Genomic DNA, 72,089 nt, shown 5'->3' with positions numbered 1-72,089 from the left:
AAAGGTACCCTGGCCATCTGTGTCTCTTTTCTTAGCTCTAACACCTTGTTCAGAGCTGCTAATTCAGCTTTCTAGGCTGATATTCCTCCCATGAGTGGCTGTGTCCATATTATCTTGGTGTCTGAGACCACTGCTGCTCCAGCATACCTCTTTTCATCCTGAGTGAGACTGTTGGCATTGGTAAACCATGTTATCTCAGCATCCATATAAGCAGTTATGCAAAGGCCCATCAATTGAGGTTGGGGTCAGGCAATAGTACAGCTGAAAAGTTATCCTAGGGGCATTCAAGAAAATAGGCTGATAATGAGTCATTCTGGCATCATTTTAAACCATTGCTGAACTGACAGGGCAGGGGCCAGCTTCTGTCAATTGGTGGCACATTAGCCATTGGCTAATAGCAGGGCTCCAAATTTGAGTATCCATCCCTAGATCTAGGAAAGTCATTTGTATTTGACAGAGTAAAGCATTTTTTCTTTTTTCTTTTTGTTTCTTTCTCTTCTCTTCTCTTCTCTTCTCTTCTCTTCTCTTCTCTTCTCTTCTCTTCTCTTCTCTTCTTTCTTTCTTTCTTTCTTTCTTTCTTTCTTTCTTTCTTTCTTTCTTTCTTTCTTTCTTTCTTTCTTTCTTTCTTTCTTTCTTTCTTTTTCTTTTTCTTTTTTGTTTTTGTTTTTTTGAGACAGGATTTCTCTGTGTAGCCCTGGCTGTCCTGGAACTCACTCTATACCAGGCTGGCCTCGAACTCACAAATCAACCTGCCTCTGCTTCCCAAGTGCTGGGATTAAAGGCGTGAGCCACCACTGCCTGGCTTAAAGCATTTTTAATGGAGGCTTAGTAGCCCAAGTCTTTCAAGGCATTTAGGGGTCCTAGGTTTTCCTTTTATTTCTGTTGTCACAAGGGAGTCATTTATAAATGGATGAAGAACCTTTATCTTATCTTCAGACTTTAGTAAGACAGAATGCGGAAGCTTATTAATTATCCACAAAAATTTGGTTGCTTTTTCTTTGATTCCTATGGTTAATCTGGGCTTAGGATAGGGTGCTTTTAAACCTTATCCTCCACTTTCTTTTTCTGATGTTGTTTTAGGCATCTCTTATGGCCTTCAGGTAAAAGCTAAAGTGATGTCTATCTTTGCTTCTAATAATTTAGGGTCTATGGATGTATACTGTTGTAATGAATTCATGACCCTATCTAAATTTCTTTTATTGTCTAATATCATACATTATGGCCAAATTTGTTGGCCAACTGTGGCCGCATTGAGACCTTCCAGCAGAGCCTGATGGTAGACCAAGTGCCTCTCCCTACCTTCAATGGTGTTAAACCCTCAACCTCGGCAAAAAAGGGAAAGCAAGCACATCAGTGGAAGCCTATGGGTCCAGGAACTAGCTTCCTTGCCTCTTCTATAGTGATGTTAATCTGTACAATATGATAGAGGTTAACCTGTCACATATTAATACATCCATCAAAGTAAAATATAAAGTCACTTTGTCAAAGTCACTGGTCAAAGTCATCTCATCAATGTTACTTCATTAAGTCATCTTATAATAAAAAGCACAAATGCAACACATAAAACACAAAACCTTCCCTCTCTACAGAACAGTGACAAGAAACAACCAGAAAGTAATACTGATGAAAAAGACCTCTCTATAATACCCCAAACACAAATCCAACCTTCTCTCTTTATTAGGAAGAAAGGAACGATAACCAGAAAGTGGTGTACACGAACAATAAAAGAAGCATCTTGGTGGTCATATCTTCGTTCCCTTGAGCCCAAGCCCACCCAAACCGAAGCTCAGGCTGGCTCCTGGCTCTGCCATAGCCTTGGCTTTAAGATTGGTCTAACCTAACCATAACCAGTCACAAAAACATATTCAAGGACTTGAACGCGGAAGTAACACTAGTTAGAGTCAGTGAACAGAAAAAGGAACCAGAAACAAACATCAATCAAAACAGAAAAAAATACAGTCTGTATTGACAAGAACCGATCAGAAGGTTGCACTCATAGAAGACAGATGACAGATCACTCAATCTGTGAACAGAGACAGCAACAAAAACCAAAACCATAATAAAAATACAGCCGCCTGTAATAGCAAGAAAAAAACAGAAGGTGGCACTCACAGAAGATGAATGGAACACCACTCAGCCCTGGAAGGAAAAATATATATCCAGCAGTGAACAGGAGCCAACCAGTGGGTGGTGCTCACACAAAAATGCCAACTCTCAGTGCTGCATTAATGTTTACTCAGATCTGGAAAATTCACCATTGCAACATAATTAATGTATCTTTACACAGGTTGTCCTTACCCTCTGTAGATCTCATAGAAAGTTTCTAACATTTAGACAAATTAGCAGCCATACTAATCACAAGTTTTTGCTCCTGTGAGCAAGTACTCACCTGGCAAGAACATGTAGAAAACTGACATGCAGAGGGATTCCTCAGCATGGGTCAAACCTAGAAGAATTATCAGGACAACACCAGCCACCAGGTTCCACACAAATAAATCACCTCAGCATGGTTGGAAGCATTACCATATTTATTTCTACACAAGCTCGCTGGAGATTTGCTCAAAACAATCTCATTTTCTGCTCTTCAAAAAACAAACAAATTAATAAACCATAGCCCAGGAGCCCATAGACAAAGGGAGATATCTCATGTTTTAAGAGCACACATTGCTTTAAAAGAGGACCTAAATTTGCTTTCAGAACTAATATCAGCAGGTGGGTCTCATGTGGAACTCAGGCTTCAGGTGGTAGACCCATCTCTTCAGGCCTCTGTGGATCCCATCTTATACATGCACAATACATGTGCTTATACGCAATGTTGAGGAAGTCTTGGGAAGAAGAACTCTATTTCACAAAGACTTCAAAAATTAACTAATTAATGAAAATGGAGATGTTCAGTAGCAGTGTGCTTTTCTGATATTTGTGTAACACAAATATTACCTCCCTATAGCACACAATGAAGAGAGTATCATCATTCACAGTGAAGAGAGTTTCAGGTGTGTCCCTTGAGCTCAGTTGTGAGTATAGTATAGTTTGCTCTGGGCTCCAGTTTGAGGCCTTCACCATGGAAGTATGAAAGTATACTAGGGCATTGTCTTATGACACTGTCTGTCTGTCTACCTGTCTGTCCTTCATTCTGTCTATCCATCTTTGTATATACTCATCCATCTCTCTTACACTATCTATCTATCTATCTATCTATCTATCTATCTATCTATCTATCTATCTATCATCTATCTATCAACTCTCTTTCTATGTATCTTATGAGGCCACAGTAATCCTGATATCCAGACCACACAAGAATCTCTCAACATATACAAGAGAGAGAAAATCAGACCAGTTTTCTATATGTGTATTTATACAAATACTAAAATAAAATACTGGGAATCAAAATCCAAGAAGACATCAAAAACATCATTGGTCATGATCTAGTAGGTTTGACACAAAGGATGCATGGATAATACAACATAGGAAAATACAGTAGTATTATTCTCCATATAAACAAACTGAAAGAAAAAGGACACATGGTCATGCCAGCAGATGCTAAAAAAAGCCATTGAAACAATCTAGCACCTATTTATAAAGATAGTGCTGTAGATACCAAGAAAAAAATGGATATACTTAAACACAATAAAAGCAATACACCGCAAGCTGATTACCAGCATCAAATTAAATGGAGAGAAATGTAAAGCAATCCCACTAAAATCAGGGACAAGACAAGGCAGTCTACAGGGTCTGGAGAGATGTCTCAGTTGTTAAGAGCACTGACTGTTCTTCCAGAGGTCCTGAGTTCAAATCCCAGCAACCACATGGTGGATGACAACTATCTGTAATAAGATCTGATGCCCTCTTCTGATATGTCTGAAGACAGCTACAGTGTACATACATATAATAAATAAATAAATTTCTTAAAAACCTCAAAAATATAAAAAGCCTGGCAGTAATGGGGCACACCTTTAATCACAGAACATGGGAGGCAGAGGCAGGTGGATTTCTGAGTTCAAGGCCAGCCTGGTCTGTACAGTGAGTTCCAGGACAGCCAGGGCTAAATGAGAAACCCTGTCTTCAAAAAACAAAAAAAAAAATCAAGGCACTCCACCTTGTATTAAATATAGAATTTGATGGTCTAGCTAGAGCTCTAAGACAACTAATACAAATTGAGGGAAAACAACTTGGAAAGGAAGAAGTCACAGTATCTCTATTCACAGATGAACTGATAGTATAAATAAAAGACCCTCCAAATTCTATCAGAGAACTGCAACAGCTTGTAAACAACTTCAGCCACATGGCTATAATGTTAACTGAAATAATTCTGAAGCCCTCCTTAACACAAATGGTAAATGCTCCAAGAAAGAAATTAGGGACACACAAAACAAAATAGCTAAAATAATATGAAATGTATTGATGTGCCTCTATGTGAGCAAGCAAAAGTACATCTATGAAAAGAACTTTGGAGCTGGACAGTTGGCTCTGTGGTTAAGAGCACTGACTGCTCTTCTAGAGGTCCTGAGTTCAATTCCCAGCCACCATATGGGGACTCATTACCATTTGTAATGAGATCTGCTGCCCTCTTCTGGTCTGTCTGAAGACAACTACAGTGTACTCATACATAAAATAATTAAACCTTAAAAGAAAATAGCTTCAAATTTCTGAAGAAATAAATTGCAAAAATCATTAGAAGATGCAAAGGTCTCTCAATCTCCTGCATCCAGAGGACTACTGTAGTACAAAATGCCATCTTACCAGCATCAACCTACTGATTCAAAGCAGTTTCCAGGTTAGATATCTTCATCAATGTCCCCACAGGGTGATAGGGGAAAGGCCAGTCTGCCACCATTGCCTTAATGAGCTTGTTGAGTCTGCCAAAAAAGTCTCCATGAACATTTCAGGGAAGAACTCGGGGGAGGGGGGCAGCACTTCCAGAGAGGACATGGCCAAAGTCTCATTTCTCACCAGAGTCTGACTTGCCAGCTTCTGGAGTATAGGTGGGGTCTGAATACAAATAAATAGAAGTAGTACATTTGTGGTAGAGCAGTGGTACATACATGGAAAGTGTTGATGTGAGATAAAGGAAGTAATATAAATATATTTTAATTTAAACATGTTAAAAAATTACAAAACATGTTAAAAATGACAAAAAAAGCCATAAGTCTTTGATTCTACAATAAAGAGCACTGTCTGCTCATTCAGAACACCATACTTGGGTTCACAGGATCCCCTTCTGCTACCTCACAACCCCTCTAACTCTAGATGCAGGGAGATCCTAACTGATAGGCCTTCTTCTTGCCTCCCTTGCGACTCCCACTCATAGAGAGATACACATGTTTAATTAAGCACTTAAAAAATTAGTAACAGAAAATTAAAAGCCAACTTTCAAACTATTATGTGGCTTTTCTCCACAATGGATTGTCTTCTTCTACATAACCAAAGTCTTTATTTTGATTATCTTGAGTTTTCTGTTTCATGAGCCTGATCCCCAGAGATGGTCTGTTTGCAAGCAAGATGTAGTTTCCTTATGGCTCAAGGATAATTAGTGGAAGTGATCCTATGATGTCCCACAATGCAATGCTCAGATTCTTTGCGTCATGATCAAAGAGTTAAGATTGACACATATTAGTAGAGACATGGAGTTCCTTGGGTTTATACACAAACACAGCTCTGATCTCAAAGGGAAGAAAACATAGTTTGTTCTGAGGACAATTATGAGCAGTCATGTTCTGAAAACAGATTTCAGTTACTCCAAATATCATATTTTTACATGGAAGCAGTTTCAAGAAATTCTTCTGGTAACAACTCAAAAAAGTCTTAAATTAAAGCAGTTTTTAGGTATATCAGTAAAAAAAACACATAGAAATCTTTACAATGCTGAAAAGAGTACACAGATTTAAGAAAGTTGAGATATCTCTCATGTCCATCTCAGATGGCATCTGAGAATATTCTAAAGCCCTTTGATTGGTGAGACTTGGCATCTATAACTTAATACATTATAAGATTTTATAAAATCTTTTAGGGTATTAGGTTCTGTTTTACTTGTTAGTGACAGGATATTCAGAGGGAGCTGTGGGAAGAAACAAGGCATGGCTATTCAATACACTAAAGCTAGCTCCACAACTCTATTTTCTTCAGTCTCCTGCCTGAGGCATTCCATCCTGTCCATATCACTGCATGACAGTCTGCCAGTCAGCCTCTGCAGACACAGCATCTTCCCATGAATTTCTTCATAACCCTTCTCACTGAGATGAAGAAACTCAGAAGGAAGAATCTGTATCATCTTATTAGAGTCTAAGAGGAAGACAAGCCAAGTGTAAATCCCAGAAGGTACCAGATGAAGAAGGAAACAATGAGAGAGAGTCATATTTTTAGAATAAGAGGTTACAATGAGCTGGGTGGTGGTGGTAGCGCACGCCTATAATCCCAGTAGTCTGGGAGGCAGAAGCAGGCAGATTTCTGAGTTTGAGTCCAGCCTGGTCTACAGAGTGAGTTTCAGGAGAGCCAGGGCTACACAGAGAAACTCTGTCTCTTAAAACCAAAACCAAAACAAAAACCAAACCCAAACCAACCAATCAACCAACCAACCAACCAAACAAACAAACAAAAAAACAAACACATGTGGGGTGTACAGAAGAGAAGCACAAAATCCCAGAGTATCTCAACATGCACATTTTGAATTTATAGAGGTATTGGAGGGAGAAAGTTTAAAGACTGCATTTATATCTTTGAGTTAGAACCCAGGCAACAAGCCTGGCGGTGGTGGCACATGCCTTTAATCCCAGCACTGGGGAGGCAGAGGCATGCGGATTTCTGAGTTCGAGGCCAGCCTGGTCTACAGAGTGAGTTCCAGGACAGTCAGGGTTACACAGAGAAACCCCGTCTCAAAAAAAAAAAAAAAAAAAAAAAAAAAAAAAGAAAAGAAAAAAGATAGAACCCAGGCAACAGACTGGTTTGGCAGTGAAGATAACTGAGCAAGTGGTAGAAGAAAGGGGTAAGAACAGCAGCTCGTTAAGGGATTGGTCACTCCTCCCATCTCCTTGGAATATCCTCAGGTGAACCAGTTTTCCTTCATGATGGTCTCCTTGACAAACTGTTTTATAGGCCCAGATGGATTAACTCATAAATTAAGGGTCATTTTGCATGTTTGACAGTGGCCATGTGGGTAATGTCACATTGCCAGTCAGTTCCATGAAGGGAACCTCTGGCCTGATAGGTAGGAAGAGGGGTGCTAGGATACCTTGAGTTAATCTGACATTTGACTGATTTTACAAAAATCAATGATAGATTTTATGAAACTTAAATCCTCAGGAGTAGGCTCTAGGTGGTTCTTAACAAAATAACACAATGCTTGGCTGTTAGGATGAATGAGTTGTTGAAAATAGGGCAAAGTTTAACGAGTGAAAGGGATGAAGGTGGGAAAGTGGTTTGCAGGGTAAGGATGTCCTGAGAATGGTGAGATGAGTCTAGACCCCTAAGGGCTGCAACTCTAGCTGCCTCATCAGCTTGTTTGTTTACCTTGGAGACAATTGAGTCATCCTTCTGGTAGGATCTGCAGTGGACAATCTCAATAGCTGTGAGGAGATGGAAGGCCTTTAGCATGGCCATAATTTGGTTTGCATTAGTTACTACTCCTCGTTTTGTGGTATGGAACCCTAGCTCCTTTCAGATAGTAGTATGGGACAAGAGGATATGGAACACTTATTTGGAATCTGTATATATGTTGAGGGATTGTCCCTGAGCCAGTTGAAAGGCACAGGTAAGTGCTATTAGTTCAGCATGTTGATTAGTGGTGTGATCAGGAAGAGCCTGTGCCTCCAACACGTTGGTGTCTGACACTATGTCATAGCCAGATTTTTCTGGCCCTTTCATACAGAAAGGAGCTTCCATCTGTTTTCCAGGTATACATGGCTTGAGGCAATTTGCCCTCCTGAATATGGGTGAAGGAAGAGGTTATAGTTCCTCTAAAATTTCAGTGCAGGAGTGAGATAGGGAGTCCTAAATATTTGGTAAAGGAAGAAATTTGGAAATGTTAAAAGGCAGACATGTTGGAAAGGTGAATGTAGAGTCTTTTATTAGTGCTATAAGAAAATAATGGCACTTGGAGGGAGCTAGAGTCTATAATCTTTGTAAGTTCAAAGCTGTGACAGGCTATGAGAAGATAATTATAAGCGACACGAAGTTGAGGGTTTTTTTTTTTTTTTGACTCTCAAATAAGGAGTTCACTGGCTGCTAATGTATGTATACAAGGTACCCATCCCTGGATGGTTAGATCTATTTTTTTGGCAAGTATGCTACCTGCACAAAAGAGGGTTCCAGTTGGTGACCTCAGACTCCAGGGGAAAAATCCATTTTTTTCAGTTATATAGAGGGGGAAAAGGAGGAGTTGGGTCCTTTTTCTCGGAGATGTAAAGCTGGGGCCTTAAGCAGAGCCTGCTGGAGCCTTTGAAAGGGCTGGGCAACAGGTTTGAGAAGAGGTTCTTGGATGGGGCCTAAAGCTGCCCCATATAAGGGGTGAGAAAGGAGAGTAAAGGAAGGAACCCAGGAATATAGAAAGCTAGCCATTCCTAGGAAAGATAATATCTCTTCCTTTGTAAAAGTAAAAATTAGAGACTGACTCAAATTCTTTCTATCTAATAATGGCCTTGTGGGTTAAGGTAATTGTTAGTCCCAAATAGATGACCTGAGGAGTGGACAGTTGGACTTTAGAAGGTGAGACATTGTAGCCTCTACTGGAAAGGAAATTTAGAAGAGCAGAGGTGTTAGCTTGGCTAATATCTATCGATGTGCTACAGAAAAGGACATCATCTATATAATGCAAAAATCCTAGATTTAGGGAGAGATAAAAGAGAATAATTCAGAAGCCAGGGCCTGGCCAAATAGGTGTGGGCTATCCCAGAGTCCCTGAGGTAAGTTGGGTAGAAAAGTGGGTGTCAGGATCTGTCCAGGGAATGGCAAATATGTTCTATGACTAAGCATCTAAAAGGATAAAAAAAATGCATCCTTGATATCTAGGACTGAGAAATGGGAAGTTCCTGAGGGGATAGTGGAGAGAAGCATATAAGGGTTTGCCACAAAAAGATGGAGAGGAACCACTGTAGAATTAATTCACCTGAGGAACTGAACCAGGCAATAGGTGCCATTAGGTTTCTAAACTGCTAGTATAGGGGTGTTAAAGGGAGAAGAGGTAGGACAAAGAAGTTTTTTCCTTAAGAGGTCAGAAATGATAGGCTTAAGTCTGAGGCTCCTGAGAGAGAGAGAGAGAGAGAGAGAGAGAGAGAGAGAGAGAGAGAGAGAGAGAGAGAGAGAGAGAGAGTGTACTGGGCTTGGGTGATGTGCATGTTAGAATACAGTAACTGGATGACAACAGGAAACTGATGTTTAGCAACAGCATGGTTCTGGGCATCCCAAACTCAGAGGTATACCTGAAAAGCTGGTAAAGGAAACAACATGTTAATGTTAGTAGGTTTACTGGCTAGAAGGAGCAGGAGGACTGCTGGTGAGCTTGGGTTTAGGGGGATGGGGAAGGAAAGGAAACAGAGGCCCCCAACTTAGCTAAAAGATCCCTTCCCAAAAGGGGACAGGGCATGTGAGTATTACCAAAAAGTAAAGGGTGCGAGGTACACCCCTAAAAATGCAACTAAGTTGTGTGATCTGGTGAGGAAGGTGAGGTTTTTCCTCCTACCCTGATGATAGGAAAAAAACAACATGAAGAGGAAGTGGGTCCTCAAAACCCCATCAGTACCAAGTAAGTGGTCCCAGTGTCCAAGAGGAAAGAGATGGGCCACCCACATATCATAATGACTACCTGAGGCTCACTGCTAATGATGGCCATGGTTGGGTTGAGGGAGCTTGGTCCTCTTCAGTCATCTATAGCCAAGCCTAATAGATCAGCTGGAGGGTTACTTAGGAGTAATGTCCCTCAGTCCCGTGTGACATGAGGGCAATTGACAGTCCAATGACCCTCCTGATGTCAACTAGGACATGGCCCTCTTGGCTTGCAGGGGGTAGGGCAAATTCTTGCCCAGTCATCTTGTTGACCGTATCTATGGCATGAGCCTGGTGGTCTCTGAGCTTAGAAGACCAGGAGTCTGGGACATTAGCTGGGGCTGGTCAGACAGCCTTTGCCAGCATGTGGTATTTTTGTTTGCAGGCTTTCTCATTTCTCATGGTATACATTAAAGGCCAGAAACAAGGCAAGAGATAAGCCTGTGGAGTCAGGGAGCCCTTCTCCAACCACCCAGGTTGAGCTTTATGTCGGGTCAGTTCTGCTGAAAAAAGTAGGTCATCACAAGTTGTTTACCTTCTGTGTTTCAGTGTCCAGATTAGTGTATTGCAATAAAGCCTTTGTGGGGCATTCTAAAAAGTGAGATGGCTTTTCCTGTTTGTCCTGGGCAACCTGTTGGAGTTTTTCTGAATTTACTGACTTTAAGGGTGCCTTTCTTAGACCGCCCAGAAGGCAAATTATAAATCTACCTCTGGCTAAAATACTACCTGCAGAATTATAATTCCATTGAGTATCGTGGTTGGGTACTGCCTCAGATCTGATTGAATATGTTACATCTGTTTTGTGAACTTTGTCTGCATACATTTTTGCCACTTCCCAAACTCACCTGCATTCATCAAGAAGTAAATTCTTAGTAAGCAACATATGTACATCATGGAAAGTTATGCGATAAGATTGAGTAATGTTCTGGAAATCTTTAATAAAAGTGGTGGAGTTAGAGATACAGGAACCCAGTCTGCTTTCTATTTGAGAACGTTAACTCAGCAAACAAGGAACATGTACTCTGACAAGGCTCTCCACCTCAGCAACTTCACTTAGAGGAAGGACTGATGCTGCCTCTCATGTCCCTGGATGATGACTTGGGGATTTGGCTGTGGCCTTAGAGCATGTTATAGTAAAGGTAAATGTCAGTGCTAATGCAGGGCAATTGGAGTGACCTGCAGCTGGCACAGGATGAGGGGAGGTGTCTGGAGAGGTTGAGCTAGTAGTCTCTAGAGTATCTTGGTGAGGAGAAACTGAGGCAGCAGTTTGGTTCTCAGTGGCTGCCTAAAGTCGGCAGCTCTCCTGGGTAGTAATTCCCAGAGTTTTTGGCACCAATGCTGTATTAGTAGCACAGCTCCCATACAGACCACACCAGGCAAAAGCAGTTCCATCTGGTCAGAGGATTATTGCAGTAAAAGAGCAAAGGTGGCATCAAAGAAGGTTGGGAAGAGAGAGAAAGGTCAGAGGGTCGGCCTTTCATTTGGAGGGCTGACCCAGGCAAGGGTGGGTGAGCCAAATGGATTCTGGGAATGCATGATAATTGCCATGGCTACACATATGCAGGTCTCTTTCACTAAAGTGTGATATCACTGGGTTCAGAGCCAATTCTGATACCAACTATACTAATCATCTATTAAAAGTAAGGAATATTACCTAATTTTCAGGACAATGGATAGGACTTGAAAGCCTCATTCTGAGTGAAGTAACCCAGACCCAGAAGAACTTGCATGATACCTACTCACTGAAGTAAAGTACATCTAGACCTTTCTTGGACTGACCCTGGACATTGCAATTCCTTTGGCATGTCTACATAATGAGTATAAAAATAAAAAAAAAAAACCCAAAACCACTCCTATAGAAAATGTTTGAAATATAATGAATTAAAGATAATGCCAACCTGGTAAACATTCATGCAAACAGAACACGAATAGCCAGGTGGTGGTGGCACACGCCTTTAATTCCAGCAATTGGGAGACAGAGGCTGGTGGATTTCTAAGTTAGAGGCTAGCCTGGTCTACAGAGTGTGTTCCAGGACAGACACAGAAGTCCTGTCTCAAACAAACAAACAAACAAAAAAACCCCGCAAAAACAAAGAAAAAACATAAATAAAATACAGAAATAAATGCTGTACATTGACAAACTATTAATTTCCTCAAACTCAGCCATGGTGCCTTATCAGCTCAAACTCTGCGGCCTAGAGCACCCTACACTATTTATCACCATCTGAGCTCAATGGACACACCTGAAACTCCACATGCTCTTTTCAAAGAACCACACAATCAACATCCTCCTTTTGGTTTACTCGGCCTTTCTTTCTAAGACAGAGTCCCTTTTTATTTAAAGACATGTTCAGCTACGTGTATAGGTACATGTGTATAACACGGATTCATGCTTGCTAGCAAGGATCCACACAGTGCATAAAAGAGGGTCCTATCACCTGAAGACTGAGTCCCTTTTGAGAGTGATCTGTTTAAGTAGAACTGAAATCAAACGTTGGTACGCTGCAAAAGCAGCATGTGCTCTTAACCTGTGAGGAACTTCTCTCAATCTATGGGTTGTTTGTTTAATGAATGTGTTATCATGTTTATTGTGAGCAAATCTTAGGAGAGTTCACTGGTCCTAAGGAACAAGACCAGAGAACAAACATGCAGATAGGATGGAGCTAGGTTCTTGGGGATGGCATAAAGAAGCAGCCTTCCTCTGTACCTTAGGTAAGGCTAGATGTCCCTGTGTCCCAGTTATGGCAAATAACTTTACCCACACTCCCAAGATTGTGAATTGTGACATGCTTGGCATCAAATGTGTTCACTTTGATTTCTCTCCAGAGGGCATTTGTTGTAGAGTTCTTAAATTTAGATACATTATTCAATTCAGACAACAATTGATATTTTAACAAAGAGAACACTCGTGGTCTAAGTGTTCAATAAATATTGAGTAACAATAAATTGTTTTATTGAGAGTTAACTATACTGAAAGGGGGTATAATGACAAGGGTAAAAAAAGATTTTTGAGATTTGGTTTTTTTTTTTTTTTTACAACTGAAAAAATGGTTCTTTTGTAAATACTTGCAAAATACTTACAATGTAGCAAAGGGATCTGCATAATACTGTACACCTTTATGTACAGTATGGATACTTCACAGAGTTTGGGACTCCACAGGAATAAGGTTCTCTAGACATGTGACATAAAGTCTGCATATAGAGGTTCCTGGTAGTAATCTCATTAAAGCATGACAAAGGGATCAAGACTTCACATCCAGACTATAATGCCTGTTTACTTTTGTTTTGTGCATGTAACTACTTGGCTAGAGTGTTGTACATGTAGCCCAGGCAAGGGACAAGGAAAAGATATGTCATGAAAACTTTCATATTATACAAGTCAATTTCACCTGGAACTTTGGTTCACTCATGAAATACCAGTGTCTTTCCATTCCTACACCCATTGAACCTTCCAGATCCTTTATCTGGTAGGATGACTCCACAAGGCCCCTGTTCCCACAGACCATTTGACTGTTACCCATGCCAAGCTCAGCCTCCAGAGTCCCAGGCACTATACATCTCTTTATTTTCAACCATGATCAATGTCTGAAGTCATACTCTGAGCACCCCAGGTGAGAGAGATGTGTCCCAAAGCTGTCATTTATTCACATCCAGAAGGCCTGTATCCATGTTTATTGTCAGCAAGAACAAAGTTTGGCCCCATGGCCATAAACAAAGCTTCCATGACATTTATGGCAGGTATTTGTAGCAAAGGATGTGTTCTTGGGCTGCCTTACTTCCCTGCGTGCATCCATGAGCTCCTCACAAAGTTGGGCACATCTTTCTCTGGAGACATGATTCAACTCATCATAGCACTCCAGAGGGGCAGGGTATTGTTCCAAATTTATCTTTCTCCAGTCAACTGTGTTCTCCAAAATGTCATTCAGCATGGACATGGAGATGTCATTGTAGTAGAAGTTAACATCGGTGAGCTGAGACCATTGTGTGAGGGCAGGTAGGAGGACATTGACATGGGAGTCCTTCATCTTACACCATGACATATCCAGAGTCCCAAGACTGTCTACCACTCTTTCTAGGAGACCTCTCAAATGTGTAAGATCAAAACCATATAAGATCACTCCTATTATTTCCAGATGTTTTAACTGAAAGAGGCTCCGACTGCAGGAAAAGGAATCCATGAATGACTGTGAAATTTGGCAGTGAATGATGGAGAGGGTCTCCAAGGGTGTCCTCAGGCACCTAGGGAGAGACCATGGAGTTAGTTCTGGCAAATGGTGTTGTATAGGGTTGGCTGGTATGCACAGAGTAATATAAGGAACCATGTACCCTATGGTCAGTTTGACTAAATTATCAAGTTCATCATTTATGATGCTTACTGTTTGAAACTTCTCAGTCATGACAACTCAGCAGTTCATCCTCTGGCCTCACCCTCAAGCTGAAAACGGTTTCAACCCCTAAGCCTAAAAAGTACACAGAAGAACTTCCATCACAAAGAAGTCATTACAGGATCTCAATATTTGCTGTGGGCTCACTGAATCTGCATCCTATCTTTACCTCTGCAGTCATGTTTGCCCTCATTTACAGATATAAATGTAAGCTGTAGAACTGTCTTAAGCACTCTGTGATACTTGGGCTGAAAACATATCGCCCATTGGAACTAGGGGAAGATAATAGACTGTTCTCATAGATCTGAGCAATTAGCTCATTTTGACCTGTGCTAATGAGTACCCACTACATACTCACCTTTCTGTTCCCTTCCTGTTTGACTGTGGGGGGGCGCGGAGGTGATTTTCGGAAGAATTACAACATCCTTAGGAGATCTGACCTGCTCTTTACCCCAAATCACATCTATACTGCAGGAGTGTTCAAATGAAACTGGTGGTGTAAAGATAGTCTCCAACACTGACATCATGGAAGCCTCCCTATTACTCAATGGACACATAATTTTTGAGTCAAAATAACTTTATGTGTTAACCTTTCTACAAGAAAGAAAGAAAGAAAGAAAGAAAGAAAGAAAGAAAGAAAGAAAGAAAGAAAGAAAGGAAGGAAGGAAGACAGACAGACAGACAGAAAGAAAGAAAGAAAGAAAGAAAGAAAGAAAGAAAGAAAGAAAGAAAAATGTGGGGGACTCACTCCCATGACCCAGTACAGATGACGGACCCCTCAGATTTCTCAGGGACTAAGTCAACAACCAAGGTGTATCCATCAGTGGGTCCAGGGCTCCTAATGCATATGTAGCATAGATTGCCTTATATTGCTTCACAGTTAGAGGAGGCCCTTTGTCCTTTGGAGGCTTGTTGTCCTAGTGAAGGGGGCATGCTAGAAGGCTGAGGCAGGAGTTGCTCAGTGGGTGTGGGAGTACCTTCTTGGAGGTAAAGGGGAGGGATCATGGGAGGGAGCCTTGTAGAGGTGATACATGGAAGGGAGACAACATTTGAACTGTAAATAAATGATCACTTAAAAAGCAAAACATAGGGATGAGGAATGGGAAGAGGAACAATTAGAGGGCATAACAGGAGAGGGATAATGATTGGACTGTAAAAAATTGAAGAGAAATTAAATTTAGTAAGTAAAAAAAAAAGAAAACTGACCATCAAACATAAAAACAAAAAACAAACAAGCAAACAAATAGTAAAACCACAAAGCTTTTATTGCAGATCAATATTGAGTTTCCACTAAGGAAGATGAAGAGTGTGGTTCTTATAAGGTTCTTTTAACCTTACAGAATTCCTGGGTCCCAAAAGCAGGATATATGCACAAAATCCAGCTATGTGATAAACATACAAAGCAAAACCTAAGGTAAGATATTTGAGTAACTCACAAGTGTCATTCCAGCTACTGGGAATTAAAGATGATCAAAGATGATTGCTCTACAGGTTAACAGTGTTAGCCAGGGTCTTACAAAAAAAAAAAGACCATACCAGCACCCATACAGTTCCCTCTGATCAACTACTAGTAATATAGATTCTATTTACCTTACCTAGTGAGATTCAATCATCTTACCTAGAGCTCTATTCTTAATTAGTTTCTTTGAGTGTTTGGATTGTAGCATGCTTTTGCTGTAGTCTATGGGTAATATCCATGTACTAGTGAGTACATAGCATGCACATTATTCTGGGTCACAAGGACCTCACTAAGAAGGGATATTTTAGAGTTCTATCTATTTGCCTGAAAATTGCATTATAATCCTTATTTTTAATATATGATTAGTATTCCATGGCATAAATGTACATGATTTTCCTTATCCACTCTTCAGTGAGAGACAGGTGGTGTGCTAAGAGTTTCTGGTTATTATGAATAAAGGTGCTATGAATATAGTTGAGCAAATGTCCTTGTGCTATGGCAGAACAAATTTTGAGTTTATGGTCAGGGATTGTATAACTGGGCCTTGAAGTAGAATTATTTGTGATAATCACCCAGCTTGATTTCCAAATTTGGTATGCAAGTTTACACACTCACCAGAAATGCAAGATTGTCTCCCTTGCTCCAAATCCTCACCAGCATGTGCTTTCATTTCAGTTTTTATCTTATCCATACTCATGTGTATAGGAAGGAATCTCAGACTCCTTACAATTTGCATTTTCCTAGGAATGTTGGATATTTCCTTAAGTACTTTCTGACAATTAGAGCTCTACTGTTGAAAATTCTTTGTTGAACTCTGTACTCCATTTTTATTTTCAACAGTGTATGGGGTTTTTGATGTCTAATTTCTTGAGGTTTTACATTGTTTTGATATCAACCCTGTGTCAAATGTACAGTTGGTGAAGATATTTTTGCCATTATTTAGGCTACTGTTTTGACCTACTGATGCTGTATTTGCCTTACTGAGGATTTCTACTTTCTTGAGGTCACACTTGAAAAGTGTTGGTCTTAGTGCCTGATCTATGGGTGTTCTGTTCAGGAAGTGTAACCTTTTACAATGAGTTCAAGAGCCCTGACATTATTAATGATATTCTCTAAATAGAATCCTAGAATAACTATCCTTTGAGAGGTTTCATCCAGCCACTGACAAAAACAGATGCAGAGACCCACAGACAAATATTAGACAAAGTTCAGGGAATCTTGTGGAAGAATAGAGGGAATATTGAAGGAATCAGAGAGTTCAAGGACACCAGAAGAAAACCTACAGAATCAACCAACCTAGTCTCATAAGGGCTCAAGGAGATTGAACCACTGGAGCCCAACAAACTAGGCTGCTGCTCAACAACTAAGCTAAATTAATACACCTGAAACTTCACATATTCTCTTCACAGTGTGCTGTAGGGAAAATCATTGGAGCCACACAAAACTCAAGCAACTTCAGTTTAATAAATTAGTTCATTTTGTGAAGTCTTTGTGAAATGGAGGGTTTTTTTTAAGACTTTTTCAATTTGGTATATATGCATATGTATTGTGTAAAAGCCAGGATCCACAGATGTCTGAAGAGATGAGCCTAACATCTGAAGCTTGAGTTCTAGCTGGAGGCATCTGATGATAAAAGTGCTGAAACCAAACTTTGGCCCTCTTTTCTAGCAAAATGTACTATTAAAACAGGAGTCACCTCCTTTAATACGTGGTGTTTGGCTTCTTTGATTGTCTGGCTGTAGAGCATGAAATGAGTTTGAGGTGTGCAAACATGGAGCAAGTTCACATGTTCAAAGCAACAAGGCCTGTGAAGTTGAATAGCAGGCAGGGAGAGGAGATGGGGAGGAATAAAAAAGAAGTGTGAGAGACAATAAGGTTGTTCTTATGAATTCTTCTTTAGCACAGGCTATCCTAAGATCCCTATGTCAATCACCATAGCTTATAACATTTTCCATGTACCCAAGATTTTGAATAATTACATGTCTGGCATTAATGTGTTCATTTTGACTCTCTCCAGAGAGTATTTGTTGCAGAATAATTAAAGGTAGATACTTTATGCTAGTTAGACACCAGGAATGACATCTGGAGCTACCCAGCATACAGGAATTCTCCCTACAACTCTCTTTGCAGCAGACAAGATGGGGCATGCAGCAATGATGCTGGGGCATCCCTGAGATAGGATCCTCAGTTCAAGGTCATGTTTATCTGAATTGTAAGCTGAAGTATAGTGTGATCTCTACAAGGCCTGCTTCGTAAATGGACCAAAGCAAACAGAAATAGGAGGGTGTGAGGTAGATGGTGCCCTTGGCCCCTGAGGAAGCAGAGAGTAAGTCAACTAGGATCAGCCAAAAAGCCTTCCTCAAGGAGATGTAATCTAGAGTGGGACGTGGGCTGAAGGGTTGCTTTAGAAAGTGTGAGCACCTGTCAATCTTCTATTCCTATCATCTATGTGGTGGCTTGAAATGATCTGTGATTTCAGTTCCAGTCAATCTGAAACCCCCTTCTGACATGCTAGCACAGCAGGCCTATGGGGGATATCCATTCCTATTTGTACACAAGCACCACTACCCATAAAATGAATCATCTTGAAAGAGTATGCTCTACCTTGGGTTTTGTGGCACACATCTTTAATCCATTCCCTCAGTAGTCCAAGGTTGACTGGGTCAGTGAGTTCAAGCCACCCTTATCAAAATAAATAATTCAAAAATCAGTGAAGCCTATGGAGTGAGGATCTGTCTTAAAATTAACACAGAGATGAGCAGGGTAGCACAGACCAAAATCTCAGCACTGAGTCATGAGAGGCAGGGGCACCTTTGATGTTGAGGCCAAACTGGTCCACACAATGGCTTATGGGATATCTAGGGTTCTTAAACAGTGAAACTGTCCCAAAACAACAAAACAAAACAAAAAAAAACCCCACATAAACAAAGTGTAGTTTACTCGATGATGCAGGTACAATCCTTAAACCTAGCATTAGGGAGGTAATACACAAATGAAACAAGACCGTCATCATGTACAGAGCAGCATGAGAGCTGATCCAGGAAGGTGGTGAAAGCTTCAGGAGACTGAAGAAGGATGGCTCCAAACTGACTCTAACCTAGACTACATAATGTGATTCTTTCTCACCCAACCAAATCCCAATTATTGTAGCTAGGTGGTAAATAGTCAGCTCAGTCTCTTGTTCTGGGTTTCATGAATGAAAATGGCTGCATTTGTAGGACCACCTTTTGGGGAGACCCCCACTCCATTCTCGGGATAGCATATACCAAAGGAAACAAGAGAGACCAATTTGGAGAGCGAACAGAGTTTAAAATGGTTAAAATAGGGCAGCGGCGGTGGCGGCAGTGCAGCAGTGGCTGGTCCAGCTGAAGGGCCATCAGCAGTGGAACCAAGGCGACACAGGGTCCAGTTAGGCCCTGTGCCCACGACCACTGACCTTCTCTGGCCAGCCGGGCTGCAAGCAGCTGCGGATTTGAGGTGCCTTTTGCAGCATGGAAGCCACTTCAGAACCCGGCCTCCCGCTAGTCAGGAGAGGCTCACCTCCATCTTGGTTTTGGACTCCAGAGAGATCGGACAGACTGAGGTACACAAACATAACCCAAGGCCAACACCGTGGGGGTCTGAGCCCGACGAGCATTGGCCTGCACCCAGGCCCTGGGCTGTTCGGGGGGCCATCGGGGTGCGAACCCAGCCAGGAGTTTTTTTTTGCCCTGGCTGGCGCACGTGCCGCCATTTTGCCTACAGGACCCAGAGAGCTCTGGAGGGCAGAGCTGGCTAACAAGCATAGGCTGAGGCTAACAAAACGGGGGTCTAGGCCCCAACAGGCCCTGGACTGAACCCAAGACCTGGGCGGCTTGGTGGGCCATCTGTGTGTCAACCCGCCCAGGAGGTTGTTAGCCCAGCAGACTCTCCCGGCGCTTTCGGGGAGCGCGAGCATGCACGCCCGCCATCCTGGTCACCTGGTGGACCCCGTTGACAGTCATAGCCTGAGGGGAACTTTGCTCGGACCTTGGCCTCCCAGGCTTTTGCATGGACCCAGGGCCTGGGCAGCCAGGCTAACCTTGTGTTCGCCAGCACGGTTGGGGGATCAGCTGCCGAGCGGAGTGATCAGCACGCGGGTGAGGTCCCTGCAGCTTACACCGTCTGCTCCCTGGGGGTGCACACGTGCTCCATCTGGTTCACAGACACAATCTGGGGCAAAGCACACTAGAGCTGCAAGGGCACCCAAGAACACATCAGCAGGCCAGCGGGGAGAAGTCAGTGTGCTCCGGTGAATCCAGCGGGCCCCAGCGGGAGCCTTCAGGTGCCTGCTTTAGGATCTGGATGGCCAGGGCTACAGTGCTAGGTCTCCAGGAAGTGCGGGAGACACGGTGTGCACCCAGAGGCAGTCCGGGAGCTCGCAGCGCGGCTTGCTCAAGCGGCCCAGAGCTTGGGTCCCAGTCCTGAGGCTTCTGGCTGGAGCCCTCAGCTCAACTCTCTCCACTTCCGGATCTAGATCAGCCTAGGCGGCAACACCCAGGTCCTCTCCGGGTCCTGCAAGAAGCAGGAGGGGCTTCTGGGCGGCCAGCTGGGAGAAGTCGGTGTGCTCTGATGAATCCAGCGGGCACCAGCAGGAGCCTTCGGGTGTCTGCTTTGGGATCTAAACAGCCTGGGCAACAGCACCCTGTCTCCAGGCAGAGCAGGAGGTAAGCTGTGCACCAGAGGCCACCTGGGAAGGGGCAGCTTGCACTGGTGAGTCCAGCACTGACAAGACCAACAAACACCAGTGAGAACTAGATGGCAAAAGGCAAATGCAGGAACGTCACTAACAGAAATCAAGGCAATATGGCAACATCTGAACCCAATTCTCCTCTACCAGCATGTCCTGGATACCCCATCACACCAGTAAAACAAGATTTGGATTTAAAATCACTGGTCATGATGCTGGTACAGGAACACATGAAGGACACAAAGAAATTCAGGAGAAAATGGATCAAAAGTTAGAAGCCCTTGCAAGGGAAACACAAAAATCATTGAAAGAAATCCAGGAGAATACAAAAGCCAAAAGGAGGAAACAAAAAAAACACTTAAAGAAATACAGGAGAACTTTGGTCAACAGGCTGAGGTCATGAAAGAGGAAACGCAAAAATCTCTTAAATAATTACAGGAAAGCACAAACAAGCAAGTGAAGGAGCTAAGCAAAACCATCCAGGATCTAAAATCAGAAGTAGAAACAACTAAGAAAACTCAAAGGGAGACAACTTTGGAGATAGAAAGCTTTGGGAAGAAATCAGGGGACAGAGATGCAAATATCAACAACAGAATACAAGAGATAGAAGAAAGAATCTCAGATGCTGAAGATACCATAGAAACCATGGACTCAACAGTTAAAGAAAATGCAAAATGCAAAAAGCTTGTAACCCAAAATATCCAGGAAACCCAGGACACAATGAGAAGACCAAACCTAAGGATTATAGGCATAGATGAGAGTGAAGATTTACAACTAAAAGGGCCAGCAAATATCTTCAATAAAATTATGGAGGAAAAATTCCCTAACCTAAAGAGAGAGATGCCCATGAATATACAAGAAGCCTACAGAACTCCAAACAGACTGGACCAGAACAGAAATACTTCCCATCAAATAATAATCAAAACCCCAAATGTACTAAACAAAGAAAGAATGTTAAAGGCAGTAAGAGAAAAAGGCCAAGTAACATATAAAGGAAGACCTATCAGAATCACAGCAGACTTTTCACCTGAGACTATGAAGGCTAGAAGATCCTGGGCAGATCTCATGTAGACTCCAAGAGAACACAAATGCCAGCCAAAACTACTATATCCAGCAAAACTCTCAATCACCGTAGATGGAGAAACTAAGATATTCCACGACAAAACCAAGTTTACCCAATATCTATCCACAAACCCAGCCCTACAAAGGATAATAGGAGGGAAACACCAATACAAGGAGGGAAACTTCACCCTGGAAAAAGCAAGATAGTAACCCTCTCTCATCAAACCCAAAAGAAGTTAACCAATCAAATTTAAAAAATAACATCAAAAATGATAGGTAGTAACAATCACTATTCCTTAATATCTCTTAACATCAATGGACTTAACGCCCCCCAAAAAAGACACAGACTAACTGACTGGATACGTGAACAGGACCCTACATTTTGCTACTTACAGGAAACACACCTCAGGGTCAAAGACAAACACTACCTTAGAGTAAAAGGCTGGAAGACAATTTTACAAGCAAATGGTCTCAGGAAACAAGATGGAGTAGCCATTTTAATATCAGATAAAATTGACTTTCAACCCCAAGTCATCAAAAGAGACTCTGAGGGACACTTCTTGCTGGTCAAAGGAAAAATACAACAAGAAGAACTCTCAATCCTGAACATCTATGCTCCAAATGCAAGGGCACCCTCTTTTGTAAAAGAAACTTTATTGAAACTCAAAGCACACATTGCACCTAACACAATAATTGTGGGTGACTTCAACACTGCACTTTCCTCAATGGACCGATCAGGAAAACAGAAACTAAACAGGGATACAATGAAACTAATTGAAGCTTTGGACCAATTAGATTTAACATATATATATATATATATATATATATATATATATATATATATATATATATATATATATATATATATATAACATTCTATCCAAAAGCAAAAGAATATACCTTTTTCTCAGCACCTCATTTTACCTTCTCCAAAATCGACCATATAATTGGTCATAAGACAGACCTCAACAAATAGAAGAAGATCGAACTAATCCCATGCCTCCTATCAGATCACTATGGAGTAAAAGTGGTCTTCAATAGCAACAAAGACAACAGAAAACCCACATACACGTGGAAACTGAACAATATTCTACTCAATGATACCTTGGTCAAGGAAGAAATAAGGAAAGAAAGTAAAGACTTTTTAGAACACAATGAAAATGAAGACACAACATACCCAAATCTATGGGACACAATGAAAGCAGTGCTAAGAGGAAAACGCATAGGCCTGAGTGCATCCAAAAAGAAAATGGAGAGAGCATACATTACCACCTTAATGACACACCTGAAAGCCCTGGAACAAAAAGAGCTATTTCACCCAGGAGGAGTAGAAGTCAGGAAATCATCAAACTCAGAGCCGAAATCAATCAAGTAGAAACAAAGAGAACCATACAAAGAATCAACAAAACCAGGAGCTGGTTCTTTGAGAAAATCAACAAGATAGATAAACCCTTAGCCAGACTGACCAAAGGGCACAGAGAAAGTATCCAAATTAACAAACTTAGAAATGAAAAGGAAGATATAACAACGGAAACTGAGGAAATCCAAAAAATCATCAGATCCTACTACAAGAGCCTGTACTCAACACAACTGGAGAATCTGGAGGAAATGGACAATTTCCTTGACAGATACCAAATACCAAAATTAAACCAGGACCAACTAGAACATCTAAACAGTCCCATAATACCTAAAGAAATAGAAGGAGTCATAGAAAGTCTTCCAACCAAAAAAAGCACAGGACCAGATGATTTCAGTGCAGAATTCTATCAGACCTTCAAAAAAGAGTTAACACCAATACTCTTCAAACTATTCCACAAAATAGAAACAGAAGGAACACTACCCAATTCCTTCTACGAAGCCACAATTACACTGATACCAAAACCACACAAAGATCCAACAAAGAAAGAGAACTTCAGACCAATTTCCCTTATGAACATCGATGCAAAAATACTCAATAAAATTCTTGCCAACTGAATCCAAGAACACATCAAAATGATCATCCACCATGATCAAGTAGGCTTTATCCCAGGAATGCAGGGTTGGTTCAATATACGGAAATCCATTAATGCAATCCACTACATAAACAAACTCAAAGAAAAAAACCACATGGTCATTTCATTGGATGCTGAAAAAGCATTTGACAAAATTCAGCATCCTTTCATGCTTAAAGTCTTGGAGAGAACAGGAATTCAAGGCCCATACCTAAACATAGTAAAAGCAATATACAGCAAACCGGTAGCCAGCATCAAACTAAATGGAGAGAAACTTGAGGCAATCCCACTGAAATCAGGGACCAGACAAGGCTGCCCCCTTTCTCCTTACCTTTTCAATATTGTACTTGAGGTACTAGCTCAGGCAATTCGACAACATAAGGAGGTCAAAGGGATACAAATAGGAAAGCAAGAAGTCAAACTATCATTATTTGCAGACGACATGATAGTCTACCTAAGTGACCCAAAAAACTCCACTAGAGAGCTCCTACAGCTGATAAACAACTTCAGCAAAGTGGCAGGTTATAAAATCAACTCAAGCAAATCAGTGGCCTTCCTATACTCCAAGGATAAGCAGGCTGAGAAAGAAATTAGGGAAATGACCCCCTTCACAATAGCCACAAATAGTATAAAGTATCTTGGGGTGACTCTTACCAAACATGTGAAAGATCTGTATGACAAGAACTTCAAGACTCTGAAGAAGGAAATGGAAGAAGACCTCAAAAAATGGGAAAACCTCCCATGCTCATGGATTGGTAGAATCAATATAGTTAAAATGGCCATTTTGCCAAAAGCAATATACAGATTCAATGCAATACCCATCAAAATCCCAACTCAATTCTTCACAGAGTTAGAAAGAGCAATTATTAAATTCATCTGGAACAACAAAAAACCCAGGATAGCTAAAACTATTCTCAGCAACAAAAGAAAGTCTGGGGGAATCAGTATCCCTGACCTCAAGCAATACTACAGAGCAATAGTGTTAAAAACTGCATGGTATTGGTACAGTGACAGGCAGGAGGATCAATGGAACAGGATTGAAGATCCAGAAATGAACCAACACACCTATGGCCACTTGATCCTCGACAAAGAACCTGAAAACATACAATGGAAAAAAGATAGCCTTTTCAACAAATGGTGCTGGTTCAAGTGGAGGCCAGCATGCAGAAGAATGCGAATTGATCCATCCTTGTCTCCTTGTACTAAGCTCAAATCCAAGTGGATCAAGGACCTTCACATAAAGCCAGACACTCTGAAGCTAATAGAAAAGAAACTGGGGAAGACCCTTGAGGACATCGGTACAGGGAGAAAGTTTATGAACAGAACACCAATAGCATATGCTCTAAGATCAAGAATTGACAAATGGGACCTCATAAAATTACAAAGTTTCTGTAAGGCAAAGAACACCATCAAGAAGACAAATCGGCAACCAACAAATTGGGAAAAGATCTTCACCAATCCTACATCAGATAGAGGGCTAATATCCAATATATATAAAGAACTCAAGAAGTTAGACTCCAGAAAACCAAACAACCCTATTAAAAAATGGGGTACAGAGTTAAACAAAGAATTCTCACCTGAAGAACTTCGGGCGGAGAAGCATCTTAAAAAATGCTCAACTTCATTAGTCATTAGGGAAATGCAAATCAAAACAACCCTGAGATTTCACCTTACACCAGTCAGAATGGCTAAGATTAAAAATTCAGGAGACAGCAGGTGTTGGAGAGGGTGTGGAGAAAAGGAACACTCCTCCACTGCTGGTGGGGTTGCAAATTGGTACAACCACTCTGGAAATCAGTCTGGCGGTTCCTCTGAAAACTGGGCACCTCACTTCCAGAAGATTCTGCTATACCACTCCTGGGCATATACCCAGAGGATTCCCCACCATGTAATAAGGGTACATGCTCTACTATGTTCATAGCAGCCCTATTTATAATTGCCAGATGCTGGAAAGAACCCAGGTATCCCTCAACAGAAGAGTGGATGCAAAAAATGTGGTATATCTACACAATGGAGTGCTATTCAGCCATTAGAAACAATGAATTCATGAAATTCTTAGGCAAATGGATGGAGCTAGAGAACATCATACTAAGTGAGGTAACCCAGACTCAAAAGGTGACTCATGGTATGCACTCACTAATAAGTGGATATTAACCTAGAAAACTGGAATACCCAAAACATAACCCACACATCAAATGAGGTACAAGAAGAAAGGAGGAGTGGCCCCTTGTTTTGGAAAGACTCAGTGAAGCAGTATTCGGCAAAACCAGAACGGGGAAGTGGGATGGGGTGGGTGGGAGGACAGGGGAAGAGAAAGGGGCTTATGGGACTTTCGGGGAGTGGGGGGCTAGAAAAGGGGAAATCATTTAAAATGTAAATAAAAAATTATATCGAAAAAAAAGAGAGACCGATTTGATGCAAATGCATGAGGTAGCTTATTATCAGAGCTCTGGATCAACACGTATCTCACACAGGAGAGAGAGGAGTTGACCCTGAGGCTCAAAAGTTAGGGGTTTATATATGAAAAGTCAGGGGGTAGTTTCAGGGGTGTTTGGCGCAGTTACACATGATTTGCTGATTCAAACATTGGCGGGGGTGGGGGGATTGGCGTGCAGGGTGGGTTTTTTGGCATACTTGCAGATCGGGCCATCAGCAATGTAGGAGCGCAGTTTACTTTTCTCAGCAGGAAGGTCATTTCGACATTAGTAAACTGCATCCAAGGGACAGGAGACAGGAGACTCCAGTCCAGATAGTGTATGACCCATAGGAGTTTTCCCAGGCATTCCCCTTATCTTTTATGACAGGTCTGTTTGTGGAATGGCTCAACCACAACCTTGCTACAAGCTTGTCCATCATGCCATGGCTCTAGTCTGCTTGCTGCCTCAACTATGGATTCTGAAAAGTCCAAACTCCCTTCATTTCCCCTCTTCTTTTTTTGTTAGGACTTCTAATCTTAGAACTATAGAATTAAATCCCTGACTCTGACAGGATTAAATCCCTGACTCTTCTGGATTGTCCTGTCCTAATCTCTGCTCTTGATGGCATAGCATAAGAATCTGCACAGCACTTATACATTCTCTAATAAAAAAATATTAACTGGTTAACTACAAAGGTTCCAATTGTAAGCAAAGCGAGTAAAATTACAAAGGGTCTTATCAAAGCGGAAAGCAGAGTGGTCAAGAGTACAAGATAAGGGCTTTTTCACCAAGTCTCAAGGTATTCTTCGCAGTGGCATCTAACATAGACTGATCTTCAACTTAGAAATGGTGTGGGACTTCTAAGTCTCCTCCTGAGTAGGCTTCTGGGAGCTGCTTCTATGCTCATTGCCTCATCCACTCGAGCTCCTTGAGCCTAGAGAACAAAAGCCTGAAGAGCACAAAGGGTAGGAGAGCTATCTAATCATTAACACCAGTCTCTATGGTCAATTTCGTGAGGGTTTTATCATCAGGGTTTCAGCAACTGTTCCTGAAGCCTTCTTATACAGATCCAGTCACCTATTTGGAAGCAGTGAAGAGTCTCTGGCATGTCTGGAGCATTTAAGGCACATTACAGAGTGTGGGACACCTCCTGGGAGGGCTCAGTGGACACCAAAGGAGTTGGGGTATCAAAGAGGATCTCCAGGGGAGTCAGGTTAAAATGGTAGGGGCTGTTAAGAAACAAGGGGAGAGGCACCACCCAGCCTGATCCAGTCTCCAAGGTCAATTTAGTTAAGTCTCAAATAGGATTTTGTTTACTTTTTCAACCTGTCTTGAGCCCTGGGGACAGTATGTCCAATAATGTTTCCAATTAGTATCCAATATCTCTGTCAATGTCTGACTTAATTTAGAAACAAAAGCAGAACCATTATCTGTCCCGACCCGCAGGACAGTCAACCGGGTTCCTTTAAGCCACCTAGAGGAAAGGCAATGGGGCGACAAGACACAAGAGAGAGAGGCCAGACAGCCTGTCTAGTTCTGATCAAGCTGTCAAACTTTAATTTTCAGACAAGTCTATATAAAGGGAAGCATACAAGGTTTGGGAGGGGTAAAAGGAGGGAACAATCTCAGGGGGTTGGCATCATTTCTAAGAAACAGTTTCTCATAATTTCTGGTAAAGCTAGTTATTTCTGTTGGAATGTTGGCATGATAAAAGGGTCATGAGGCGGTGAAGTGGAAAGGGGTTGCTACAGTAACCTATCTACAGATGAACTTCAAAAGGAGGGGGTTTTGAGATTTACGTAGGAATAGTTCCTGACATGGAGATCTAAGTGAGAATGACTCCTGGTATCGAGGTCTCCTGGCATTGAGAGCCAGGTGGGGATGGCTCCTGGTATGGAGAGTTCTTGGCATTGAGTTCTGAGGATGGCTCCCGGCAATTATCTGATCTAATTACCTTGGGCACTCTGAAACTCGGGAAAATTTCTTCTAACCTTGGCAGCTGTTTTCTTCTAGGTCTTTTGCCCTGTTTACTCTTTACTGCATAAGTATTTACTTGCTGTCATATCTTACATTGTTCTATTATCTCTCTAACCTAAACCCTGAGTCATAAATATATACATTTTGGTCCCTTAACTGCCAGGACAAGGTTTTTAATCTCCTAAATGAGTCTATCTGTGCATTTGGCCTAGTGAGTTTTTGGCTTACTTTCTGGGGTGTATAGTTCTCCCTTCCTGTGTGCACCTTCTCTTGGCAATAGTTGGTAGGGTAATTAGTAATCTCAGTCTTTTTAAGTGAGGATCTTTCTTAATTTTGTTCCATTTGCCAGTGACTGTCTCTTATAGAGCCATAACCAGTATAGGCTCCTGCATATCCATTCCTGGAGCCATTTGCTCTGCCTGGTTATTGCCCATTTAGTCTTTTCCCTTTGAACATCCTTGGCAGTGAATACTCACGATGGCTGATTTCATTAGGACATCTAAGAAGTCCAAGACTTCCTGTTGGTTTCCTCTGATGTGAGCAGTCCTCTTGGCATATATCCCTGTGAATGTGGGCTGTGGCAAAGGCATACCTGTTATCCGTGTGGATGTTGATTTTCTTGCTGGTTCCAAGTTCCAAGGTCTTGGTGAGGGCAACGAACTCCACTTTTTGCGTTGACATGTCAGGAGGTAAAGATTCTTCTACCCAGATGACATTTGTGTCATCCACCATAGCAGCACCTGCTTATCTCTGTCCATCATGGAGAAAACTGCTCCTGTCTGTAGTGACTTTCAGCAGGGGTCAGTCTCTCTTTTTGGGCCAGTTAGTTGCAGCCCATTGGGAATTTTCGAGAGTATGTCTTACTCCAACAGAGAGTAGGAACAGTCTGGGGTAACCCTAAATGAATGGACTACCCATCCCATCCCTAGGTCCACTGTTCTTCAGGTAGTCCATGAATACATTTTGGTGCCAGTGGCTTCTTGGACCCAAGATCTTTTCTTGAAAACAGCACCATTGGCTTGAAAGATCTAGTTGTCGGGAGCCGCCCGAACACTCCTATGACCTCCATTACAAGATGGCGCCTACATCCTGTTCTTGCTGAGCTGTAAACAGGCTGAGTGCGCATGCCCGAGCAGAATTTCCCGCCACTGAGTCTCTGCCTACCTCGTGGCGTCATATGGGGTGATGAGCCGCAGCCAACCAGGGTATGCCACGTCCAAGGCGAGAGGACCTGCCTATATAAGACTTGGGTCCCCGCTCCCTCAGGGTCTCCGCCCTGTAAGCTTATGCTCTCCCTCTCAAGATGCATTAAAGCTTTCTGCAGAAGGATCCTAAGTGTGCCACGTCGTTCTTGCTGGCAAGACGGAAGCGCGGGACATCTGGTGCCGAAACCCAGGAAACATGACCAGACCATCGTCAGCACCATTGGAGACCCCTTGAATTCAAGGTGGATCCAGAACTGCAGGTGAAGTCGCCTAGAGAGGTATGTCTTTTTTGGACTTTGGGTTGAATCTCTCTCCACCTTGGGAAGGCAGTCTTGAGGCCTTGGTCATTGTCCGGGGAGCGCTCCTACTTTTTCTGATAGTTTCCTTTTGCATTCATAAAGGTTGGTGTTAGGTGTGGTAAGGCCGACGTAGATAAGCGGCAGCACCTGAGCCCGTGCCTCAGTCTCTCGTAGATAAGGGAGCAGCACGCGGTCCTTTTACCTTCGGTTTCTCGCACCGGTAAGACGGACGACTTAGAGGCTGTGCTGAAACAATGAGTTATCAAGGTTGCCAACCGAACGCTTAGGAACTTTGTACGAGAGGTAGATTGAGTGGCTCCCTGGTATGTCTGCTCCGGGTCGCTGACCTTGGTCTCATGGAACAAGTTAGGTAACACGACAGCAATATGGAAACTCATTAAAAACTGCTTGAAGGATAGGGACTGCCAGACTGCCGTTGCCGAGGGCCGAAGTGTTCTCGAAGAAGTCCAGGACAGCATATCAGAAACTGAGCGCAGTGAGAGGTTAGGTGCACGTAAGAAGAAACGGGCCCAGAATAAGGAAAATGGCCCTCCCGGGAAGTCCACGGACAAGGGAGCGTATAAAAGAGAAGTTAAAAACTCCTCCAACCTTGGAAAGATGGAGGGAGTAATCTATACCCCGTCCGTCCGTGAGCTGCAAGCTCTGCAGATAAGCATATGTCCACAGCCTCTAAGAGCTGTTTAAAGAGGAAAATGGGTGCAATTGCTTAACAAGTGCGCTTATCTTTCTGTGTATCTTTCTGTGTTTGTCCCGGTGCACCAACTGTTTGTCTATGTGTACGTTTATGTCCTCTCTGTGTTTTTGTTTGAATGACTGTTTCATGTTAAAAAGAAAAAAATGGTAAGGATTTCATCTGCTGGCAACCTCTTGAGCCAGCCGCAGTTTGTGTGAGGACTGATTTAAAGCTGCGCCACAGCAGCGTAGCTCACTCACCCAAGAGGCAAGCATGGCTGGGGGAAAAGCCACTTTTAAAAGCCCAGAAGCCTCGATTTTTGGGAAAACTTTGGTTTGGCTTGTGAAATTTGTGTGGTCACTTTATACTTGTTTCTAATTGGGCTTAACGGTATAAGGTGTTACATGTCTTGACTAAAGTGTTATAAATTAATTGGTTATTATTTAAAAGGTATAGTGTTATTAAAAAAAAAAGGTTAATTTAAAACTGGTGGTTCAGTGTTGGAGCCATCTTAACTAGCTACACGTGGCCTAACGCAACTCATGGTTTGTTCTTGTTTATAATTGGTATTAAAGGTATATTTTGCATGTCTTGACGATAGAGTATTGGCTTATAAGTCATTGGACATGATTTAAAAGGTTTATGTTATTAACAAAAAGTTAGGTTAAAGCTGGTAGTTTAGGGTAGACGCCATTTTTAAACAACACGTGGCATGATGCAATCCAGGAAATACAGGTCTTTAAGACGCTCCTAAATTGGCATGGTGTTTTGTGTGAATCTTGGCCTGGAGATTGGACTTATAAAAATTAAGATTTAAAACAATGTCTCTTTAATAAGTTACACTGGCAGACAAACCTTGTGCTGTAAAAATGTGTTTGTCATTGATTTTAAAGAAAATAGATTGTCTTAAACTTGGGATTTACTTCCAAAGTTGTAGCTGTGTTCTAATATTGCAAGGAAAAATTGAGTTACAATAAAAATTGCCAGTGTGTCATTGGCTGCAGTTTTCAGTTTGCACGATTCTTAAAATGTCTTGTAATTAAGATAATTTTAAGAGTGATACAGCTGTCTCCAAGATTAAAAAGGAGATCTCAGTGGAAATGTATTTGATATCAAGCAGGTTCCTTTGACCATGGAATTACTGGTTTCTTTTGTTTAATACTCAAAACGTCCTTGCAGGAAGGTAGTTTTGGGTCTGGTCTTAGATAAAAGGCTCAGATTAGAAGATATTTACATTCTAGGAATCTCATACAATGTCCTTGCCAAGGACTAAGGTGGATCCTAGGGCAGATAAAAAAATTTACATTTGAGTTAATGCAAAGCTTAGAGCTGCCTCAGGGGAAGCTAGTGAGAAAGCTTTGAGAAGTTGTGTCTGCCTTACAGGCCCCACCTAGGGAGTGTTTGGCTTAAAAAAATTTTTTTTTTATCCAGGTGTGGGTTAAAATGCAGTTCAAATCTATGAAAGGTCAAGGAGGCTATAAAGGCATTAACATTTGGCCTGTCTACTCCCTACAAAATTATTGTGGATTTAAAGGGTTGGTTTTTTACTTTACATTCTAATAATTATAAAAGCATTTGCTTCTAACTTTAAAGAAACAATTAAAGCAAAACAATTTCATTAGAAAGTTTTTGCCTCAAGGAATGGCTAACAGCCTTAAGTCTTGTGAGAAAAAATGTTTGACTCTGTTTCAATATAGGAGTTAGGATCTTACATTTTTCAGTGTATAATGTTCATAGAATGTTTGTTACAGGCCTTTACTCTAACTATGGTCTTTTAAAATTTTTAGGTAAATGGTCTTCAAAAGTTGTTAGGATATATTAATTGGCTTTATCTTATATTTACCTTATTTTAAGCTTGCCACAGGAAGTCTTAAACCCCTGTTTTCAAGAAAACGTTTGTTCCTTGCTTCAAGCAGCAATCAAATTAATTATTATTAATGGTTGATCTATTACATGGCAAGCCTTTTTAGGCAAAATTAATAATTGTTATCCAAAAGAATTTGTACTCTCAGATCACATGTTTATTCCTTTAAGTTTCTCCCTGCTTCAGCACAAATACTATAGCAGCTATTTTTGAGATGTTAATAATCAAGCTTTTAATAATAGTAAATATATATATATAGCTCATGGTTTGGGCGGAGTCGTAACCCTCACTTTGCCATGACCATTGCTAAGGCACCCTCGGTGTCCCCTCCTTATGAGGCATGCCGTGGAACCTTCTCTTTCCTACCAGAGAGGGTGAGGAGAAAGCTCCGGATGTCGTTTCCCGTCTTTGAAAGCCTGGAGAACACTGATCGGGCGTATGCCCCAGTGGAATATGGTAAGATTAAAGAACTTGCTGAGGCCGTTAGAAAATATGGGGTCTCGGCCAATTTCACATTGGCCCAGTTAGACCAACTGGCAGGGGACGCCATGACACACACCGATTGTCAGATGGTGGCCAAGGCCACGCATCTCAGCATGGGGCAGTACAGGATTCCGGTCCTCTCCACGTGCGGCCCCCATACGGGCGTGAATCCTAGGGGGATTTCCCCACTACAGGTCTGGCAGATGGATGTCACCCACCTGCCCTCATTTGGGAGACTCCAATATGTTCATGTGTCCACAGACACATGTTCTGGCATTCTCCATGCCACACTTCTGACAGGAGAAAAAAACCTCCCAAGTCATTCAACATTGCCTCGAGGCATGGAGCGCCTGGGGGAAACCTAAATGTTTGAAAACTGATAATGGACCGGCTTACACCTCTCAAATTTAAACAATTCTGCTTACAAATGCAGGTTATCCATATCACAGGTCTGCCTTATAACCCTCAGGGACAAGGCATTATCGAGCAAGCCCACCGTACGCTCAAATCCTATTTAATAAAACAAAAAGGGGGAATAGCGGAGGACTTACCCCCTATACCAAGGGTTGCTATAGCGGTAGCACTCTTTACTATGAATTTTTTGAATTTGGACGAGCATGACCAGACTGCAGCAGATCGACATTGCTCGGAACCACAACGGCCTAAGGAGCTTGTAAAGTGGAAGAATGTGCTAACTAATGAATGGAAAGGCCCGGAACCTATTCTAATAAGATCCAGGGGAGCTGTTTGTGTTTTTCCACAGAATGAAGAGAATCCTTTTGGGTCCCCGAAAGGCTTACTCGAATCATATTGGACCAAGGAAAAAATACAACCTGGCCAGTCGATAAAGATGAACAAGCCCCTTCTGCTGATGATCCTGACGATCGGAGTCGGGTTTGCTCAAGGAGAACCATGCTGGGGGATCATGTCAACCTTTCCCCTACCTATGCCGAATTGGACCTCCGAGTTCGAGCAGACGCTTCGCGAGCTTCGAACCGCAGTGCTCCAGATTAACTCCACAGGACTTGATCTATCCTTCACCAGAGGATTGTCCTCCTGGGTCTCATCAGCTGTTTCTTACTTCAAGGAATGGGTGGGGGTGGGAATGTTTTTCATGGCTGTCTGCTGCGGGCTGGTGTTACTGTTATGGTTGGTCTGTAGGCTCAGAACCCAAAGTAAACGAGACAAAGTGATCATTGCGCAGGCACTCGTGGCTCTGGAGAATAGAACCTCCACGGAAGTATGGCTGTCAGTCCTGAGGCAATAGAAGGCCGGCCCAAACAGCTCTTGCACGCCTGGAGTTAAGCTCATTGCACATGGCAGAGTGTTGGACTGGCGCCTGGGGAAGGTTGTTGAACGAGGTATCGCATGGAGGCTAAATCACCTCCAGGAGGCATATCGCCCAGCATGGGGGTTACCTGCCCAAGTCTCCCCTCTCCCAAAAACCGGCAGAGGACAGGTCGAGGATACCCCCGGACGTAGCAAGGAGTCTAGGGGATATCCCCGTACATGGTCTGATTTCCCACAGGGAGGGACAATCTCTGTCTCCACCTTCTAACCAGGTTATCTGTTGGCCCTCATAGTAAATCAAAAAGGGTGAGATGTCGGGAGCCGCCCGAACGCTCCTATGACCTCCATTACAAGATGGCGCCTACATCCTGTTCTTGCTGAGCCGTAAACAGGCCGAGTGCGCATGCCCGAGCAGAATTTCCCGCCACTGAGTCTCTGCCTACCTCGTGGCGTCATATAGGGTGATGAGCCGCAGCCAACCAGGGTACGCCACGTCCAAGGCGAGAGGACCTGCCTATATAAGACTTGGGTCCCCGCTCACTCGGGGTTTCCGCCCTGTAAGCTTATGCTCTCCCTCTCAAGATGCATTAAAGCTTTCTGCAGAAGGATCCTAAGTGTGCCGCGTCGTTCTTGCTGGTGAGACGGAAGCGCGGGACATCTAGTGTTGACCCTGTGTGTCCACCAAGAACTGAGTGGGCTTCTCTTTTATTCCCACAGTTTTCCTGGGTTGGGGAAGGTGGTAGAAAACCCCATCTCCCCTAGTCATTGTCTCCACCCAGGGCTAACACCTGGGTTTACCATTTGGGTGCACTTTTCTCAAGACCTGGGAATTCCTGCTCCCGGCTTCTATCTCTTAGGGCACACTCTGGCTCAGTGGCCTCTCTCCTTATAGTATGCACACTGGTCCTTTTCTCTCTCCCTTTTCTGCTTTTTCTAACTATTATAGCCAGGATCCTCTGTAGCTTTATTCTTGTCATTTTCTTTCTTTCTTTCTTTTTTTCCTCTGTTCCTTCTGTTTCTCTGTCTCTCTGTCTCAGCAAACTGTACTAAATCTTTCTATAGACTTTTTATTTTTAAGGCAAGGAAACGTAGCTGAAGGAGCAAACTAGCTCTTCTATTTGCCTCCAAACTGCTCGCCACTTGTCCCCACTTTTACTAGACTCCATCTTTAAAGACCATCTTTTAAAGGTTCTATTCCTTCAATAAACCCTCTCCAAATTCAGAGTCCTTCTCAGAAACCTGCACCAAATCCCTCTCACTTCTGAAGCTTTTTTCTGATATCTCTATTAGCCCTGTCTATAAAAGCCATTGTCATAATATAATAGCTTTATATTCCTTGCCCCTGGATTCATAGCATGTATATTAGCAGAATGCCTCTATGAACTGCTCTAGAAAAGCTGCAGGTGACTCATCTGGTCCCTGCTTAACCTTATATACCTTGGTCAAATTTGTGAGCTGCCATGCCCTTGAGACCTGCCAATGGAGTCTGGTGTTGTTCTTTCAGGTGCCTCTTACCTTTTGTCTGAGGAGGTAATCTTCTTGGCTTCCTGTATTACAAATAAAACAGTCTCAAAGAGATTAATTAGTCTCTTGGGAAATATTCTCTTAGTAAGAGAGCTACCATGGTATCAGGATAGGTGGTCTCAGGTCCTCTCCTGCTCCACTCTGTGGTCCTCTCTAAATATCAATTGAGCATAATGATTACCATTTTGTAAATTATAAACTATGAGATAGACATAACACTTAGTTTATTATCCCTGTCAATTAAACTGAACCTTTTTATCTGTATTATCTTAAAAGATTGTCAGAATTAACACTTAAAAATTAACATTGTAAGAATTGACCCATGTCCTGGATTTAAATTTTATGTTACGTGAAAATCATTTATTTAAATCTATATCAGCTTTCTCAGGATTAAACAGCTTGGGCTGTCTGTGAGACTAACAGTCTTCAATGCCTTCAGAAATCTTAGAGTGACCAATATTAACTAAAAATATATAGAAAGCTTAACATAGCTTTTAAGACTTGAACATTATATTCCATGGATTTTTGACATTTTTGAAAACCAAACATCTATGTAAAGTAATATGGACTGTTGTCTGTTAAACTATCTTCCGCTATTTCTGATTAAAACCTAGAAAACACCCTAACAATAAACTCAGAGCCTTAAACCTCTATTTGGCCCTAAACTCACAGGCTTAAAAATCTCAGGTCAGTAATAATAACAAAGAACTGGGTGTAAATCCTGTACTTTCAAATTTAGTATTTATACCAATGAAAACCTTGATTTTGTATCAAAATAAAACCTGTATCAAATAGAAACTTATGCTTTAAACTTAATAACAATTATAAAGATTTTTATCAAATGAAATTAATTTTATTTTCTCCCCGTTTTAAATCTGACCATTTTTATATTCTCTAGAAAGACCGTTTCTTCAATCTGAACATGGATGTTGATATGAAGAGGAGTGAGTGCTATTTTCTGTAATGTAAATCTCAAAACAAGATTTTACTATCACAAAGACAGTTTTTTCATTTAATATTTTAGAATCTAGTCTTTTGGGGGTCTCCCTTATTTTGACCTCTCTTCCAGAGGAACATTATAACCACAAAGTTTAACATCATATTGATCATAATAATTTAAACAAGATAAAATAAAAGAAATAAACCATCTGTACCAACTTAATGTACATAATACTCACACCTGCCACATTGAGCTTCTTGTTAAGGCTGATTTTCCCCACCAGGGAGTGTCAGAGTCCAAATATTTTGTCTGTCCTTTTGTTCTGAGTTGTTCTGAGTCACATGACCTGATTTTGGCGGGCTTGAAAAAGTTGTTTTTCAGTCAAAGTCAAAATATTATTGTCTGTCTAAGTTCAAGAACACAAAACATAATACAAAACAACACCAACTAGACAGCCAGCCTGACCTTGCCACCGTCAGGCCTCTAGATTCAAGAACACAGAGCAAGGAAAATCACATACTTTGCCCCAAAAGGGCCCAGTTTCAGACACCAGGTGCTCCTGCACAAACTGCAGGGAGGAAAGCCTTATTTAGCTCTCTCCAAAGTCTAACTTCTTCCAGACATACTCAGTCTCAACTCTAGCAGCCGAACACATGGCACCAGACAGGCTCTCTGAGCCTGAGAAGCTTGCAAGCAAAACCAAAAGCTTTACTCAGACTTTGACAATGGTGAGACAGACAAAAAACAAACCATGGCACCATCTAGTAGTCAAACTGTAGACAAAGACACACAAAACTGACAAGTAACCAGACCAGTTGAAGGGTGGGATTCCTACTTCATCCCCTTCTCAGTAGAAGGAGCACTCCATCCCCTTAATTCCAGAAAACCACAGTCAGGCCCTCCTGACTGTCTCTCATCCTTGGAGCGTCCTCCAGGGTTGCAACCTGCGGGACTCTAGGACATCTCCCTCCACAGCCACTGGGTCCTCATGGCCCACAGCAGCAGCTGCAAACAAACCATGGAGTAGGATTCCACATCTACTCCTGTTAACAAACAGAAACCAAGACACATACACAGCTGCACCGCACTCAAACATTCAGGACATTTAAAACAAAAACATCGCAGGTATTCACACACACAGACCTAGCTCCAAGGGGTCTTCGAGGTTCCTGGGTGCCACCAATTTCCCGGCCAACGTACCAACTGTAGGACCTCCTATTGGTGAGACCCCACTTCATTCTCTGGATAGCATACACCCAAGGAAACACAAGAGACCGTCTTGATGCAAATGCATGAGGTATTTTATTATCAGAGCTCTAGATCGACACGTATCTCACACAAGAGACAGAGGAATCGACCCTGAGGCTCAAAAGTTAGGGGTTTATATAGGAAAAGCCAGGGGTGTTGTCAGGGGGGTTTGGCACAGTTACTCATGATTTCCTGATTCAAACATTGGCAGGGGATTCTGGCGTGCAGGGTGGGGTTTTTTGGCATACGTGCAGATCGGGCCATCAGCAATGTAGGAGGGCAGTTTACTTTTGTTAGCAGGAAGGTCATTTTGACATTAGTAAACTGCATCCAAGGGACAGGAGACAGGAAACTCCAGTCCAGATAGTGTATGACCCATAGGAGTTTTCCCAGGCATGCCCCTTATCTTTTATGGCCAGTCTGTTTGTGGAAGGGCTCAACCACAACCTTGCTACAAGCTTGTCCAGCATGCCCTGGCTCTAGTCTGCTTGCTGCCTCAACTATGGATTCTGAAATGTCCCAACTCTCATGACAGTCAAGACTCCAATCCATGTGATCAAGAGAAAACATGTTTCTCCAAAGTACTAAGGATATATCCTGGGAAGGAGAAATCCATACTGGAAAGAAAGAATTTCAGTGTAAATTCGGACCAAGGTAAAAGAGACTATTAGTTGGATGGGGATGATGACAAGGGAACTATGGAGCCTAGAGGCTAGCACTGACCTTGACAAGTTAATCAGCACTATAGTTATTAATGGAAGAGTTAAAAGTACCTCTGGGCAGAGATAAAGACAATGACTCCCTTTTTAGTGTACATGAAAAATTTCCAGCCTCAGACACAATGCAGGTCTTTGTCAAAATACCCAAGGGTGGGAAAGGGACTTTCTTCAGTTCCAGGCTATATACTCAATGGGAGGGGATATATTCCAGATCCTATTATATTCCTGCAAGTTTATTTCAAGATATTTTCTGTGATTGACCTGTGTCCCTCTGAGAAGCATTTCCAAGGTGTCCTAGGGGAATTTTATGCAAAGGGTGTAGCACAGTAGATTCTTATGTTTGGGCAGCATGATTTCACCAAGGCGCTAGGAGCCCTGTCCTGGTGACTTTGGCCTTCTGTTGCATGCTCTTCAGAGTAGGAGGATGGAGAGCCTGGCAGGTTTTCTTGTTTTGGTTTGTTTCTTGTTTGTTTATGTGACTTCTGCCCTTGAGGGTTTCCTCTGGACTTGACTGAGGATGAGATCCTGCTGCTAAGCTCTGTTCTTTCTCTGGCCAAGATACTCCAGCCCCTTTGCTGATCTGGTGCTCAGAGACATTATTCAGGTAGGTTGCTGCCCTCTACCACCTATGCATGGGTAGCAGCTGCTTCACAATTGTGACCTTAGTATTTAGACATTCACACCTTCCTAGCACACACAATTCCTTTCTATTGTCACCCCTGAGCCACACCTATAGGAACTGGGAAGGAACATTGTGTGACTCAGAACACCTGTTTGCTTCCCAAAGCTGTGAGCTACCATTCTCTTCCTTGATTGGTAATTGGATTTAACAGGCAGAAGCCACAGACTACAGGCTTGGAATCCAATGGAACTTCTCCTGTTATTTTCTCCAGAAGTTTGGCTGTCACAGGACACTGGCAACAATTAGGCTTAATGCTCAACCTATGACTATATGGAAACTTTCTTCCAGATGTGCCTAGAGAGTAATCTCAGGGGTCACTTCAGTATCACATCTTCCTGGAGGACAGCAACATCAGCACTGGTTCCCCAGGAAAAGTACAAAACATAGATCAGTTCCCTTCCAGTCCAAAGTACATATTGGAAAGGGTTGCCAGTTACAAGTTTGGGAAGAAACTGTCCTCAAGACTGCAGCTCACCTTAAGGAGCTACTGTCCTTCTCCATGTTGCAGGCTCTCTCAAAATCAAGAGTGATACAGCTCACAACTGTCAAGATTCTAGGACGGCACTATATTACTTCTCACATTTGCATACTGAGATCCTTTCCTGTATTGAACCCCAGCACTATTTTTAAGGCTGCCTAGATGAAAGAGTTTCCATCTATAACCTAGGCTACAATCAAAGTAAAGGAATCCATACCTCTGCATCCTTGTGTGGTAAGAGACTTCTACCTGTCTAGCTCCTGTCTTGGTGGATTATCTGTAGACTATGTTCCAAGCTGATCCTTGTTCATGTTTACCTCATATGTACTGAATGTATGGTTCAGTAGTTAAGAGCACTGGGGATACAGGACATAGAAGCTGACACATATAAGCAGGGAAATGAACTTGATGTGTCTGTTAGAGAAGCCAGTACACTAAAATGCTCGGTTATATCTCCATCCCCTTCACTTTGCTTTTCTGTTACTGAAAATAATTATTTCATACAATGTGTTGTATCCCAAGAAGAATGAGGAGAAGCCCTTGGTCCTTGAAAGGCTCAATATAGCAGTGTAGGGGAATATCAGGACAGGGAAGACTGAAGGGGTTTGTTGGGGAGCAGGGGTAGAGAAGAGGTATTTTGGGACTTTTGGGAAGAGGGAACCAGGCAAGGGGAAATCATTTGAATTGTAAATAAAGGCCAGGCAATTGTGGAGCATACCTTTAATCCCAGGACTTGGGAGGCAGAGGCAGGCAGATTTCTGAGTTCTTGGCCAGCCTGGTCTTCAGAGTAAGTTCCAGGACAGCCATGACTATACAGAGAAAAAACAAATCTAAATATACAAAAAAATGTAAATAAAGAATACAACTATTTGAAAAAAAAAGAAAAGAGAGGAAAAAGAAAAATGTGCAGAGTGGGGAGATAGTAAAATAAAATAAATATACCCTTAGCTATTTGTATCTGTTCTATGATGTCTAACTGAATCAACATTGTTTATATAATTTACATATGCTAATTATCAGTTATAAGTATATAGTAACAGTAGCCACAAAGCTTCACAACAATCCTCATAACTTTAGTGTATATCAAATATTTGCAAATTTAATGATTGGTTAGTGTAAATATAAGAGGCTTAACAAAACATTTTGTAACATATTTCAGATAGAATGTGTTTCTATTTAGTCTGCAGTGGGCAACATTTAAATGTTAACATATCTACCTCCCTATCTATCATTCCTTTTTCATTAATTCATTATGTATTCCCTTTACCACCTGATCACATCCTGAATTTCCTTTCATCCCAGGCCTACCCTCTGACCTTTCCCCTTCATTTCCTGCTCCCATTCTCCCCAGAGAAGAAGAGGCACACATACCCTACCCCCAGCAGTTTCCACAATGCCCTGGAGCATCAAGTTGGTTCAGGACTAAATACATCCTCACTCACTGAGGCCAGACAAGGAAGCCCATCTGGAAGAAAAGTTTCCCATGGAAGGCCATGAAGTTGAATAGGAGAAACCCTGATGTCTGGTTTTTATGAGACATACAATAAGCCCAAGATTTACATCTGCTCCATATGTCCAGGGAGCCTAGGTCTAGACCATTCTTGCTTTTTGATGGTGGGTGGTTCAGTCTCTGATAAACCTCAATGAGTCCAGGAAACTTGGTTCTCTTGATCTCCTTGTGGTAAATTGACAGCACTTGACTCCTTCAATCCTTCTTCTGACATTTCTCCAACTCTCTCTGAATTCTGCCTAATGTTTGGCTGTGCATATCCATCTGGTGCCACCATATGCTAGATGAAGATTCTCACATGACACTTATGCTAGGCTTCTGTTCTTTAGCACAACCAAGTATCATCAAGAGTGGCAGAGTTTGGCTTTCTTCCCTGAGTTATCCTCAGGTTTGTCCAGTCTATACTTGGCTATTCTTTCAGACTTGGTTCGAGATTTAAACCTGTACATATTGTAGGCAGGGAAAATTTTAGATGCAAGGTTTTGTTGGTGGGATGGTTTTACCTTCCCTCCACTGGAAATCCTGCCTGACTACAGGAAGTGACCACTTTCAGTCTCCTTATCCCCAAGTCCTGAGATCCCAGCCACAGTCACTCCCATATACTCCTAGGAGCCTGCACCACTCTGTGTGTTTGGCATGTACCTGAGATGTTCCCAAATGGATTGTATTTCTCTCTCCCAGCCCTGTGGAAACAGCACCCATCACACCTGATTTCCATAACTGTTCCTGTGCCCCATACCTGCCCCCATACAGTTCCCTATGATCAACCACTAGTAATATAGGTTCTATTTACTTTTCTTAGTGAGATTCAATCATCTTACCTAGGGCCCTATTGTTACTTAGCTTCTTTAGGTGTTTGAATAGTAGCATGCTTTTCCTGTAGTCTTTGGGTGATATCCATGTATTAGAGAGTACATAGCATACACAATCTTCTGGGTCACAATTACCTCGCTAAGAATGGATATTTTGGAGTTCTTTCTATTTGCCTGAAAATTGCATTATAATCCTTATTTTTAATATATGATTAGTATTCCATGGCATAAATGTACATGATTTTCTTATCCATTCTTTAGTGAGAGACAGGTGGCATGCTTCCCGTATCTGGTTATTATGAATAAAGGTGCTATGAATGAAGTTGAGCAAGTGTCCTTGTGCTATGGCAGAACAAGTTTTGAGTTTATGGTAAGGAGTTGTATAACTGGTCCTTGAAGTAGAATTATTTGTGATAATCACCCAGCTTGATTTCCAAATTTGGTGTGCAAGTTTACACACTCACCAGAAATACAAGATTGTCTCCCTTGCTCAAAATCCTCACCAGCATGTGCTTTCATTTCAGTTTTTATCATAGCCATGCTCATGTGTATAGGAAGGGATCTCAGACTCCTTACAATTTGCACTTTCCTAGGAATGTTTAATATTTCCTTAATTACTTCCAGGCTATTAGAGCTTTCCTGTTTATAATTCTTTTTTGAACTCGATACTACATTTTTATTTTAAATGGAGTATTTGGTATCTTGATGTTTAATTTCTTGAAGTATTTACATTGTTTTGATATCAGCCCTCTGTCAAATGTACAGTTGGAGTAGATATTTTTGCCATTATTTAGGCTAATGTTTTGAACTACTGATGCTGTCTATTGCCTTTCTTGAGGTCCCATTTAAAAAATGTTGTCCTTAATGCATGATCTATGGGTGTTCAGTTCACAAAGTGTCACTTCTTACAATGTGTTTAAGAGTCCTGATATTATTAATAATATTCCTTAAATTGAATCCTAGAATAACTATTGTTTGAGAGGTTTCACCCAGGCACTGACAAAAATAGATGCAGAGACCCACAGACAAATATTAGACAAAGTTCAGAGAATCTTGTGGAAGAGTAGAGGGAATATTGAAGGAGTCAGAGAGGTCAAGGACACCAGAAGAAAACCTATAGAGTCAACCAACATACTCTCAAAAGGGCTCAAGGAAATTGAACCACCAACCAGAGAACATGCATCAGACAACCTAGGTCACCTATATTTATGGAACAGATGTGCAGCTTGGCCTCCATGTGGGACCTCCAACAAAAGCAGCTGTTCTGAAGCAGACTCCAGAAAACAGGAGTAGTTACACTGGAAATATGTTGAACGCTACCACATTCTTATTTTTGTTGTTGTTGCTGCTGCTGTTGTTGTTGCTACTGCTGCTGCATCTGCTGCTGGTGCTGCTGTTGTTGTTGTTTAATCAATTTGACACAGATGTGGCTAAAGTTATCTGGGAATCAGAGACTCTATTGATAAAAGGTCAACTTCAGATTACATGCAGCCAAGTTTGTGGAGAGCATTTTCTTGATTAATCACTGTTGTGGGTGGTGCAAGATTCCTGTCCACGGGGACGTCCATATGCAAAGCCCTGGGTTGTATGAGAACATAGTCATAGCAAGCTCTGTGGAACATCCACCATATCCTTCCTCCCTGGTACTTTCTACAGTGCATGCCAACAGGATCCTGCTTGAGTTCCTTCACTGATGTCCCCCAGTGAAGGACTGGGACCTGAGATCTGTAAGAGGAAAGAATCCTTTCTCCTCAAGGTGATTGGATCATAATGTATTGTCCCAGAGCAGGAACCTGCCTAAGACAGGATGCTCCAAATCCAGGATGCCACGCCTATATTGACAGGATACCTCTAAGATACTACATTCATTAAAGAGAGGACACATGTTGCAGGGACTATATATTAAGGACAGAAGCCCTATGCTCTCCCATTTTATGCATTGAGATTCTGCCTCACTTTGAGTCTTGTTTCAAGAAATGTTCACTTATTTAAAGGAGTCAGCGCTGATTTTACCCAACAGGCTCTTTAAGCCTAGTCACACAATAGCTGAGAGTCTTGTGGGAATTCCTTCCTCAAGCTTTCTCTGGAAATTCCTTCTCTTTTTGTATCTCATCTTGTATCTGGCATACTTCAAGATAATATTGGGGTGATGACTAACATGAGCACATGAAACCTGAACTGGAGTGATAGCTTCAAGAGAAACATTGATTGTGGAGGTGTGGATGGGTGATAAGAGAAGTGAAGGACCACCCTGATGACATTACTTTACATGAATATCCCTCATGGAAGTTATTTGCACAGCACTCCTTGATGATCTCAATCCCTGATGACAGTACTGTTCACATTCCTCTTTGTCAGTCTCTGCTTTGGTCCAGACAAGGAGGCACTTCTTTGAACCTGTGTGAAGAGGCAGATCTATGCATCACTGTAAAAAGCAAATGGTGTGCCTTCAGACTGGAAGTCTACATCTATGACCTGGGAGGTCTAAATGTACAGTTGGATCCTAGTGATGCTGGACAAGAGGCCATTATTGTAAGACTGAGATTTCTATTCTGATTCTTTTATTGCTCTACAGCAACAAATTCATGCTCACCATCAGGGTTATATTTGGGTCAACAATTTAAAATTACCAACTCATGTGCATGATTCACTATGTATCTTGGCTTCATCGTGGTCCAGAGACTGGTGATTAGTATTTGTGGAACCTGAAAACTTCCTGAATCTGCAGTTGTTATGCTGGCCTCCTACGATGTTCAGCAGCTAGTCCTCTTCCATAGCAGGTCTCTATATGTTCAGCCAAATCTGAATAACTCTAAATTAAAACTAATAGTCCTGGATGGCAAAGGCCAATGAGACTCTAACTAAGGACCCAGAAGAGTTCCAATATTTGAAACTGGGAGAAAAACAACAAAGAGAATGAGTTCCTCTATGATAATCACTCCAAATGGTCCTTTAGCCTTCAAGGACAAGGCCCTGGACTTCTCACTAGAGGAATGAGAATGTCTCAGTTTTGCTCAGCGGTCATTGTACATGGATATTATTTTAGAAAATTACAAAAATCTATTGTTTGTGTAAAAACATCTCATATGTGGAAAACATGGGAAGGTCTTAGGTCAAGACAAAGAGTACACAGTCCATGAGCATGTGAATATACAAAAGACATCTTATAAACATAATGAGCTTAGCAAAATGATTAATGAATCGACCCAAAGTACACCTTATAAAACTAACAATAGAGATGCCTCACTTCAATCTTCAAACCTTAAAAGACTTAAAATGAAGAAAACTGGAGAAGTTTCCATATATAAAGACTGAGTTAATTGCATAAATGTGTGCACTAACCTAAATCAAGAAATAAACATAGGAAATAAAGAATGCAACAATACAGAACTGGATAAGGGATTTGTCTGTAAATATAAACTATTGCTGAAACAAAACAATAATGGTAAGAAGCCTTACAAATGCAGTGAATGTGGCAAATGTATTATCCATGTAAAAAGTCTGACATATCATCAGAAAACTCAGAAAGGAGAGAACCGTGTATTAAAATAATGAATCTGACAAATACTTTACTCAAAAAGGCTATTTTAACATTCATCAGAGAATTCATACAGGAGAGAGATCATACAAATGAAGTGAATGTGACAAATGCTTTACCCAAAAATGCAGACTTCAGTTACAACAGAGAATTCAAACAGACAAGAAACCTTACAAATTTAGGGAATGTGACAAAAGCTTTAAGTACAAATTTAGTCTGCAACATCATCAGTGAATTCATACAGGAGAGAGAAAACTTACAAATGTGGTGAATGTGTCAAGTGATTTACCCAAAAATGCAATCTTAGAATTCATCCGAGAAGTCATACAGGAGAGATATCTTACAAATTCAGTGAAAGTGACAATGCTTTACCAAAAAAGTCATCTTCATAGCCATCAGAGAATTCATACAGGAGAAAAACCTCTGTAAAGCAGTGAAAGTGACAAAAGCTTTACCGATAATAGCTGTCTTAGAAAATATCTTTAGAACTCACATACTAGTGAAAACTTAGAAATTGCAGTGAATAAGAAAATCCTTTACAAAGAATGGTCATTTTAGCATTCTACAGAAGATAGATAGATAGATAGATAGATAGATAGATAGATAGATAGAAATGATAGAAATTATTCAAATGCAGTGATAATATAAACCATTTACTTTTGACCTCTCTCTTATGCCACAGGCTACATATAGAAGAGAAACCACACAAATTCAATGTCTATGGAAATAACTTTGATTTCATTTCAGTTCCAAAAAAAAAAAAAAACACACATGAGAATATTTATAGTGAGGAAAATAGTTCCACTAGAAAAAATGTGGCTTATGTTTTATGTAGGCTGTATTTACCTCATGTGGTTTACATGAAAGGATTACTATAAGTATGCAAAACTTGTGATAGCCTTCATGTCATATTCAAATCCTAGCTAATGTCAAATATTTCTTTGGGTAAATAGTCCGAAATTGACACTATAGGAAAGTTTTACTTGTTCACCCTCAAATAATATAAGAAAAAGCCAAAGTGGGTAAGCCAGAAGAATGTATTATTTTTGCACACTTTACTTGAAACAGAAATAAACCATTCAAAAGGAAAACTAACTTATGTATGTAATACACCTTTCAAACTATATAATACTGACAACATTCTGTATATTTAATTCACATGAAAAATTCAGACAAATTATACTTAAAAGAGGATTTGATACTATGACTATTGAAGCAGAGGCACAAGCAATACCAATGAAGGTCTTCATCACAACTGTGCACATCTCCATGCTGACTCCTAAGATCCCTGCAAGGTTTTTCAGATTGTCCCCAAGAGTCCAATCACCACAGTGATTCTTTTTTCAGAGCCTGTGCTAATGGAAATAATTATTTAACAATGTGTCATATATGCTAGGCAACCAGGGAAATCCACATAACATGACTGAGAAAGTACCACACCCAAATAGAATGGCTATAATCGAAAGCAATGACAAGAAATGTTGGTAAGGTATAGAGAGAATGGAGCTCTAGGCACTGTTGGCTGCACTGCAAACTAAACAATGATTATGGAAGAGCATCTAGAGGTGCCGCAGAAAGAACTAAAACTAGCAAGAGTACATGACCCTGCAATTTTACTTCTGGGGATGTGCACAGAGGATTCCACATTCTACTACAAAGGTACTGCACATCCCAATGTTTAATGCTATTCTGTTCACTATAGCACTGAATTTCATTCCAACTCCTTGTTCATCAACAGATGCAAAAATAATGAAAGGGTGATAAATACATAAAATGTAATACTATTTGGCTGTAAAGAAGAACAAAGTTATAAAATTTGAAGAAAATGAAGAGACATAGGATGACTAACACTAAGAAAGTCACCCAGTATCAGAAAGAAAGAAAATCATATATTCTCTCTCATATGTGTGATCTGTCCAAATATGTACATGAGTATTCAAGTAGTTGCAGTATAATCAGTAGAAAAGAGGACAAAAGGACTAAATACTTGGGAAGGAAGAAGAACTGAATGGAGAAAATTGGCATGAATAATAAAGAATGTATACAACTGATAGTTATTCTCATTCTCATTCAGTTTTGAGATTTTCAGTTGTGGTGGTGGATAATTGCACTGGAATAAATTCCATAATGAAAGATCAGAATCGATTGTGAAGTTCCACAGCTCCAGAATGCCTGTTCATAATGTGTCAAAGATTATGAAGAGGGACAGATTTTGAGTATAGTTGATTTTGGTATGTTATATCATTGGCATGATATATATATATAGCTCATGGTTTAATTGCTTAAAATTGTTTCCTTATTAATACAGCTAATTTTTAATTTTTATGATTGTTTATGCAAATGTAATTCAAATTTCAAAGGATATGTTGTCTAAATGACTGTACTTTAGGTATTTGAAAGCTAACCCAAAGGCTAGAGAGACAGCTACAATATACTTATATACTTAATCTTTAAAAATGTGCCTGAACAAGACCCCTTAAGGCAAGGCACATAAAATTTCTATCCCAGACATGCTGTATAGAAACAATCAGATGTACAAGCATATTATTCATATCATCAAAAGGGTAATGGCTTAAAAATAATTTTGTATTTTGTGCACATCAAATTATAAAGATTTGTTCTTGATGTCCTCAATTTCTACCTTTACCACATAATGGTGTTAATCCTAGAGGACTTACTTAATTATTATAGATGAATGATACTCATATTTCTGATATAAAAGATTAAAATATGTGCATGTGACTAATGATTCATTTTTGGGCTTTCTATTTGCAACTGCTCTAAAAGAAAAAGCAACTAAAATGCTACATTTATTTTCTATAATTTCATAGTTATTGCCCATGTTATGGTATATACATTGTGTTCCAATTTAAATTAATAAAACAATATCTTCTTGGAAGAGAGAAGAGAAGGGAAATTGTGTCCCCGTGCATATCAGCCAAATTATGCTTGCATATTTTTAAGAAAAATTTTAAAATTTGAATGCCAAGGAACTCCTTGCTGAGTGTATATGACATCCTGTAATTAGGCATACTGATGTCTAGGTGAAATGAAGGAATTCACTTATTGACATATGCCATGATCTGGATTTAATATTGGGGAAGAAGGCATGTTCCCCTATGTTTTTTTCCACAGAATGCTGCAGAAGCATTCTAGCTGCCAGAGTGATTGGTGTGGCATGCTGAAGATATGCTGACTGTGTGCTTGCTGAATGCCCAGACAATGGTAACATAATATCTATATTGGGTATATGTTCTTGACTTACTTTAATTTTCAAATGTCCCAGGTTAGATAAATTGCCTTGCTTTAAGCTTTTAGACATTGTGGGACAGAATATAGAGACTGCTAAGCTAGCTTAGAATAAAATAATCTAAAGAGAAGTTATGACTCCTTTCTTTCCTTTAATATGATCATCTGACTCAACCATATACTGGTCTAGAAATAAATCCAATATTGGAGATTCCAATTTTGAAGAGAGCTAACAATGTTCAGCCAGCTGTGTTAATTTAAAATATAGTCTCCACTTTTCCTGAGAAATAACAGTTTATCTCTTGTTACACACAGGCTATCTCTTCCACCCCAGAGGCCAGGTTTTGTGTCCTTTAAATTGCTAATTTGCAACTGAATTGGATACTTCTGGGACAAGTTAATCCTGTCCCACCTTTAACTCTTGACCTTGTTTGTTAAGCAGACTGGGTGTCTCCACCCAGGCTCACCTGGATGGAAGGATTGCAAGTCTGTTGAAGACACTTGCAGACCCCCTGGCTTCAAAACTTACACAAGTTGATCTCCAAAAAGGGAGCCACATAGAACTCAGATCTATGTGTGTTTGTTTATGAACAAACATAGGTACCAGTGAGAGGTGCAAGGCAAGGCACTGCATGGGGATGTGAATTTCTGCTTTTGAGTCCCCAGGAAGTACACCTAATTGCATAGGGGTTAACATCGAGAGGCTGCCCTTAAAATAATAAGGACTCCCTATTACCTCTCCTTTACAAAAGACATTATACAATATTTAAGAGGAATTGAGTTCAATGCTTCCCCTCCTGCTTAAGGCCCGCCTTCTTCTTTTTTTTTTATTCAATATAATTTATTTACATTTCAAATGATTTCCCCTTTTCTAGCCCCCCCCACTCCCCGAAAGTCTCGTAAGCCCCCTTCTCTTCCCCTGTCCTCCCTCCCACCCCTTTCCGTTTATCCACTTGTTTTCTACCTCCTCATTTTTAACTAATCAAAAAGGGAAGGGATGTAGTGAGCCATATTGGGGACTCATACCACATGGTAGGAACTTGACATTGGCCAAGGACAATCACTGGCTTCAGGCAGGAATCTGACTTTAGGGCAAAATAGGGAAGTAGGTTACAGCAGGAATTTTTATCCTAGGGTGGAGAAGCTCAGAGTGAAGGTTAAGCTCATGTTTCCTCCAGGTCTACGAATTCCTGAATTAAGCAGGTGACCCACCCAGCTGCAACCATGATATTTCACCTCACACCAGTCAGAATGGCTAAGGTTAAAATTTCAGGAGGCTGCAGGTATTGGCAATGATGCAGAGAAAGAGGAACACTACTTCACAGCTAGTAGGATTGTAAGATGGTACAATAATGCTGGAAATCACTGTGATGTCTCCTCTGACAACTGGGAATGGCACTTCCTGAGGACCCAGCTATACCACAGCTGGGCATATAAATAGTGGATTCCCTAGCATGCACTAAGGACACATGCTCCACCATGTTCATTGCAGCCTTATTTATAATAGCCAGAAGCTGGAAAGAACCCAGATGCTCCTCAATGGAGTACTGGATACAGATATTGTGGTATATTTACACAATGGAATATTACACAGCAATTAAAAACAATGAATTCATGAAATTTTTAGGCAAATGTTTGGAACTGGAAAATATCATCCTAAGTGAGGTAACCCAATCACAAAAGAACGCACATGGAATACAATCACTGAGAAGTGGATATTAATTAGCCCAGAAGCTCTGAATACTGAAGACACAGTTAGCATAACAAATGATTCCCATGAAGAAGGAAGGAGAGTGTTGTATTCCATAGCTGCCTGCAGATATTAAGAACTGGGTTGCTGGAACAGAAGCTGAGGGATAGATGGGGAAGGGGTGAAAAGAAAGAAGGCCAGGACAATATTTTACTGATTGAGGCCCCAACATTAATGGGGGTCAGATCTTTTAACAGTTTCAGCAAGCCCCCGCCTGCCCCCGCCCCCACTCTAGGCTGACTTCCTGTGGAAGTTGTCTAGCTTCTCCTGGTTGTCCTTGTCTCGACTGCTCTGGAGCTGGGTGGGTCACCTGCTTGATTTAGGAATTTATTACCCTGGAGGAACAATGAGCTTAACCTTCACTCTAAGCTTCTCCACCCTAGGATAAAATTTCCTGCTGTAATCTAATTCCCTATTGTCCTAACATAAGATTCCTGCCAGAAGCCAGGGATTGTCCTTGCCTAATGTCAAGTTCCTACCAAATGGTATGACTCCCCTATATGGCTCTGTACAGGAGAGGACACTGATCCTGGAAAGGCTTGATCCTTGGTTGGATAGAATAGGACTAATGGGACATATATGAGAGGGAAACTGGGAAAGGAGAAAGCATTTGGAATGTAAACAATGAATATAGAAAAACAAAAAAGGGAAGCAAATTGGGAGCACACAGCTTGCTCCAGCATGGAGCTTTGGTTCCAGTCCTGAGGCCTCAGGCAGGAGCCCTCAGATCTCAGCTTCCAGATCCAGAACAGCCTGGGTTGCAACTCCACGTCTCTAGGTCCTGCAAGAGGTCAGAGGGGCACCTGGGAGGCCAGCTTGGAGGAGTCAGTGTGCTCTGGTGAGTCCAGCAGGCCCCTGCAGGAGCCTTCAGATGTTTACTTCAGGATCTGAACAGTCTGGGCCACAGCACTCAGTCTCCAGGAATTTCAAGAGACCTGGTTTGCACCCGGAAGCAGACTGGGAGCACACAGCTTGCTCAAGCACGGAGCTTAGGTTCCAGTCCTGAGGCCTCTGGTGGGAGCCTTCAGATTTCTGCTTCGGGATCCAGAACAGCCTGGGCTGCAATGCCACATCTCCAGGTCCTGCAAGAGGCAAGAGGAGCATCCTGGAGGCTGGCTGGGAGGAGTCAATGTGCTCTGGTGAGTCCAGCAGGCCCCTGCGGGAGCCTTCAGGTGTCTCCTTCCGAATCTGAACAGCCTGGGCCACAGCACCCTGTCCTCAGGAAGTGCAGGAGGTCAGGTGTGCACCAGAGGCCACCTGGGAAGAAGCAGCTTGCACTGGTGAGTCCAGCATTGACAAGACCAACTAGCACCAGTGAGAAATAGATGGCAAAAGGCAAACGCAGGAACGTCACTAACAGAAATCAAGGCAATATGGCAGCATCTGAACCCAATTCTCCTTTAACAGCATGTCCTGGATACCCCATCACACCAGTAAAAGAAGATTTGGATTTAAAATCACTGGTCATGATGCTGGTACAGGAACACATGAAGGACATATTTAAAGAAATTCAGGAGAAAATGGATCAAAAGTTAGAAGCCCTTACAAGGGAAACACAAAAATCATTGAAAGAAATTCAGGAGAATATAAAAGCCAATAAGAAGAAAACACAAAAATCACTTAAAGAAATATAGGAGAACTTGGTCAACAGGCTGAGGTCATGAAAGAGGAAACACAAAAATCTTTTAAAGAATTACAGGAAAACACAAGCAAGCAAGTGAAGGAGCTAAGCAAAACCATTCAGGATCTAGAATCAGAAGTAGAAACAACTAAGAAAACTCAAAGGGAGACGACTTTGGAGATAAAAAACCTTGGGAAGAAATCAGGGGACATAGATGCAAATATCAACAACAGAACACAAGAGAAAGAAGAAAGAATCTCAGATGCTGAAGATACCATAGAAAACATGGACTCAACAGTTAAAGAAAATGCAAAATGCAAAAAGCTTGTAACCCAAAATATCCAGGAAATCCAGGACATAATGAGAAGACCAAACCTAAGGATTATAGGCATAGATGAGAGTGAATATTTACAACTTAAAGGGCCAGCAAATATCTTCAATAAAATTATGGAAGAAAACTTCCCTAACCTAAAGAGAGAGATGCCCATGAATATACAAGAAGCCTACAGAACTCCAAACAGACTGGACCAGAGCAGAAATACCTCCCATCACATAATAATCAAAACACCAAATGTACTATACAAAGAAAGAATATTAAAGGCAGTAAGAGAAAAAGGCCAAGTAATATATAAAGGAAGACCTATCAGAATCACAGCAGACTTTCCATCTGAGACTATGAAAGCTAGAAGATCTTGGTCAGATCTCATGCAGACTCTAAGAGAACACAAATGCCAGCCAAAACTACTATACCCAGCAAACCTCTCAATCACCATAGATGGAGAAACTAAGATATTCCATGACAAAACCAAGTTTACCCAATATCTATCCACAAACCCAGCCCTACAAAGGATAATAGGAGGGAAACATCAATACAAGGAGGGAAACTTCACCCTGGAAAAAGCAAGATAGTAACCCTCTCTCATCAAACCCAAAAGAAGTTAACCAATCAAATTTAAAAAATAACATCAAAATGACAGGAAGTAATCATCACTATTCCTTAATATCTCTTAACATCAATGGACTCAATGCCCCAATAAAAAACATAGACTAACTGACTGGATACGTAAACAGAAATATTTTGCTGCATACAGGAAACACACCTCAGGGTCAAAGACAAACACTACCTTAGAGTAAAAGTGTGGAAGACAATTTTACAAGCAAATGGCCCCAGGAAACAAGCTGGACTAGCCATTCTAATATCAGACAAAATTGACTTTCAACCCAAAGTCATCAAAAGAGACTCTAAGGGACATTTCTTGCTGGTCAAAGGAAAAATACAACAAGAAGAACTCTCAAACCTGAACATCTATGCTCCAAATGCAAGAGCACCCTCATTAATAAAAGAAACTTTATTAAAGCTCAAAGCATACATTACACCTAACACAGTAATTGTGGGTGACTTCAACACTGCACTTTCCTCAATGGACTTATCAGGAAAACAGAACTGAACAGGGACACAATGAAACTAATTGAAGCTTTGGACGAATTAGATTTAACAGATATATATATATATATATATATATATATATATATATATATATATATATATATATCTGTTTAGAATAGAATAAAACATTCTATTCTAAAGCAAAAGAATACACCTTTTTCTCAGCACCTCCTGGTACCTACTCCAAAAATCGACCATATAATTGGTCACAAGACAGACCTCAACAAATATAAGAAGATCAACGTAATACCATGCCTCCTATCACATCACTATGGAGTAAAAGTGGCCTTCAATAGCAACAAAAACAACAGAAAACCCACATACACGTGGAAACTGAACAATATTCTACTCAATGATACCTTGGTCAAGGAAGAAATAAAGAAAGAAATTAAAGACTTTTTAGAACTTAATTCAAATGAAGATACAACATACCCAAATCTATGGGACACAATGAAAGCAGTGCTAAGAGGAAAACTCATAGCCCCGAGTGCCTCCAAAAAGAAAATGGAGAGAGCATACCCTAACAGCTTAATGACACACCTGAAAACCCCGGAATAAAAAGAAGCTATTTCATCCAGGAGTAGTAGAAGGCAGGAAATCATCAAACTCAGGGCCGAAATCAATCAAGTAGAAACAAAGAGAACCATACAAAGAATCAACAAAACCAGGAGCTGGTTCTTTGAGAAAATCAACAAGATAGATAAACCCTTAGCCAGACTAACCAAAGGGCACAGAGACAGTATCCAGATTAACAAACTTAGAAATGAAAAGGGAGATATAAAAACAGAAACTGAGGAAATTCAAACAATCATTAGATCCTACTACAAAAGCCTATACTCAACACAACTGGAGAATCTGGAGAAAATGGATAGTTTCGTAGACAGATATCCGACACCAAAACTCAATCAGGATCAAATAGATCAACTAAACAGTCCCATAACACCAGAAGAAATAAAAAATGTCACAGAAAGTCTCCCAACCAAAAAAAGCACGGGACCAGATGACTTCAGGGCAGAATTCTATCAGACCTTCATTGAAGACCTAACACCAATACTATACAAACTATTCCACAAAATAGAAACAGAAGGAACTCTACCCAACTAGTTCTATGAAGCCTCAATTACGCTGATACCAAAACCACCCAAAGATCCAACAAAGAAAGAGAACTTCAGGCCAATTTCTCTTATGAATATTGACGCAAAAATACTTAATAAAATTCTTGGCAACCGAATCCAAGAACACATCAAAACGATTATCCACCATGATCAAGTAGGCTTCATCCCAGGGATGCAGGGATGGTTCAATATAAGGAAATCCATCAATGCTATCCACTACATAAATAAACTCAAAAAAAACCCCATATGATAATCTCATTAGATGCAGAAAAATCATTTGACAAAATTCAGCATCCTTTCATGCTAAAAGTCTTGGAAAGAACAGGAATTCAAGGCCCATACCTAAACATTGTTAAAGCAATATACAGCAAACCAGTAGCCAACATCAAACTAAACAGAGAGAAACTTGAAGCAATCCCACTAAAATCAGGGACTAGACAAGGCTGTCCTCTCTCTCCATATCTTTTCAATATAGTACTTGAAGTTCTAGCTAGAGCAATTAGACAACATAAGGAGATCAAGGGGATACAAATTGGAAAGGAAGAAGTCAAATTATCTCTATTTGCAGATGACATGATAGTCTACTTAAGTGGCCCGAAAACCTATACCAGAGAACTGCTACAGCTGATAAACAACTTCAGCAAACTGGCTGGTTATAAAATCAACTCAAGCAAATAAGTTGCCTTCCTATACTCAAATGATAAGCAGGCTGAGAAAGAAGTTAGGGAAATGACACCCTTCACAATAGCCACAAACAATATAAAGTATCTTGTTGTGACTCTAACCAATCAAGTGAAAGATCTATATGACAAGAACTTCAGGTCTCTGAAGAAGGAAATCGAAGTAGACCTCAGAAAATGGAAAGGTCTGCCATGCTCATGGATTGGCAGGATTAATATAGTTAAAATGGCCATCTTGCCAAAAGCAATCTACAGATTCAATGCAATCCCCATCAAAATCCCAACTCAGTTCTTCACAGAGTTAGAAAAAGCAATTCTCAAATTCATCTGGAATAATAAAAAACCCAGGATAGCTAAAACTATTCTCAACAACAAAAGAAATTCTGGGGGAATCAGTATCTCTGACTTCAAGCAATACTGCAGAGCAACAGTGTTAAAAACTGCATGGTATTGGCACAGTGACAGACAAGTGGAACAATGGAATAGAATTGAAGATCTAGAAATGAACCCACACACCTATTGTCACTTGATCTTCGAAAAGGAGCCAAAAACATTCGGTGCAAAAAAGATAGCCTTTTCAACAAATGGTGCTGGTTCAATTGGAGGTCAACATGCGGAAGAATGCAAATTGATCCATTCTTATCTCCATGTACTAAACTTTACTCCAGGTAAATTAAGGACCTCCATGTAAAACCAGACACACTGAAGGTAATAGAAAAGAAAATGGGGAAGACCCTAGAGGACATGGGCAAGGGTGAAAAGTTCCTGAACAGATCACTAATAGCTTATGCTCTAAGATCAAAAATTGACAAATGGGACCTCATAAAATTACAAAGTTTCTGTAAGGAAAAGGACACTGTTAAAAGGACAAAACCGCAACCATCAAATCTGGAAAGGATATTCACCAACCTTACATCTGATAGAGGGCTAAAATCCAATATATACAAAGAACTCAAAAAGTTAGACCCCAGGGAACCAAATAAACCTATTAAAAATGGGGTACAGATCTAAACAAAGAATTTTCACCTGAAGAAATACGGATGGCCGAGAGGCACCTTAAGAAGTGCTCAACATCATTAGTCATTAGGGAAATGCAGATCAAAACAACCCTGAGATTTCACCTTACACCAGTCAGAATGGCTAAGGTCAAAAACTCAGGAGACAGCATGTGTTGGCGAGGATGTGGAGAAAGAGGATCACTCCTCCACAGCTGTTGGGGTTGTAAGATGGTACAACCACTTTGGAAATCAGTCTGGTGGATCCTCAGAAAACTGGACATGACACTTCCGGAGGAAGTGCTATACCCCTCCTGGGCATATACCCAGAGGATTCCGCATCATGCAATAAAGACACATGCTCCATTATGTTCATAGTAGCCTTATTTATAATAGCCAGAAGCTGGAAAGAACCCAGATGCCCCTCAAAGGAGGAATGGATACAGAAATTGTGGTATATTTACACAATGGAATACTACTCAGCAATTAGAAACAATGAATTCACAAAATTTTTAGGCAAATGGTTTGATCTGGTAAATATCATCCTAAGTGAGGTAACCCAGTCACAAAAGAATACACAGGAAAGCAATCTCTGATAAGTGGATATTAATTTGCCCATAAGCCCTCAATAACCAAGGCACAAATCACATAACAAATGACTCCCATGAAGAAGTATGGAAAAGGTCCTGATCCTGGAAACGATTGGTCTAGCATTGGAGGGGAATCTAAGGACAGAGAAAAAAAGGAGGGAGGTGATTGGAGAATGGATGCAGAGAAGAAGGTTTATGGGACATATGAGGAGTGGGGATCCGGGAAAGGGGAAATCACTTGGAATGTAAACAAAGAATACAGAAAAAATATTAAAAAAAACAAAAAAGAGAAGAAGAAAATGTACAATAGATGAAATTCATTTTAAACACACTAAAATTTCACTATCTAAAATCTCTTCACCGGATGAGATTTGTGTCTGCTCTGAAGTTTTGATCACACTTTCTCATAAGGCTCTAAGGCAAGATTTTTCTCCCAGGAGATTAGGAGTCAGTGCTCCCTTTTGGCATTTCTACCTAGATAATCATGGATATTACTAGAACGTTCTGGGTACCTGCCCACCAAATCCTAAGTCAACTCATGTTTCCTAATCTTATGGATAACTTGTTTGATTGGCCTATTGGGAAAGAAGGACCCCATCTAGTTATTATGTCTATCAAACTTCAGGCTCTGATCCTTAACAACTGCTATCATCAGAGCATTAACATGACAAAAATTAAGAGAGAAAGGGGTTTCTTTAGCTAACGGTTCTTGCAATGCTCTCCAGCACAGTATTGTAGGAAAGGAATGAAATAAGGGGAGAGGTCTGGCCACAGTGCATCAAAACAGGAAGCAGAGAAAATGAATGTGCAACTCAGCTTGATTTCTCTTTTTTCTTCAGTCCTGGAGTCCATTCCATTAGATTGTGTGACTCTCATTCAAGTGAGTTAAATTTAAAGTTCAGAAACAGGTTTCTGGAAACAGTGTCGGGTGAGTTCCACAGAGATTATAAATCCCATCAACACTTTTAACCATCACACCAAACAAACACCAGAAGTAGACCAGTAGATGTTTTGATTGACATTGGGAATTGGATTTCCTGGTTTAATATCCACCCTTTAAATTCTAGATCAAAGTTGTAATCATTTCATTCATTGATTCAGAAGGACTTGTGATAACAAATTTCACACTCATCATCATCCACACATGCAAACACACCCAAAAGTTTCTTGGATAAATAAAAACATTCCATTGGTTAATTAACCATACAACACCATGTGGGTACATTTATTCCTTCATTTGCATAAGATCTATTCAGTTTTCAAGTTGTTACAGTGACAATGTCATGCTCTGAATCCAAGGTAGTTTTAGAAGTCCAATTCTAGGAATCATTCCGCCTCATGAAACGTTCTTATGGCTAGGATTATCATCATGAATAACTATTTCTTTTCTTTTTTTTATTATTCGATATAATTTATTTACATTTCAAATGATTTCCCCCTTTCTAGCCCCCCACTCCCCGAAAGTCCCGCAAGCCCCCTTCTCTTCCCCTGTCCTCCCACCCACCCCTTCCCACTTCCCCGTTCTGGTTTTGCTGAATACTGTTTCACTGAGTCTTTCCAGAACTAGGGGCCACTCCTCCTTTCTTCTTGTACCTCATTTGATGTGTGGATTATGTTTTGGGTATTCCAGTTTTCTAGGTTAATATCCACTTATTAGTGAGTGCATACCATGATTCACCTTTTGAGTCTGGGTTACCTCACTTAGTATGATATTCTCTAGCTCCATCCATTTGCCTAAGAATTTCATGAATTCATTGTTTCTAATGGCTGAATAGTACTCCATTGTGTAGATATACCACATTTTTTGCATCCACTCTTCTGTTGAGGGATACCTGGGTTCTTTCCAGCATCTGGCAATTACAAATAGGGCTGCTATGAACATAGTAGAACATGTATCCTTATTACATGGTGGGGAGTCTTCTGGGTATATGCTCAGGAGTGGTATAGCAGAATAAATGTGGGTACATTTATTCCTTCATTTGCATAAGATCTATTCAGTTTTCAAGTTGTACCAGTGACAATGTCATGCTCTGAATCCAAGGTAGTTTTAGAAGTCCAATTCTAGGAATCATTCTGCCTCAGAAACCTTCTTATGGCTAGGATTATCATCATGAATAACTATTTCTTGTGGGATTTGATTCCTGTGACCAGAGTCATTCCCAGTTTGCATCAGGTAAGGGTTTAACCGGTTTTTGATGAGAGACACGACATAATTGGAAGATATGCTTTTTCACTGGATTTGGAACAGATTGCTATGTCAGAGACAGCAATATACATTGAAACTCAAGAAATGAAGTGGATTCTCTGTCAATGAAGTTCAGCATCAACCACTCTAGAGGTGGTGCCAGAGCATGGCTTGATCCCATTACTATAGTAGTCAGGGTTCTGCATGTACTCAGATGGTCGGGAGCTACCCAGCATACAGGAATTCTCCCTACAACTCTCTTTGCAGCAGACAAGATGGAGCATGCAGCAAGTATGCTGGGGCATCCCTAATATAGGGTGCTCAGTTCAAGGTCATGTTCTTCTAAATTGTAAGCGGTAGTATAGTGTGATCTCTACAAGGCCTGCTTCCTAAATGGACAAAAGCAAACAGAAAAAGGAGGATGTGAGGGAGATGGTGCCCTTGGCTCCCGAGGAAGCAGAGAGTAAGTCAACTAGGATCATCCAAAAAGCCTTCCTTAAGGAGATGTAATCTAGAGTGGAAAGTGGGCTGATGGGTTGCTTTGGGAAGTGTGAGCACCTGTCAATCTTCTATTCCTATCATCTATGTGGTGGCTTGAAATGATCTGTGATTTCAGTTCCAGCCAATCTGAAACCCCATTCTGACCTGCTAGGGCAGCAGGCCTGTAAGGGCTATCCATTCCTATTTGTACACAAGCACCACTACCCATAAAATCAATCATCTTAAAACAGCAGCTCTATCTTGGGTTTTGTGGCACACACCTTTAATCCATCCCCTCAGGAGTCCAAGGTTGACTGGATCAGTGAGTTCAAGGCTACCCTCATCTAAATAAATAATTCAAAAACCACTGAAGCCTATGGAGTGAGGATCTGTCTTATAATTAAACCAGAGCTGAGCAGGGTAGCACAGACCTAAATCTGAGCACTGAGTCATGACAGGCAGGGGCATCTTTGATGTTGAGGCCACAGAGTGGCTTATGGGACATCTAGGTCTCTTAACCAATGAAAACCTGTCCCAAAACAACAAAACAAAGAAACACATAAACAAAGTGTAGTTTACGAGTTGGTGCAGGTACAATTTTTAAAACTAGCATTAGGGAGGTAATGGCAGGTGAACGACTAAGTTCAAGGTCAGCATGGTGTTCAGACTGAGTTCAGGAAGAACCAGACATGTGAAAGAGACCATCCCGTTCAAAAACCAACCAAACAACCAAACACCCAAAAACAAGACAAACAATCAAGCAAAGCAAAAATTACCGAAAACACAAAATAAAATTCTAAAAGGAAATCTTCAAGAGAGCTTAAGGAACAGTGAGATTGCCCAAAGAGCAATGGCACTTGCTGCCCAACCCGAGTTCAGTAATAGGGCCCTCGGGCAGAAGGAGAGAAACCACTGCAGTTTTGAGTCCTAGCCGATCTACACGCATGCTCTGCTGCTGATACACCAATACACAAATGAAGCAAGACAGTCATCAAGTACAGAACAGAATGAGAGCTGATCCAGGAAGGTGGTGAAAGCTTCAGGAGTCTGAAGAAAGATGGCTGCAATATGACTCTAACCTAGACTACATAATGTGATTCTGTCTCACCCAACCAAATACCAATAATTGTAGCTAGGTGGTAAATAGGCAGCTCAGTCTCCTGTCCTGGTTTTCATGAATGAAACCCAGTGAAGATTCTAATCCCTTTGGTCAAGAGAAAACAGGTTTCTCCAAAGGACTAAGGATGTCTCTTGGGAAAAGCAAGGAGAAAACCATACTGGAAAGAAAGAATTTCAGTGTAAATTGGGTACAAGGTCAAAGAGACTTTCAGATGGATGGCAATGATGCAGAGGGAATTATGGAGCCTAGGGGCTACCATTGACTTTGATAAGTTACTCAGTACTATAGTTCTTAATGGAAGAGTTAAAATAACCTATGGTCAAAGATAAAAATAATGACTCACTTTTTACTGAGCCTGAAAAATTTCTAGCCTTAGACACAATGTAGGCTTTTGCCAAAACACCCAAGGGTGGGAAATGGGCTTTGTTCAGGTCCAGGCTTTGTACTCAGTGGGAGGGAATATATTCCAGATCTTATTATATTCCTGCAAGCTTATTTGGAGAGATTTTCTGTGATTGACCTGTGTCCCTCTGCGGAGCATGTCCTTGGTGTCCTTGAGGAATTTCATGCAAAGGCTGGGGCACAATAGATTCTTATGTTTGGTCTGCATGGTTTCACCAACGTGCTAGGAACCCTGTCCTGGTGACTTTGGTCTTCTGTTGCATGCTTGTCAGAGTAGGAGGTTGGAGAGCCTGGCAGGTTTTCTTGTTTTAGTTTGTTTCTTATTTGTTTGTTTATGTGACTTCTGCCCTTGAGGGTTTCCTCTGGACTTGACTGAGGATGAGATCCTGCTGCTAAGCCCTGTTCGTTCTCTGGCTAACATACTCCAGCCCCTTTGCTGATCAGGAGCTCTGAGATATTATTCTGGTAGCTTACTGCCCTCTACCACCAATGAATGTGTAGCAGCTGCTTCACAGTTGTGACCTTAGTATTTAGCCACTCACATCTTCCTTGCACACACAATTCCTTTCTGTTGTCACCCCTGAACCACACCTGTAGGATCTGGGAAGGAACATTGTGTGACTCACAACACTTGTTTGTTGCCCAAAGCTGTGAGCTACCATTCTCTTCCTTGATTGTCAATTGGATTTAACAGGCAGAAGCCACAGACTACAGGCTTGGAATCCAGTGGAACTACTGTGAATGGCTTCTCCCATCATTTTCTCCAGAAATTTGGCTGTCACAGGACAATGGCAACAATTAGGCTTGATCCTCAACCTGTGAATATCTGGAAACTTTCTTCCAGATGTGCATAGTGAGTAATGTCAGGAGTCTCTTCAGTATCACCTCTTCCTGGAGGACAGCAACATCAGCTCTGGTTCCACAGGAAAAGTACAAAACATAGGTCAGCTCCCTTCCAGTCCAAGGTACATATTGGAAAGGTTTGTCAGTGCTAAGGTTCTGTAGAAACTGTCCTTAAGATTGGGGCTCACCTTAAGGAGTCACTGGCCTTCTCCATGTTGCAGGCGCTCCCATAATCAAGAGTGATACAGCTCACAACCTTCAAGATTCTAGGACAGCACTATATTACTTCTCACATTTGGATACTGAAATCCTTTCCTGTATTGAACTCCAGCACTATTTTTATGGCTGCCTAGATGAAAGAGTTTCCATCTATAACCTGGGCTACAAGCAAAGTAAAGAGTCCATACCTCTGCATCCTTGTGTGGTGATATCCTTCTACCTGTCTAGCTCCTGTCTTGGAGGCTTATCTGTAGACTATGTGCCAAGCTGATCCTTGTTCATGATTACCTCATATTTACTGAATGTATGGTTCAGCAGTTAAGAGCACTGGGGTTACAGGAAACAGAAGCTGCAACATATAAGCAGGCAAATGCAGCTGTTATAATTGTTGGAGAAGCCAGTCCTCTAAAAATGCTCAGTTATATCTCCATCCCCTTTACTTTGCTTTTCCTTTTCTGAAAATATCTTTTTCATATTATGTGTTGTATCCCAAGAAGAATGAAGGAGAAGGCCCTGGTCCTGGAAATCACAATACAGCAGTGTAGGGGAATATCAGGACAGGGAAGAAGGAGGGGTTTGATTGGGGAACAGTAGGAGGGAAGAGGTCTAATGGGACTTTTGGGAAGGGGGCCATCCAAGCAAAGAGAAAACTTTTGAAATGTAAACAAAGTACAGACAATGGTGGAGCACACCTTTAATCCCAGAACTTGGGAGGCAGAGGCAGGCAGATTTCTGAGTTCTTGGCCAGCCTGGTCTTCAGCGTCCTTTCCAGGACAGCAATGGCTATACAAAGAAACCCTGTCTTGAAAAAAACAATTCCAAAAACCCTCCCCAAAAAGAAATGTAAATAAAGAATACATCTAATTTTAGAAAATGAAAAGAAAGAGATGAAAAAAGAAAAAATGTGCAGTGGGGAGATAGTAAAATAAAATAAATATAACATTAGCTATTTGTATATGTAGCACGATGTCTGACTGAAACAACCTTGTTTGTATAATATACATATGTTAATTATCAGGTATAAGTATATACTAACAGTAGCCACAAAGCTTCACAATCCTCATAACTCTACTGTATTTCAAAAATTAGCAAATTTAATGATTTTTAGTGTAAATATGAGGCTTAAGAAAACATGTTGCTACCATATTTCAGATTGAATGTGTTTCTATTTAGTTTGCAGTAGGCAACATTTAACTATTAAACATATCTATCTCCCTATCTATCATTTCCTTGGGTTTTCATTAATTCATTTATGTATTCCCTTTACCACCTGATCACATCCTGACTTTGCTTTCTTTCCATACCTACCCTGTGAACTTTTCCCTTCATTTCCTGCTTCCATTCTCCCCAGAGAAGAAGAGGCACACCTGCCCTACCCCAGCAGTTTCCACAATGCCCTAGCACACCAAGTTGCATCAGGACGAAATACATCCTTGCCCACTGGGGGCAGACAAGGAAGCCCAGCTAGGGGAAAAGTTTCCCATGGAAGGCCATAAAGTTGAATAAGAGAAACCCTGCTGTCTGGTTTTTATGAGACATGCAATAAGCCCAAGATCCTCATCTGCTCCATATGTCCAGGGAGCCTAGGTCTAGACCATGCATGCTCTTTGATGGTGGGTGGTTCAGTCTCTGATAAACCCCAATGAGTCCAGGAAACTTGGTTCTCTAGAACTCCTTGTGGTAAAGTGACACCATCTGACTCCCTCAATCCTTCTTTTGACTTTTCCCCAACTCTCTCTGAATACTGCTTAATGTTTGGCTGTGCATATCCATCTGGTGCCACCATATGCTGGATGAAGATTCTTGTATGACAGTTATGCTAGGATTCTGTTCTTAAGCATAACCAAATATTACCAAGTGTGTTAGAATTTGGCTTTCTTCCATGGGTTAATCCTCATGTTTCTCCAGTCTATAGTTGGCTATTCTTTCAAACTCAGCTCCAGGTTTATACCTGCACATATTGTAGGCAGGGAAAATTTTAGATGGAATGTTTTGTTGGTGGGTTGGTGTTACCTTCCCCCTACTGGAAATCCTGCCTGACCACAGGAAGTGGCCACTTTCAGTCTCCTTTTCCCCAGCTCCTGAGTTTCCAGCCAAGGTCACTCCCATATACTCCCAGGAGCCTGCCCCATCCTGTGTGTCTGTCATGTACCTGAGATGCTCCCAAATGGATTGTATTTCTCTCTCCCAGCGCTGTGGAGACAGCTCCTTCCACCACACTTGATTTCCATAACTGTTCCTGTGTCCCATACCAGCACCCATACTGTTCTCTCTGATCAACCACTAGCAATATAGATTCTATTTACCTTACCAAGTGAGATTCAATCATCTTACCTAGGGCCTTATTCTTACTTAGTTTCTTTGAATGTTTGGATCATAGCATGCTTTTCTTGTAGTCTATGGGTAATATCCATGTATTAGTGACTACATAGCATGTACATTCTTCTGGGTCACAATGACCTCACTAAGAATGGATATTTTTGAGTTCTATCTCTTTGCCTGAAAATTGCATTATAATCCTTAATTTTATTATGAATAAAGGTGCTATGAATGTAGTTGAGCAAGTGTCCTTGTGCTTTGGCAGAACTAGTTTTGAAATTATGGCCAGGAATTGTATAAATGGGCATTGAAGTAGAATTATTTGTGATAATCACCCAGCTTGATTTCCAAATTTGGTGCGCAAATTTACACACTCACCAGAAATGCAAGATTGTCTCCCTTGCTCCAAATCTGCACCAGCATGTTCTGTCATTTCAGTTTTTATCTTAGCCATGCTCATGTGTATAGGAAGGAATCTCAGACTCCTTACAATATGCATTTTCCTTGGAATATTGGATATTTCCTTAAGTACTTCCTGGCAATTAGACCTTTCCTGTTGAAAATTCTTTCTTGAACTCTGTACTTCATTTTTATTTTAAACGGGGTATGTGCTTTTTGATGTCTAATTTCTTGAGGTATTCACATTGTTTTGATATCAGTCCTCTGTCGAATGTACAGCTGGTGAAGATATTTTTGCCATTATTTAGGGTACTGTCTTGACCTACTGATGCTGTATTTGCCTTACTGAGGATTTCTAGTTTCTTGAGGTCACACTTCAAAAGTGTTGGTCTTAATGCCTGATCTATGGGTGTTCTGTTCAGGAAGTGTCACCTTTTACAATGAGTTCAAGAGCCCTGACATTATTAAAGATAGTCTCTAAATAGAATCCTTGAATATCTGTCCTTTGAGAGGTTTCACCCAGCCACTGACAAAAACAGATGCAGAGACACACAGGCAAATATTAGACAAAGTTCAGGGAATCTTATGGAAGAATAGAGGGAATATTGACGGAGTCAGAGAGGTCATTGACACCAGAAGAAAAACTACAGAATCAACCAACCTAGTCTCATAAGGGCTCAAGTAGATTGAACCACCAACCAGAGAACATGCATCAGACAGACCTAGGTTACCTATACATATGGAACAGATGTGCAGCTTGGCCTTCATATGGGACTTCCAACAGAAGGAGCTGTTCTGAAGCAGACTTCAGAAAACAGGAGTAGTAACACTGGAAATATGTTGAATGCAACCACATTTTTATTGTTGTTGTTGTTGCTGCTGTTGGTGTTGTTGCTACTGCTATTGCTTCTACTGCTGCTGCCGCCGCCGTTGGTGGTGGTGCTCCTGTTTTTGTTATTGTTTAACAACTTGACACACATGTGGCTAAAATTATCTGGGAATCAGAGTCTCTATTGAGAAAATGTCAACTTCAGATTATATGCAGGTACATTTGTGGAGAGAATGTCTTGATTAATGACTGTTGTGGGTGGTACAAGATTCCTGTCCACAGGGACACTGATATGCAAAGGCCCTGGATTGTATGAGAACATAGTCATAAGAAGCTCCGAGTAACAAGCCACCATAGCCTTCCTCGCTGGTACTTTCTGCAGTGCATCCCACCAGGATCCTGCCTGAGTTCCTTCTCTGATGTCCCACAGGAAAGGACTGGGAACTGAGATCTGTAAGCGGAACGAAGTCCTTTCTCCTCAAGATGGTTGGGTCAGAATGTATTGTCCCAGAACAGGAACCTGACTAAGACATGATGCTCTAAATCAGATGCTATGTCTGGATTTACAGGGTACCTATATGATACTACATCTCTTATAGAGAGGCCTCGTTTTGCAGGGACTATGTAGTAAGGACAGAAGCCCTATGCTCTCCCATTTAATCCATCGAGACTCTGCCTCACTTTGAATCTTGTTTCAAGAAATGTTCACTTATTCAAAGGGGTCAGAGCTGAATTTACCCAACAGGCTCTTTAAGCCTAGCGATACAATAGCTGAGACTCTTGTGGGAATTCCTTCCTCAAGCTTTCTCTGGAAATTCCTTCTCTGTTTGTAATTTATATTGTATCTGGCACACATCAAGATGGTATTGGGATGATGACTAACATGAGCACATGAAACCTGAACTGGAGTAATAGCTTCAAGATAAGCACTGAGGGGGGAGGTGTGGATGGGTGATAAGAGAAGTGAAGGACCACTCTGCTGACATTACTTTGCAAGAACATCCCTCATGGAAGTCTTTTTCACATCCCTCTTGTTGATCTCTATCCCTGATGACAGTACTGTTCACATTCCTCCTTGTCAGTCTCTGCCTTGGTCCAGAAAAGGAGGCACTATTTTGAAGCTGTGTGAAGAAGCAGATCTATGCATCACTGTGAAAAGTAAACAGTGTGCCTTCAGATTGGAAGTCTACAACTATGACCTGAAAAGTCTAAATGTACAGTTGGATCCTAGTGATGCTGAACAAAAGGCCATTATGGCAAGAATTAGATTTCTATCTTGATTATTTTATCCCTCTACAGCAACAAATTCATGCTCACCATTAGGGTTACATTTATGACTCAACAATTTAAAATTAAGAAAAGATCTTCACCAACCCTCCATCAGACAGAGGGCTAATATCCAATATATACAAAGAACTCAAGAAGTTAGATCCCAGGGAACCAAATAGCCCTATTAAAAATGGGGTACAGAGCTAAACAAGAAAATTTTACCTGAAGAAATTCAGATGGCCGAGAAGAACCTTAAGAAATGTTCAACATCATTAGCCAGTAGGGAAATGCAAATCAAAACAACCCTGAGATTTCACCTCACACCAAACAGAATGGCTAAGATTAAAAACTCAGGAAATAGCAGGTGTTGGCATATACCCAGAGGATTCCCCAGTATGCAATCAGGACGCATGCTCCACTATGTTCAGAGCAGCCTTGCTTATAATAAACAGAAGCTGGAAAGAACGCAGATATCCCTCAATGGAGGACTGGATATAGATAATGTAGTATATTTACACAATGGAATACTACTCAGCAATTAAAAACATTCAATTCATGAAATTTTTAGGCAAATGTTTACAACTGGAAAATATCATCCTAAGTGAGGTAACCCAATAACAAAAGAATACACATGGAATTCAATCACTGAGAAATGGATATTAATTAGCCCAGACGCTCTGGATTCTGAAGAAACAATTAGCCAAACAAATGATTCCCATGAAAAAAGAAGTAGGGGGCCATGATCCTGGAAATGCTTGATCCAGCATTGTCGGGGAGTACCAGGACAGAGAAAAGGGATGGGGTGATTGGAGAATTGGTGGAGAGAAGAGGACTAATGGGGCATATAGGGAGAAGGGAACTGGGAAAGGGAAAAGCATTTGGAATGTAAACAAAGAATATAGAAAAACAAAAAAATAAGAAAAGGGAGAATAGATATAATTCATTTTAAACTCATTAAAATTTTACTATCAGATTTTAAAATCTCCTCACCAGATGAGATTTGTGTCTACACTGGAGTTTTGATCATATTTTCTCATAAGGCTCTTAGGCAAGAATGTTCTCCCAGGAAATTGGGAGCCAATGCTGGCTTTTTGCACTTCTGCCCAGATAACCATGGATATTATAAGAACTGTCATTCTGGGTACCTGCCCACCAAATCTTAAGTCAACTCATGTTTCCTATTCTTACGACTCACTTGTTTGAAAGGCCTATTGGGGGAAGAAGGACCCCATCTGTTTATCAGGTCTATCAAATCTCAGGCTCTGATCCTTAATAACTGCTGTCATCAGAACCCTAACATGAAGCAATTTAAGAGAGAAAGGGAGTTCTTTAGCCAACGGTTCTTGGTATGCTCTCCCACACATTATTATGGGAAAGGAGTGAAAGAAGGGGAGAGGCCTGGCCACAGTGCATCCAAACAGGAAGCAGAGAGAAATGAATGTGCAATTCAGCTTGATTTCTCTTTTTTATTCAGTTCTGGAGTCCATTCCATTAGATTGTGCAACTTCCATTCAAGTAGGTTAACTATTCTCTTCAGACACAGGTTTCAGGAAACACCCTCAGGTGAGTTTCCATAGAAATTCTAAATCCCACCAACATTTTTAGACATCACACCAAACAAACACCAGAAGTAGACTAGTAAATGTTTTGATTGTCATTGGGAGGAGGTGTAAGGCTTTGACAAATTTGTCAACTAGACAGGTTTTAATTGCATCAGATGAACTCTCTGGGAATTCAGGACAATGAGTTTCTAGATTTTGCAAGTGTGGTGGTTTGAATACTGGAATACTACAAAGTGTAATATTTTTTCTCACCTGTGAGGATTACAATCCCTAACTTGCTAGAGCTCCAAGAGATCAAATCCTTGGATATATTAAGTGTCTTTCCTCCAACTTCAGTTGACTTGGAGGGTTGGAGGCTTACCTGGTTTGAAGAGTTCTAGGACATCCAAAGCTCCACAGAGAAACTGTGTAGAAAACAAAAAAAAATCAAACAACAATAACAGAAAAAGAAACATTTATATAAGAGCTACATTTGTTATCTTGGTGTGATGTAGATACATTAAGGAAACATATCTGCTGGTGTTGTGAAAAGAGACATTAGGCCCACCTCTGAACCACTAAGATACACTGCTCTTCTCTGTCTCCTGTCCTATTGGCAATGTTGAAGATGTTCTTGTAGAGGGGTGCCAGGAAGAGTTTGCAAAGATTTCTTATCTGCCCAAAGCAGGAAGCAAATTCAGCCAGCTTGTACAAATTCCACTGAGTGTTCAGTTCCAATTCCTCAATATGCTCTGGATGAAATATATTCAAGATCTTGCTGATAATGTCCATGGGCATAGCCCAGATCTTCATCTTTGTACAACACAAATGTAGGGAGTCCTTTCTCTGCTGGGCCCACTTCAAGAAGGCTGCTTGTCCTTCATTAAGGCGTGGCTGAGGCACAATTCAGCTACAACCTTCAGGTGCCTCCTCACTGCATATCTGGGAAGGACCGTCACTACTGGTTTCTCATCCAAGGGCTCTGAAGAACAGCTATCGTCCTCTGTACCAGCCCATATGTTCCAAAAGGCATGGTGCACATTCCTCAGGTCCAGAACCTGAAGTTTTCCCCTGCTGAGGGTGAAACATGTCAAGTATGAGCAGCTGTGATGACCCTCAGTAAGGTTTCACTAAGTGACTCTATAGTGAAATACCCCTCAGCCTGCCAAGCTATATATTTTTTAAACAATAGTGCAATGTGCACACATGCATGCTGCACACTTTTCCGTGAGCTGCATGTGTGGCCCTGACCACTTTCCTTCCTCTAAGTTACTCATTATTTCTCCCTAGTCCCATTATTAATGGTTTTAGGAATGGCAGGGATAGATAGGCACATTCTACTATGAGGCTGCTGGGAGCTAAGCCCTAATCCACTGATAACTGTCCTTAATCCAAGCACACAATAGCTATAAGGTTCCTGAATCCCTGTCTGATAATCCCATCAGAAGCCATTCACAATGACACCACAATCTCTACAGTGTACCCCACATGGTCTCTTATATAATACTTGACCTTTGCTCACCTGGAGTGAAACCCTTGAGTTATTTGCATGTCTATTCCATCTAGCAGAGCTTGCAACATTTCCAGTTTAGGCATCTTCATCAATGCCCCCACAGGGAGACAGGGGAAAGGCCAGGCTTCCAACATTGCCTTTATGAGCTTGGTTTGTCTGCCAGTGAAGGCCTCCTTGAACAGTGCTGGGAAGAGTACAGAGGGTAGCTCCTCCAAAGAGGATATGGCCAAATCCTCATCTCTCACCAGAGACTGAATTGCCAGCTTCTTGAGTGTGGGTGCGGTTTGAATGCTCATCTTCTAAAGTCTCGAGTCAAAAGGCTCATGCCAAGAAGTCAGAAAGGAATACATGGTCAAGATGAATTTAGTAAATCTTCCTCAACATTATATCAACCACTAAGCTTCTGAGCTAATGCTCTAATAGTAACAGAGAAATCAATTTACCTGTTTAACCAAAACTGGTAGTGGAAAGCGAGACTCCCACACTGATAATGTGGAAGTCTTTCTATCAAGCAAATATGCACATAATTTTCAGATCAAAATATTTTAAGTAGGACCCTTTCACAAAAACAAAATAAAAAAATCTCAAACCTATGCAAACAAAAAGCAAATGAGCAAACAAACTATCAAACACAAATCCATGAGATATGGATCAAGATTAATTCCCAGAAAGCAGAATTACTCCAGTGCATTTCTATTGTATTGAATCGTACCTGTATCTGCAAAGTAGAATATGTTCACTGAGCAGATTTATGTGTAAAAGAGGCAATGCAAAACCTAAGGCAATACAGATGAGTAAATCACATGTGTCATTTCAGCTATATGAAGTTGAAGAATATGAAAGAAACATGGCTCACAGGTCTACAGTGTAATCCAGGGTGTCACAAAAAAATAAAGACCATCATTACAATGAAGGGGAAACATGAAGGAGCATTTAGTCAGATTGTCTGATTTGGTGCTTACCTGGGCCACATGGCCAGTTCTAAGGGTTTTAGAATAACATACAGCATTCTTGTCTCAAAAACTTATATCAAGCAAACTAATGAAATATATATACAAACTATCATGGGAATATATTGGTGATGAGGCTAAAATTTCATTTGGAATGAAACCCTAGATCTTCAACGTATTCCTCTTAAGAATTCTAAATTTCTCTCTATCAAACTGCATGACCCAAGGAAAAAAATGATTACAGACCAGATGAGCAATGCAGATATGACACCAAATCCCAGCTGAATCAGGCAGTTATCCAGGATGCAAGCCTGACTATGAGTATATACTCACCCCTGCCTATTGTAGCCATATCCTTCAAACCCAAACCGGAATTGGATTTCCTGGTTTAATCTCCACCCTTTAAATTCAAGCTCAAAGTTGTAATCATTTCAGTAATTGAATCAGAAGGACTTGTGAGAACAAATTTCCCAATCATCGTCATCCACACACACAAACAGACCCAAAAGTCTCTTGGATAAATAAAAAGCATTCCATTTGTTAATTAACCATACAACACCATGTGGGTACATTCATTCCTTCATTTGCATAAGATCTATTCAGTTTTCAAGTTGTACCAGTGACCATGTCATGTTCTGAATCCAAGGTTGTTTTAGAAGTCCAATTCTAGGAATCCTTCAGCCTCAGAAACCTTCTTATGGCTAGGATTATTGTTATGAATAACTATTTCTTGTGGGATTTGATTCATGTGACCAGAGTCATTCCCAGTTTGCATCAGGTAAGGGTTTAATCGGTTTTTGATGAGAGACACGACATAATTGGAAGATATGCTTTTTCACTGGATTTAGAACAGATTGCTATGTCAGAGACAGCAATATACATTGAAGCTCAAGGAATGAAGTGGATGCTCTGTCAATAATGGTCATGCATCAACCACTCTAGAGGTGGTGCCGGAGCATGGCTTGATACCATTACTATATTAGCCAGGGTTCCGCATGTACTCAGATGGTCGGGAGCTGCCCAGCATACAGGAATTCTCCCTACAACTCTCTTTACCGCAGACAAGATGCAGCATGCAGCAAGGATGCTGGGGCATCCCTGAGAAAAGAACCACATAAACAAAGTGTAGTTTACTCGATGATGCAGGTACAATCCTCAAACCTAGCATTAGGTGTTGGTTTCTGCACTCAAAAGTCCTGTCTGCTCACTGCTTCTGCTTTCTGCACTAGCTTGATTGCATGCATGCGCTACACTGTGCGAGGGGATGTGGTGGAGCCATGAGCTGCAATGAGATGCTAGGGCAAATAATTCCACGTGGGACTTTATTTCAGATAGGGAAGGGGTAGTGGGCCGGAAGGAAGGAGAGAAAAAGGCAAGGGAAAAAGGGGAGAGGAAAGAGTGCTGCCTGGTATATACCAGTGATGACGTAATTACAGGTAAAGTAGGGCTATGGAATTCTGGGTAAATGGCAGCTGTTGCCGTAGCAACATACCTATACATTGCCAGCTTTCCAGGCCTTGGGTACCTACATTCCT

The 72,089-nt window shown here is 41.1% G+C and overlaps 1 protein-coding gene across 1 annotated transcript; it reads right to left on the bottom strand.

The window, feature by feature from the left end:
* Positions 1-13,851: 13,851 nt before the first annotated feature.
* LOC127696084 (PRAME family member 18-like) lies at positions 13,852-69,900 on the bottom strand. Its single transcript, XM_052198573.1, has 3 exons — positions 69,614-69,900; positions 69,045-69,165; positions 13,852-13,992 (listed from the first exon to the last, which is right to left on the bottom strand). The coding sequence occupies exons 1-3, from the start codon at positions 69,898-69,900 to the stop codon at positions 13,852-13,854; spliced, it is 549 nt and encodes a 182-aa protein (XP_052054533.1).
* Between the last annotated feature and the right edge of the window lie 2,189 nt (positions 69,901-72,089).

The sequence above is a fragment of the Apodemus sylvaticus genome, chromosome 11, assembly GCF_947179515.1.
Source record: "Apodemus sylvaticus chromosome 11, mApoSyl1.1, whole genome shotgun sequence".
Taxonomy (NCBI): domain Eukaryota; kingdom Metazoa; phylum Chordata; class Mammalia; order Rodentia; family Muridae; genus Apodemus; species Apodemus sylvaticus.
Note: the sequence above shows the minus strand (reverse complement) of the source record. Positions and strands in the feature narration are given on the sequence as shown.

Excerpts from the sequence above, each read along its gene's own strand:
- LOC127696084 (XM_052198573.1), bottom strand. The coding sequence starts at position 69,900 with ATGAGCATTCAAACCGCACCCACACTCAAGAAGCTGGCAATTCAGTCT. Across the intron at positions 69,166-69,613 it reads ACTCAAGGGTTTCACTCCAG|CAGGGGAAAACTTCAGGTTC; the intron begins GTGAGCAAAGGT and ends TTTCACCCTCAG. Across the intron at positions 13,993-69,044 it reads ATGAGAAACCAGTAGTGACG|GTGCCTGAGGACACCCTTGG; the intron begins GTCCTTCCCAGA and ends GTCTCTCCCTAG.